This window comes from Motacilla alba, chromosome 2 (assembly GCF_015832195.1).
Source record: "Motacilla alba alba isolate MOTALB_02 chromosome 2, Motacilla_alba_V1.0_pri, whole genome shotgun sequence".
Classification (NCBI taxonomy): domain Eukaryota; kingdom Metazoa; phylum Chordata; class Aves; order Passeriformes; family Motacillidae; genus Motacilla; species Motacilla alba.
The window spans coordinates 25166805-25227752 of NC_052017.1; the positions used below are offsets into that span (position 1 = coordinate 25166805).

Sequence of the window (60948 nt, forward strand, 5' to 3'; positions counted from 1 at the left end):
CCAGGAGGGACAGTGGTCCCAGCACCACATCCACTGCCAGGATCCTGCCAATGCTGGGGCCTATGTTTCCAGCTCAGGACATGGGGCCAGACCCATGGGAGCAGGGTGTGGATGTGTGGAGTTACTTTAGGTGCCTGTGAGGACAGTTCTGAGCCTCTGAGTGTGGGCCAGAGGAATACATGATCACAGGACAGTGATTTTGCTTTACTGATATATGTTCAGAGAAGGGTGGGGTTTGTGGCCCAGTTTGGGACATGGCATTGGAAAATGGGGCCAAGATTATTAGCTCTTTAGGGCAAAGACTTTTTTCACTTGTTGGCTGTACTTTTTCTTCCAAATTCTTGAGCTTTTATTTTGCCTTTGTGCTATGTTTCAGTAAGAGTAAAGAACAGTAATACATGGTTCAGTCTAAGGATATACTTTATTCTATTTTATTTGTTTTCTCAGTTGATCATCTATTTAACCAGATGAATCATATGCAGCTTTCCATAAACAAAAGTAATTTTATCTGCTCTGGAGCAATACAATGATCCAACAGTTCCTTCTAATGTATCACAACAGGAAGCTGACTAAAATCATAGCTGACTATTAAACATAGAGGACAGACCTAAACAAATACATAAAGTTGCAAAAGAAGATAATTCACAAGATTCTGTAGATTGGGGAATTATATATTTTTTTGAAATATGGTAACTAACATTACATTCTTAATCTCTAAGAAAGGGTATATGTACCATCCCTCCACTGGAAGGGTTTTATTGTACTTGCCGACGTCATAGTTTTGGATGAGAAATCAGCACTTTGGCTGGAAATCTTGCTAAGAAACTTACCTTTTTTTGTTCTTTTTCTCAATGCACACTGTTGGCAGGCAACAGAAATTCTTAAATGTACTGGATTTCCTAAATTATTCTTTCTGGAACCACTGCATTTTTATAACCAATTATTCCTGGATTCAGCATATCTTAGCAGAGAGCATTTTTATTTAATTGAAACCAGTTTATAATCTCCAACTCTGAAAATCACCAATTCCAGCAGACGTCCTAACACGTTCATTAAAGCTGGAGATCAGCTTAGTGAACACCTTTATTGTAGCTTTCAAAACCCTTTCTGTTACCCCCCATAATCATACTTCAATGTGCATGTGAAAATTATAAACAAAGTGGTGCTGGTCTGATTGAAATGACTGCGACCAGACTTGAGGATGGAATGGGATTCAGCGGAGTGTGTCTGGCACATTCTTTGCAGTTAAATCAGTTGCCAGGCAGTGTGTGAATGACTTGCATGCTCATCAGGACACAGATTGATTAAATTTTTATTTTCAAATAAATAACTTGAAGAATTGTTGTATTCATCCTTGTGATTTTTCTTTTCCTTTTTTTTCCTTTTTTTTTTTTTTTTTGTGGACTGAGCCTGATTACAGGTGGTTCACCAAGTTCTTACTAGCAGGCTTTTTGCATAGTACTCACTGCTTAGTATTTAATGCATTTTAAGTAAAACATCTCAGCAATATATCCCAGTTGTGTGTTTTTCCTCTCCAAATGGATATCTTTTTTAGACACAAACCTAGAGTGGGACCTGGGTTTAATTATGATCCTGGAGGGCGGGGAGGTATCCATGCAAATATTTGTGAAACACCCAGGAGTTTCAACTGCTTGCATGAATATTGTACTAAGTCATTAAAGCACTCCCAAAATAAAAGAATATGTTATCAATAGCAGCTACATGACTTTATCATAAATATTCATAAAGCTATTAGTACATTATTTTTTTTACTGTTCCATTACTGCCAAATGAAACTATACCACAAACCTGCACCTTAGTAATCACACAAATATATCCTGGAGATTTTGAGAGGTATTAAGTAACTGGTAAGAGCAATGCATAAAATGCATTTCTAGGACTGAAATCACTTGGGTTCAGTCCTAAAAATACACCAAGTACACCAAAGAATTCAAACAAAAAAGTTAATGATTTTCATCATGTGTCTGAACACAAATTACTGCCTCTACTTTTAGAAGCATGAGACTGTTGGTTTGCACCAAGGATAAATCATTTATATGGGATGTCCCTGATATGCCTTATCTTATGAGATGCTATTAACACTTTGATTGACAGAGTAAGGATATTTTCCTTCAATTCCACGGAATTCAAATCTTCCTGTTCTCTCTTGGAGCTGAGCATGGTCTTGGACTTCAGTAGTACCAGTAGCTGGTGAGGAAGGGGTGTACTGTCAACACAGACATTTAAACTTAGGCTTAATTATTCAGTACTTAGCTGACCTCCTGGGAGGTTGCTCTCCACTTCTGTGTCCTGATCAGCTGTCTGCTAAAGAATGTAATGCCCCGGGAGAGTGACTGGGTGGCTGTCTGGGTGGCTGTGTGCTTCTCCACACCACCAGGTAGTGCACACTCCAGGCTACTGAAACATATTCCTCCCTGTTGACGGAATGGGAAGCAGCCCCACGCAGTGGCACAGAGTCACTTGAGATAGGCTGGGGTTTTAGTATGGAAGGAGGAGAGGGAGTTGCCCTGGGGCAATACGTTCACAGTGGTGGGCTAGGGTGTGCCCCTTGGAAACCCAAAATCTAGTATTCTCTGTGTGATGACATTTTAAGCATAATTGGAAAAAAAGGCAATAGGCATCACATGCCTACTCACAAACTGATGATATGGATAACAGATGAAAATAGAGTGCTACTTGAAAAAAAATCACAGCAAATAAATGGTGCAGACCTATGAGGACATGAATAAATTGCACCTGCTTAAAAGCCATGCTAATGAGCGTATTACTCCTTTTTTCCACATGGTTGGTTGTTCAGTGAGCATAAATATATTACATGTTTATGTATTTTTTTTATTCTAGAGGTACAAGTATATCTGCTGCACATAGCCAAGGGGACATTGGCAGAAGAGAAACTGGAAAAATTGTAAATCTACAACAAACTAGAAAATACTACTGCTACTGCTTAAATCCTACAAATTATTATTGCAGATATTGACTTATCTTACAGAAAACACTGTTAGCAGATGAGAATTAATTTTACTGTACCTGCATTGCCAAAAATTACAGAAGAGGGGGTATCTCATCCCAGGAAATAATTTTATGCAGCCAGGGATTTAAACCACATTGGCTTTATTAGCAGAGAGGAAACAAAACAAGGAGTCAAATTAATATTTTCTGGAGAAAACAAATTTCATCTTCCTGCTCCTAAGACACAGTAGTGAAGGACAGAGTTTGCAATGCAATGAACTTGCAGAAGGCAAAAAGTGCCAGATCGTAATTAAAAAGTAAATAAGGAAAATTAAGTGATGTACTGAAAATGAAGGCAAAAGTGAAGAGAGGCTTTAATTGAGGGACAAGTAGGAGAAAAGCAATTAAGACACCATTTGGAAGTAAACAGCAGAGATAGCAGAGCATAAATCATCCTCCAAGGAAATGTCTCTCTAGCTCATTAAATACTTCAAAATTATTTATTATGAGAAGTTCCCTGCTCACCTTCCCAGTACTTGGAGTGGGAGGAGCACTCCAAGGTTGGCCAAAGAGAATGGTGACAGGCTGATACCCAAATCCAGTGCTGTGCTTTTCTAGTTGAGAGTACATTCTCAGCCACTCTCATCTTCAGCCCTAAACTCACAGAGACTCTTGCTTTGCTTTCTGATAGATGGTTTGCAAAATCTTACATGCAATGCATTTAGGATGTAAGATGAAAGGCAAAACCGGGTAACTCTGCAGGAGATCCTGGCCTCCTTGGGAGGGTTGTGCTCAGGTTTCAGAGCCATTGTGCCAGTGACACACCTCTCAAACCTCTGTTCTCCTGTCACAGCCTGCCCCGAGCATGTAACTTTGCACGATGGACAGAGGAAACACAACACAAAGCTCAAGCTGAGGATCAGGGCATTCCAAAGGGGGGTTTGGAGCATGGGTCTCCCGTTCCAAGGCTCGCTCCACAGCTGCAGCACAACACCAAGGCTTTGCTCCCACTTCTTTCTCTCCACATCATGCCCAGCCTGGGCAATGCAAGAAAGAGACCACAGTGTGCACTGAGTAAAGATGTGAGAGGGGATCTAAGAACAAAAGACTGCATGGGTGTTTCTGATGCCTGTTTAACAGATGCAATTCTCTCAGCACTCGGAAGAGTTAGAGTTAAGCATTACAACCCAGACCCATCCTCTTGTTCATATCAAGCAATGTGACTCTTTTTGTGCAACTTGTTTGCTTTCACATTAGAATTATTCTTCAATAATTAATCCTGTTTGTCTCTAGTGCTGCTTGCTGCCTATGGGCAGAGCCACTTGGCAGGTGTAGCCAGAAATGTTCATTGTTCTCCACTGATTCCTCTGTACATTTCCTAATTTCATTGACAACTGTAGCTGCTGGTATTTGGCCCGGAAGAGCCTTCAGACAATCCTTTGAGGAGAAAGCTCCCTTCTCCTCACTTTTATTCCAACCTTTATAATATGGCCCACCACACTTCAAGATTCCTGCCAAGTATAAATCAAAAATGCTAAAAAATCTCAAAGGGGAGCTGGGGACAGATTCTCAGGCCAAGTAGCTCCTCAGAGAGAGATAAAAGTTGCCTCAGCAGATGGTTAGAGCTCCTTTGAATGTAAATGTTAATTTATGGAGCAAAGCCACCTAATTCTGAACATTCACTTGAGGTTTACAAGAGTAAAGTGTTTTTATATGACTGTGTATGAAAGGCACGGATAGGGATGCCCTACCCACACAGGTGGATGCTGGAGCACTCCCACAACACTGAATCATAGGTCAGACCCCACAGAGCCCTTCTAGAGAAGTGAATAGAGAGCAGCCCTGAGCTGAGAACCCCTGTTTGTTACTTATGTTTAAAGTTTTACTGTCATTTTGCTTCTCTGTCTCAGTCTGTTTCCCCAGTTAAATACTAGGCACTTGCAACAATAGCTGTCCTAGTGTAAGACTAGCTAATGCCCCAAAACTCCCTTTTTTAGAAAAGGAAATTCTCTTCTACACCCAAGAGGCAGGGTGGGTGGGGTTCTGCTGCATGCTCAGTTTGAAAGCATAAGTGTATAAAAGGACGAACACTAGTAGCTTCTGTACATTAGCTAATTTTTGCATACTAATACATCAGCACCATAAAGTGCCTGGTAGCCTAAATATCATTATGCTACTGCAGGATTTGACAAGTTATATCACATCCCACTTGGGCAGATCTTGGGAGTGGGCATGGCTCGGAGATAAGCATTGTAGCAAGTAAAAGGGACCAGCTGCACTGCAAATCTTTGTCTCCCTGCAAGGCAAGGGACATCATTGGTCCATCAGCTGCATTTTTTCCCTTAACAGCATCTCCAACCTCTGCTGAGCTGCTGCCAACAATGGAGCTTATTTTTTTTTGCTATGTTTCTTTTGTGCTCCATGGCTTGTTTTAAAGTATCTTGAGTATCATAAAGGTGTTTGAGAGTTATGTCCATGTCTTTCAAGAGGTGAAAAGGCAAGGAAGAGGAATACAATAAGTTACAGGTTTTTCAAGGTGTGAGAAATATTTTTAAATTATTTGAAATATTACTCTTCTGTATCAGAAATAGTGCGGCCAGCAAGACTAGGGAAGTGATTCTTCCCCTTCTCTTGGCACTGGCAATGCCACACCTCAGGCACTGTGTTCAGTTCTGGGCCTGTCAAATCGAGAAGGACGTGGAGGACCTCAATTCAAGGAGGACATGGAGCAAGCTCAGAGAAAGGCGATGAACCTGGTGAAGGGTCTGGAGCACAAGCCCTAGGAGGAGTGGCTGAGGAAGCTGGGGTTGTTTAGTCTGGAAAAAAAGGAGGCTCAGGGTGACCAGATCAATCTCTGCAAATGCCTGAAAGGAGGGTGCAGCTGGGTGAGGGTCGCTCTCTTCTCCCAGGCAGCCAGTGACAGGATGAGAGGACATAGCCTTCAGATGCGCAGGAGAGGTTTAGGTTGGGTTACAGGAAGAAGTGATTCACAGAAAGGGTGATTAGGTACTGGAATGGGTTGCCTGAGGAAGTGGTCACGATCCCTGGAGGTGTTTAAGGAAAGCCTGGACGTGGCACTCAGTGTCGTGGTCTGGTTGACAAGGGCATCCCCTTGTTCAGTCACAGGTTGGACTCAGTGATCTCAGAGATCTTTTCCAACCTAACACATTCTGTGATTTTGTGAAATTTTCGGAGATCATGACCTAAGCCTGCCTGCCTGCCTACAGTGTAGAGGCTGTGAATTTGAAATAGAGTTCTATTACTCACTTTATTAGTCTGAAACTATTAAAAAGACCTCTGCTTTTTGCCACATTGATCTACGTGTAAGACAATTGTGACCCACTTTTAGAAGACCAAAAATACATATATGCAAATACATAGTAGATAAGGAAACTCTGCCCTCACACGAATTATGGTTGTCCCCAAATCTGTATCCCACATCCCACAGCTTTCTCATGCAGTTGGGAAATAGACCCTTTAGCTCTTGACAAGAGAGTAAAAAAGTGTGTGGGTAGAGAGCATGAATTGTCCTCCAGAGGTGTTGGGTTATCCCCACTGAGTGCAGAGGAGTTCTGGGAGCTAGTTTAGACTAAATATCTAACTTAAATGTGTGGGATGACCTTTAGTAGGACACTAAAGTTTGCATCAAATATTAGTTATCTATACAAATCATTTGTTCCTCTATTAAACCAACACAATCTAGTCTGTAGCATCTGCTAAATATACCTGGATTCATAATGAAAATGTCAATGATTTCTGGTAAAATCTTACTGCCACAGCAGGCCACAGACATGATTTTGCTTCCGTTTTACCTTTCAAGGAGTCTTTATGCTGCACATGAAAAACCTTTATTTGATACAATATGAGTTACAAGGCTAAATAGTATGAGAATGGAAGCCATTGCAGATAGGAATATTAATTCATATCCCAGCTTTTATTTTAAGATCCTACTTAGCCTGAAAGGGCACAGAGTAAGTTAACCTTAGTATTATGATTTACCACGGTGAACTTATATAAGTTGACTACATCACCTATAGAGCTGTAAATATTAATGCAGTGTTGGGACTAGACAGCAGTTGTGAGTTGTGTTACTTGGCTTGCCTCAATGAATATTAATGAAGTCTGATGAGCAGTGGTTTTGGCTGTGAATGGTGTTATAGGTGTAAAACTGTAAATATTAATGATGTGGAAAAGACAGTCCATTTGGTTGTGACTTGTGCTCTTTCCTATACATAAATATATCTTTCACTCTTCAGTGTTTTGATGGGGTTTTAAGCAACAGCCTCAGCCTCCGCTGCAGCTACAATAAAACCATATTTTGACAAACATGTCCATCCAAAATGCAAGACGTGGTTCCATATCTGAGTTTTGAATACAGCCCTGTTTGCCAAAGGCTGTCTCAGTCCCACCATCAGGGCTGCATTTCAGGGCTTTGAGAGGAGGATGTAGCTGCTGAGCCTTTGGCAGCCCCAGACAAATATCTTGTCGTTTATGCCATAAGCAGTGCAGAAGGCAGCACTTATGTTTAACTTTTCCTGCTACTTCCCATGTAAAGCTTCAGTTTCAGTTGCTTTAACATTTCCCAGAGTTTTCTTGTGTGCCTGGCCCCAGCTCAGGTTTTTCCATTTGTCTATCAGTGCTGTAGGGAAGGGGAGAACATGGGTTGCCAAAGGGAGGGAAGCATCCTTTTCGCCCTCATTCCTCTTTGGAGCCTGGGATGTGCCCTGATGGTGCTCCAGCAGATCTGCTCTGGCACTTCTATGCAATTTCTGCTGTAAATCAGGCCAGGCTCCTACTGTGCAACTTGTGGAAGGATGAGTGCAGTGCTAGAGTGGGCACAGCCTGGAAATCCACATAACCCACCAGTATCCTCTGTGATTATGTAGTGTATGTCCACATTCATGAGATATTTAAACACTTCCCATTGCTGTGCTGTTAGACATACATGTGATGACTTCCAGAAAAAAAATCACCTGGATGAGGAAGCTGGAGATATGAAAAATACTCAAAAAAGGGCTATTATCATGAGCAGTTGACCAGGATGGAATAATACTCCAAGGCAACTTCATTTCCTTTAGCTGAGTTTCTACAGACAGGCACATGGGATTCTGGAAGAGGGCAAAAAATGCTGACTTCCATACCTGTTACATTTGTTGGCTCTGTTAAAGCAGAAAAAATAATACAAGTCCACCAGGAAAAAAAAATTGGGGAAGAGATCTGAATTAGGAGAGAAGGTATTGTAGGGCATTAAAAGGAGTACAGGAGCTGCAAATGCTCACCTTTGTCAGAAATGAGAAATCAGTTCTTTGAGATTTCATTTCCCTTTTAGGACTTCCATTTGGAGCTTAGGTAAACACAGTTATTTCCAGATGTCCAGTAATGAATATTAGATGAAACTACATTTTCTAATAATTGTCCTGGGCTTCTTGACATAGCTCATATCTTTACTTCAGTTCCAGTAAAGCCCACATTTTCTGTAACAATCACAAAACTACACTAAGCATGTCTTTTCCATGCATTTCTTTCTCTTTTTAGTTCATGGCATTTTTTTTTCGGAGTGTTTCTATTAAAAAAGAAATGGCTTTGTAAAATGAGTATAATCCAAATGGAGCTTCTAACTGTAGTCCAAATAATGTAACACTTTGACAGAAAGAATAGGAGCATGAAAAAAATGTAAAAAGCCTTTACTGAACTTTCTTCCTTCTTTCTTCCAGGGACACAAAGCACTGGAATGGTAATAGATCCAGCAGTTTTCTGGAATCTGTTAAGAAAATTAGTTGTTTTGAAGATTTGTCTTTAAAGACAAGTAGGAAATTATGAGTTTCTTGTATCAAGACTGTGGAAATCAGGCTGTAATAGTATCTTAATGTTGCTTGAGAAGTGAGAATTTAGCCAGACTAAGCTTTCTCAAAAAAAGATGTTAAATAATAGGAGGAAAGTTTCTTAGGTTGCTTGATATTGTGTTAACTGGATTTTCTAATCCAGATAAAGCCTGCTGGTTTGTAATTTAGTTTCTGTCTTAGAGTGAAGCATGGAATACATCCTGAAAAACAACCAAAGGTTCATTAGTGTTACAGATATCCCTATGCTTGCTACAGATATTACTGTCTAAAACGTAGCTTCAGCCTATAGGATATAGTTTTATCCTATAGATTAAATAGATTAAATAATATGATTGTGTTGATATGTTAAAAATATCTTTAATGCAGATGTAATTGTCTACCATGTATTAACAATTTGTATTAGTGCCTAGTAATTTGTCACGTTAATCAGAAATATTGCCATCACTCGTGAGCATGTAGGTGTGTGTTTGTATCTATTTGTACGGGAGGGAAAAACTGACAATCAAGGCATTGCTCTTTGGTATAGCCTTGTGATTAGTCTAATACCTAAAAATGATACAAGATACAGTCATCTGTCTTCACATAATGCTACTATTAAGGATCTTGTTCCTAAAACACTGTGTAATTTTCATTTGCTTTTCCATCCAGGTTCAGTTGCTATTCAACCTTTCACCTTATTATGTTTTTCCTCTCCAGATATTAGTAGTCTTGTTCATCTTGTCCCTTTGCTCATTTAGAATTATGTCCACACCAGTAAATTCATTTCCAAAGTGAGGCCTTGCAAACACATTGGCTTCCTCTATTCCCTGCTGCCCAGCAATAGCTTTCAGCAAAAAAAATTCACACAAAGCAGACTCTCCTTCTTCACATTTAGAACTACATTTCACTGGATAAAACCATGGCCAACAGGTATTAGTATTCTTTGTACAGCTTTGCTTTCAAGAGCTGAAAAAATTACTTCTACATTTTATTTAACCATTATTTTTACTGCCTAATATGATTATGAGTAACACAGCTCTACTTATTATGATCATTAATCACTATTTGCAGTAGGCTCATTTCTGTGGAGGCACAATTTTCTGTATAAGAGAAAGAGAGGACAAAAGCAGCTGTATTTTTAAATGTCTACTTGCCAAAGGAAAAGAAGATTTTTCTCTGACTAGCCCACCTAGCTAGTATGTTTAAGAGTTTCCTACTGCTTAATGTAATTAGACTAATTTATTTAGGTTTGAAACCTGACCTAAGGGATGTTCTCGCCATTTTATCTGAATAGCAGAAACTTTAGTATGGTGACTATGAATGGTAAATGACTCATATTTTCATTCCTATGGAAGTATAAGCCTTGCAGGGTTGTAAATATGCAAGTACTTACACAGATAGGCTTGCATGCATAAATGCAGTCAAATGAAAAACAATCTGCTGTTCAGTCTAGTGTTTCCAACTGCTCTCATAAGCACTCTTCAAGCAATTATAATCATTGGCACAGGCTGATTCCATAAATAAAGACTACTGTACTATTTAATCTTTTCTAGCTATCAGGACAGCTCCTATCCTTCACAGTGTGTATGCAGAGACTGCTTAAACAATCAGGTTGGATCTTTCAGATATAGCATGACATATTTTAAAAACATGAAAGAAAAGTACACAGTTTGCTTCAGATAGTTTGGTATCTTCTTGCTTCTTGAGGCATGGAAAACAGGTGCATTCACAGTCACAATTGGGCTATCACTGCTGTAGTATGTTATCAAAAAAACCCTGAAATCTGTCATAGAACCTGAAACTGTTACCCAGGTGCATCAATGGGGATGGTTCCCACAGTTACTGCTCTGTGTTCAGACCACAAAATCTGAACACAAAATCTGAAGAGAACCCACACTGGATTAGACCAAAGATGCATCATCCCAGATTCCTTTCTTCCATACTTACCCAGCAGAGAAGGAGGACAGCCTGATGAGGAAGATCATTTTCCCAGAGTGAGTGTTATCCCTTGCATACCTAGAGTGCTGATCTTTAATTTTCCCAAATACACAAAAATTTGGGTTGACTGGGCCATCTTCACTCTTGTCCTGTAAAAGAAAAAAAGGAAAGGGAAAAGAGGAGAGGAGAGGAGAGGAGAGGAGAGGAGAGGAGAGGAGAGGAGAGGAGAGGAGAGGAGAGGAGAGGAGAGGAGAGGAGAGGAGAGGAGAGGAGAGGAGAGGAGAGGAGAGGAGAGGAGAGGAGAGGAGAGGAGAGGAGAGGAGAGGAGAGGAGAGGAGAGGAGAGGAGAGGAGAGGAGAGGAGAGGAGAGGAGAGGAGAGGAGAGGAGAGGAGCCAGTACCTACCCACCAGTGGAAGTTGCTTAAACTCCGTAAGAATTCAGTATGGAACCTCAGCTCCTGGTGCATCCTCCAAGTCACACATCAGTACCCTTTCTGCATCTGAGACCAATCTGAGGAACATGGGAATCAGCAGCACATGGTGAAAACTGCACAAGTGCTCAAATTATCTGTATTTTCTGCCTCCCATCATTCTCTTGTCTCCTGGTGGCAGGTCTTACAAGAGATGCAAGGCTCCCTCAGAGGGGATTGCACCACAGGTATCCTTTACCAGAAGTGGCATAACCTGATTATCTCTCCAAAAGAGCATAGTGGACAATGTGTTACTTAGACAGACAAGAGAAGAGTTTGAGCAGTTAGAAAAAGCTGAAGGAGCAAAACTGGATGTCCCACCTCCAGCTTGTAGGAGAGTGTCTCTGGAGTGACACCCTCAGATATTTTACACAACAGCAGTTTGTCTTTGCAAAGCAGTAAAATTATCAGGAAATATATACTTCTGTAATTGATGTAGAACAGATCTAAATAACATAGATGGAAAGCATTTTGTGTACTATAAACCCCAATTCTCAAAACACAGGAGCAGATAGCGAAGACACAAAAATAGAGACAATCACTCTTCTGGACATAAGAAACTTAACTCTCAAGGACATCCTTGAGCTCTCAATACATTTTTTGATCCCTTTTGATTGTGAAGCATAGCTGGTTGTTAATAAACCTAAGAAATATTTTTACAGCATCCAGAAAGAGATGTCTGCAAGTTGCCCCTGTGATATATATCTCCTTGTGAGCCTTCCTCCTATAATACCTCCTGTTTGTTGTACTGGCAACAGTAGTACAAAACTAGTCCATATCCATCTCTCTATGGAAAACTGTCATCATCTCCCCTTTGCTTAGCTCTTACAGCCTGAAAAATTGCCATATACTCTGCCTGTCATCCACCTGGAGTATCCCAAAATGTCATCATGAACTCAATGACTTCAAACAAGATGGAAAAGACTCTTATATGTTGGTAATATTTGTATTAATAAGGATGAGTCTGATGTCTAAAGATGGAATATAGAGCTCTTCAAATGTACAAACTGTTTAGTGAGCAGGCAAATACATGCATTTGGTTTCATTAGGCTCTACCCTCTTTTAGTTTTCCACAGCCACATCCTGTGGCCTTGTCTCCAATGCAGAGCAGTAATTTCAACCATGTTGTAAAGACTGGCACTCTGTCTTCCTGAAATTTAAGGAAAATCTTTCAGGAGTCATTACTTTTACCATATTTGGCTGGCATTGTGACTATCACGGTGAGAAATGCTCATAGTGGGCTGAAGGACTGATGCAGAAACACACAGACCTCATGATGATACAAGCCTTGTTTCCTAAGAAGCTGAGCTAAAGCTTACGATGAACTAATAAATTATTACTCATTCCAAATCACATTTCTCATATGATCTATTCTTTCATGAGCAAAAAGGGATATTAGGCCAATAAATCCTTTATTCATTGACAAGATAACAGACCTGTTAACATAAAAGCTATTTTATTTTACATATGAAAAGTAAGTCTTTTAACAAGTTTAATAAGAAAGCATTTATCTTCTTTTTTCTATTGTTTTAGTGATTCAAAAGCTGAGAAATCCTGAATTAATGTGAGAATGAGATAGCTAATAAATTAGTTATCTTGCACATTATTTTACTTTGAAATATAAATGCTGGTGCAAAATTGGCAAAGAAAATTAAATTCTACAGAAAAAAATGTTAGAATGGAAGGAATAATTTAATCAAAGCAGATTGTTTGGTAGTGGTGGAGGTGGAGGAAGGGGGAGAAGAGACCTTCCACACCCCAAATTTAAATTCTCTTTAAATGAAGCTGGGTCAACCCTTGATAAAGCAATTTTATGCTATGTATGGGTGCATTTGGCACATTGTAGAATAGTCACAACAGCATAACACCACTGTCCATTCCCATTTCAATTCAAATATGATTTGGTGACATAAATCCAAAACTGTTTGCTTAATGCCTTTGTGCATCACCTTTATTATGCAGACACTCTCAACACACTTGCAATGAGTTCCCACGTCCTTCATATTTTTAAGCAGCCCCAGGTGTTTTGGACCAGTATGGAAGTTGTCCATTTTTCTTGTTGTGCTTCTTGTCTGTTTATCTTCTCATGGCATAATTTCTCCTTGAGCAACTCCTGATCTTGACTGGGGTATATGGTCTTGAAAAATTGATTTGAGAGTGGTGTTTTCCCCTCTATGCTCTAAAATGTTGAACAGCGACTGCAGTCGGTTGAGACACTTGGATGGCATTGGCAGCTTAGACACTGTGCAGGGCTCATCACTGAGAGGAAGAAACTGCAACATGTCTTAGGAAAAGCAAATGCAGCTTTGAAGATAAGAAAGTTCACTTTCTTCACCAGAACAAACTGTTTGAGTGAAAAAATCCTTGAATATATTTTGTGCTTCTATTTTATCATTTTATAATGCCCTACCACAGCACAGTAAACTGCACAGCCTACCTAACATAGCGAGCTGCTTATGATTCCATGAGTTTTCCTTATTTTCCTCCATTTTTAAGTACTCTATTAAAATAAAACCTTTCCAGTGAAAACATCTACCAGATCCTGCTTGTCTGAGCTATCAGGAAGATGATTTTGTCAGCACTTGACAGAGTGATGTATAAAACCCTCTTTAATGAGAGTGTCACAGGTAAGGTTGTTTACATGACACAGTCTTCTTGATCAAAACTGTGGTTTCTGACAGAACGATGTAATATATGAATGTACTGGAAAACACTTTTTCCTACCAAAACAAAATGGAATATCTGAAGGATACACATTTCACTACTAACAGGATCAAATCCTCACTATTCCTATTTACTCTGATTTCAATATCATTCTTGACTTGCTTCTACTTCTGGAAACCTGGAAATGTTATTGTACATCCCTAAGGGCAAATTGGCCAGGCATTGGAGCATTCAGTGAATATGGGAATTTGTAATTCTCTTATTTTGAAAATGAAAGATGTAGTCACTCTCTCTCTAGTGTTTGAATGCCAGAGGTAACATGACCTTCATTAAGATCTCTTGAGACAGGACTAAAGCTGTATAAATGTATCCATATAATGTTTAGTTATGGTAGAATACCATCACATAGGCAATGTGTATATTACTGGATTTGGGATGCAGTGTTAAGGAACATAACTTAGCCATACACCAACTCTGTCTGACAGCAAAACTTAAGTGCTCATCACCAGGATGTGGGAGAAGACTCACAGAAGATGCAAATAGGTGCCTGTTGTGGATAACTGCTAGTACATCACAGCGTGCATCACAAGGTGACTCAAGACACAAACTCAGGGCTCCTGTGGAAAGGCAGCTCATCCCTACTGTCATAGGACAAATCCCACCCTGGAGTGTTTCTTAAGCAAAAACGCTTCTAAATGCTCAGCAGCAAAATACAGCCAGTCAGAAAAGCATGAGAACAGAGCAGGAAATTTGTATCATGAATCTTGGAGAAACCAGAAAAGTACTTTTGCTCTATGCAATTATAAATATAATAGCTCCTTTTTGGAAAGGAAGGAAAAGAATCATGTATCTGTTATTTTTATATTACCCTACTGCTACATTATGTTATATTCAGACCATCTACAGCTTCAGTGGAATTACTCTATGATAGACTACGATAAATGATTCAAATAATCTGTTTTCCCCTTGTGAGTAGAAATAGTCCCCATAACCATTTCCCTCTCTTGATTGTACTAGAAGCCCCGGAAGAGCAATAGTTCCTTTCCCCGGAGTACATATACCACAGCAGCCCTGATCTCTGGTGGCACATTTTGTGGCCTAAGTCATGAACCTAAAGCGCAAAAACAGTCACTGCCCACCACCTCTCCCTTTGCTCAGGAAATACAGCGCTATCTTTCTTGAGCTCTCTTCAGGTTCACTGTTCATGCATCATCTTCCTGTTTCTCCCAAACAAAAATAGTTTAATTTAAAATGAGTTTCTTTTTTTTTTATTGTTTTTTGACTGCTTCTCTGTTGACGTACTAAAGTGTTGAGCCAAAATCAAGAAGCAGATTCTTACTACCTCAGAAACCCCAGCATCAAACAACAACAGATCCTTCTATATAGACCATTGTAAGTTGAAGCACCTCTCAAAACTTTCCCCAAGTCCAAAACTCTTCAGTCTCATGCAAGTGCTGGTCCTCAGGACTGGCCACACAACTGAAGAAGGGGTTTCATTTATAGATGATTTTTGACATTTTATAGGTGATTTTTGACATTTTGACCCCTTATCAGCATCTTCCTCTCTCAAGAAACCAACAAAACTTCTTTAAGAGCCTTCTCTCAGGACACACAAGACACTCTCTGTACACAGGGCTGCATGTGGCTGCTTCATGAAGGCCTTCACACTCTGGCTCTGTTTGCCACCTCCAGTTCCTCAGGCACAGAACTCACATTCTTTTCCATAGGTCTTGGGAGCATGTGGGAACTATGGCATTTGTGAAGACCCTTGGAGCACAAAAGACCCAGAATTGCTTGTAGTATCAGAGCCTCTGTTCAGGATGCACAGCTACAGAAAAAAAATCACAGACTCATCTCCATTGAAGAGAAGGCACCAGATAAATTTATGAATGTTTTGACATCAAAAGAGATTAAAGTGGTGTTTATGCAGGCGCTCTCCTAATCTCTGCTTTACTTCTATGGAAAGTCACACCTAAATAATGGTTAAAAATACAGTCTAAAAAGAGATAAAGTACAGTACAAAAGAGATAAAGTCCCTCTAATGTAGAAGTACTAATGATGGTAAAATTAGTCTAGCCCTCAGGAAGTATGTCCATTGATGTTTTCAAGAGAAAAGTGTTTTTGTCACCTGTTGTTTGTTTTCCACGTTGTACACTTGACCACGTGTGTTGACTTTGGCTGTATGTTAATAAAAGAATTGTAGATAATTGTAGATAAAAGAATTGTAATCAAACCAATCTGCCGGAGACAAACCTTCACTTTCAAAAGTTAATATAAAAATACAGCGTTTCATTCAAAAAGCAAATGCTGTCATCTTCCATTTTTCTTAAGGAAAATATCAAGGGATAAGTATAAAAAGTGTAGAAAACCACTAATGTTTAATGGAATACTTGAGAACATATGAAAAACAGAATACATAATTTGTCCTGAGGTAATAGACCTCAGATCTTCGAGTAATATTTTTAACTTTGATGCGTCCAAACATATTTAACATGCTTCTTGTTATTTGCTGCTCAAAGCTGGGGATAAGCTACTCAAGAAAGATGTGAACATTTGATAAGCACAAGCTATCTACATTCTAAGATGGGGAGGAAAATGTCCACCACTCCAGCTTTCACTTGGAGCATGTTTATTCAACATCCTGCCTGAGAGTAGACATCTTTATTCTGGCACAAATCTTATATCATTCTAATATTATCAGAAAAGTATTTTCCCTGCTGCAATGAAAGTACCAGTGTATCTATCAGCTCTGCTAAGCATGGTATCACCTTTCTGTCTGTTTTCACTAACCAGAGCTTTATGCAAAGGTCGATGCTGATGCCTTCATCCTTCTTTTCCAAAGCTAAGAATGAATCCCTGAGCAATATGCATTGCCTTTCATGCATTGTGCAGTGAGTGTGCACCACTTATGGTAGAGCCATATATAATCCACTTCCCAAATTAGTTAAAATGAGCAGCATCTTTCCCGTTGTTTTGAAAGACCACAAGAATTCCCTTTAGCTCTTCGGAGGAGTGGTTTAGATCTTTATTTTCAAGGAAAAAAAAACAGTTGATGAGATTATTAACTTGAAGATGGGCAGGATAGGAGTGTTCCACACTTTCTACTTACTAACCCCAGGTGGTCTGACTGTGCATTGGATGTTTGCACTCTGTCTTCAAGCATCTGCTTGTTCCTGGTGTTGGTCAGGAGAAACAGGAACCTGAATTTCATTCCTTGAAGTACTCTAGTACACAGCTAAAATTTAAACACTGTAGTTCTTATTTTTTTAGATATCTAAATACTCTTTAATAATTATAATTATTATAATTATAATCAATTGCATATGAAAGTACAGGAAGACTTCCACAATTTGGAACACATGCAAGGCATGTGATATGTTTCCTCTATTTGGACAAACACTTTGCCAACTGAAATACATTTTACTAAACAGCCATTCCTCCTTCACATTGACGGCCACAGACAGGTAGTGTTGCCTGTGCACAGCACAGCCAATGCCCCCTGCCCTGTGTGCAGCTGTGGATACAGAGAGCCAAGCGAACTTGCAAGTTGGCATGTTATGTGGGAGCCAGCACAGCTGCCAATTTGCCTGTAATTTCTGTCTGAATTCATTATTCTGGATGTCCTGGGTAAATCAGCTGTCTAGGAAACTGTTCAGGGTACACTTTTATAATCAATACAAACTACCAAAACTATCTGTGTACACACAGTACAATGCATCTGTGAGGGCAGTGGCATGGAGACAGAGCATGGGTCTTAATGGCCACTGAGAAAAGCCCTCGTGCATCTCTTGATTAATTAATATATGATAGTTTTGCCTTAAATGGAGAATGGTATGAACCTAGATGAGAACCGTCTCTTATTGCTGCAAGTGAGCAGAAAGACAAGGAACTCAGCAGAGTGCAGGAATTCAGCCCTTTTTTGAGCAGGGCTGGGTGGTATGCAGAAACAGGCTTTATATTTGGGAATGACACAGTGCGCTGCATCACTCCTTGAAGGGATGAAAGGTTTTTTTTCAAGCCAAGTAATGACCCAGTGATGTTTTCTTGTAGTAATTCCTAGAAGACTTGATTTTCTCACCTTCTTAATTTGACCACTTCTTACTTTATACCTCAAACTTACAAAGAATTAATTTCTTAAGACTGTCTGAATTGGACAGCAATTAGCAAGGCTCAGGCAGACCAGTATCTCATTTCAGATGACTACAAGCCCAGCAGAAGTGAGAACTCTCACAAAACCATGGGTGCTTCCAGGTTAGCACACCATTCACTGGTTTTCACTAACAAGAGGAAGAACCTGGGAGCAAAATCATAATGGTGGGTGAGATGTGAATGAATGAAAAGGGGGGTGAGGAAGAGGTCTCTCACAGAGCTCTGATTTTAAGGGTACCACAGGGCACATCAGGCAGTGCCCAAACACCCAATAGGGAGTCCTCTTTCCTTAGACCAACCCAAGGTTTTGTGATGCTCATGCTCTTTCCTCTACCCTTCGCAAAGAGCCCTCAAGTCCTTCATCATGCACATCAAAAGGAATACTAGAAGAAACAGATGCAAATTATCTAAGCATGAATCCCACCATATCAAGGACTTTGCATCAAGCAGTGGGGGCTGTGGGGTGAGAGAAAGCTTCTTTAATTTCCTTGGAGCATGGAGGTGGTCCCCCAAGACTTGCCGTGAGGAGCTGTCTCTTCCTCTTACCTGCCAACAGTGGTGGGGCTCAGCCCTTGTTAAAGCACTTGCGTCAGACATGACAAGGGTTTAAAATTGCTGAGAAGTCAGGGTGGGGTGAGAGTGGGAAAGGATGGCAGCAACAAGCAGGTAAAATATCCTCACATGCAATCTGATGAAAAAGTCTTGAGTTTCCATAGCATCCACCAGCAATTCTGTCACCTTCCTCCTCAGGACACACACTTGAATTCCAGTATGAATAGCCTTTCTTTGGTTAGACAGCTACTTCTGTTAAACTTCTGTGTAATAAATAATCCCTATAAGTTCATTTCACAGTTTTTGTTATCTTTCCAGCTGAAGGATTTGTCAGGAAGTAACCTACTTTACAATGAACTTGTCACAGACACGAGTTTAGAACTTGACAGTTTTTTTAAAATATGGGTATATCATAATATTCAATATTGGAAGACAAGACAGCCAGGCAATAGAAAGGTATTTCATTTCAAGTGATTATCAAAGCAACAAAATTGTCTTGCTATTTTCTCCCTTTCTCTATCTTTTTTTTCTTTTTTACTTGGGCATCTGGACTCCTTACATCTCCTACTGATTTTGTGCTCAAGCAATTTCTTTTTCTTTACTTCACTTTTGTCTCACCATACACAGTGTTACATCAATTTTGTTACACAAAATTGCTGGGTGTTTGTTCCAAAAATGCCAATGTACTTTTACAAGTAGTTGCACGGGGTTTCAAATACATATTAAGGAATTGGAATGAAGTCTCCTAAAAAATTGTGAAGTAAACACAAAGTAGAAAATTTGTAAGTGAGATTTTTGAGGACTTAAAAGACTTATGGAGATATTGTGAACTTGTGTTGAAGATATGTGAAGAAGAAGAGAGATACACAGAGATGCAACAAGTGCAAATGATGAAGATAGTGTTATGCATTTGTAAAAGTTGTCTTGCATAACTACTAAAAACCTGGTAGTTGTAGTAATATTAGAATTAATTTAAATTTTGCCAAAACTGTGCCCTTTTATTTCTGAATTCTGAATCTGTTTTCTGAATTCTGAATCTGTTTTTCAAATGTACTGAGTTACTGAGAAAACTATTAATATTCAATGAAGGTATAGTCATAAAAATTATCCAGTTTCTAAAACAGCATAGAAAAGAGGATGATTCATCAGTGTTTGATCTCAAGTTAAGAAAGTGTTTCAATTAATCAGAACTCATAGCAGCCATGAGCAGCTATTCCTTTTTTGCCATTGCAATGAGCACTGAGATGCTGTGGGGAATTGGCAGAAGGAGCCTCATCATCCCTGCAGGAGAAGGTCTGGAAGTGGGGGTGTGAGGAAGGCTACCCAGGCCTGTGCCCAGCCACCGAGGGCTGCTGTTGCACAGGGATCAAAAGAGAGCGGATGGGACAGTGGTATGTCCATGGCTTTCCCAGATAACCAAGCAGAGCTGTTGTGTGTTCCCATGGCATGAGACCAGGGCTCTTCCACTTCCTGGGCTATCACTCCAACCTGGCCATTGTCCTCCACCACTGCTGGGCACAGCAGGAGCCAGCCAGAGGTCAGTGCAATGGGGACAGGTTCTGGTCTCTCTGGTCTCTCTGGTCTCTCTGATCAGAGAGAAGATACTCAAGTGTTGAAATCAGGCCAAGGACCTGGCCTTGATGATCCATCTACAAAATTTACTAAGGCTGAAGTCAGTCTCAGAGAAAAGATTGTCCTTCCTACAGAAAAGCTTTACAGAAGGTGTGCTGAGCCCAGATTATAAGCCAGGGCTTTGCTTTCACCTGTTGATGAAGTAAGTCTAGATCCTCCCTTACCTTCACAGGTCACTGTGAGGTAGTTTACAAATCAGCTTGGACAACTGAAGCAAAAAGCCTTACACGGTGAGCTCCAGACTCAGAAGATTTTGGTTTGAAACAAATCAACCAATTTATAAACATATTTGTAAACCAGTAAGTACAAAACAAAAAACAAGGTGTCTGCATCAGAACAAAGCAATGTCATCACTTTTCTTCCAAGAGTGACAAACTTAAAACTAAAAACTCAAGCTGCTCCTTGGCTGCTCTGAGCCCTTTGCACTGAGAGGGGAGTTCAAATTGCAGATCTTCCCTGGTCAAACTCAGACCTGTGATGCTCACAGTCTGCCTCAGCTTTGGAAATATTTTGTACCGTATTTCATGGTTATCCCTGGCCATCTTGTTTTTGATGGCAAATGTGAAAATAAACCGTGGTTTTATGGTTAAAAGCAGCAGACACTGTCTCTGTGAGAGGAATACTGTCCTGTATTTGCTATTGAAATGTGCTGTTCTAATGTCGTTCCCTGATGGCTTTTTCAAACAAAATTAGTAAATATTGTATCTCCCATTTTCTTATGAAAACCATTTGGAAAGTTATGGCAAGGCATCTCCAGGTAGCAAGTCCACTTCTTCTCACAGTTGTTTTGAAATAATACACACTTAGAAATGTCTCTAGAGGCCCTTCTCCTCACCAACTCCCCCAGAGCTCCTGCAGATGTAGAGATGGCTTTTTACAGCTTTGTTTCCCGGAGATCTCCAAAGAGATGAAAGTAAGTGCTTTTTCCCCTGCAAGGACATGCTCTCTCTTGAGCCCAAGCAGCTTGACAGGACTGCAATTACTTCCCTTGCAGATGATTGACTCTAGAGATATTAGGTTGAGGGGATAACCTTCTCTGCAACACTCATGTTGTAGGTTTACATTCAGTATTTTAATACCCTGACATTTATTTCCATTTGGTCCCACATCCCAGATTCATGTCTAACTTAGTGTGGACAAAAGTGAGCCTCAGATCAGGGTGAAGGAAGCTCACTCTAGATAAGATGTGATGGTAATAGTGGATGGGTGGGATGGACAGCAGTGATGGGAGTGTAAAAGATGACAGGAACAAGAGGAATCCCATTAACTTTTCACAGCGAGAATTAAAGACCAACATTGCATTTTCAGCTCTTAGCAGATGATTCAGTAACTGTAAGATCAGCCTTGCTTCTGCCTGTGCTTGCCCAGGAAAGGGCATTCCTGTGGCATGAAAATCTCACTGCTCCCCTCCTTGCCTGCCAGTGAGCACATTATAATTGAACCTAGAATATTTTATTTTACAGACAGAAATCAATTCTTTATAGATGCAGAGGGGGAAAGAGAGAGAGAGAGAGATGCTTAATTACCACATATGCCTCATATGCATCTACTTGTATGAGCATATGCTCTGAAAATGTAAACCTTCATTAAAAGAAAAATTGAAGATGACAAATTTGTAATAGAAGATTTAAAATACAAGAAAGGTGAAAGATTAATTCAATAGTCTGTTCACACTTAATTAGAAAATCGGATGCTCTGATGAGTTCTGCTAATTTTTCCAATGCCACTTGGATTCACTGCAAATAAATAATCTTACAGTGGCAAAATAAATCACTGTGTTACAAAGAGTCCTCATCTGCAATTGAAATCATTCTATTTACCCTGGAGACACATACCTATGAAAAATTTAGGAGGTCATCAATCACGGTCTCTCTTTCCAATGTTTATAAAGTTGTATCTTTGGATAAGAACATTTCCAGTCTTGTAATGATCAAAATCAGAGCTGAGGTCTGGTACATGTACAGAGAGGATCACTGTGCTCAGGTAGACTGCATCTCATCCCTAATTTTTGAAGTAACATAAAATAACTCTTCTAGGGCTGTCTCTGTTATTTGAGTGTCTCTGGTAAAGTGATGAAAAGACATCTTAATGTACACAAGAATTAGGCTCTAGGTTTAAATATATAGTATGCAATTGCTTAGCACAAGACCACTGAAGAACAATGACAGATGCATTCACTTCATGTCAAACGCTCTAAATTGTGCACGCTCAAAAAATTCCAAATCTATATTCTGCACAAAATCTTACATGGGCATATGCAATTTGCTATTTTCCCATCCCACATTAGCTCTTTGTTAATGGTGTAAGAATCACTAGGTAACAGTATAGCAGCCAATGGAACTTATCATTTAATGATCAGACTTTTTACTGGAAACCAAAACATCATCATAAAATTCAAATAAACATTTCACAAGGATCATCACACAGGAGGTATCGCATAAAGCCTACTGAAAAACCAATTCTCTGAGGTGTGTTTCACAGGCAATTGCTTCCCAAATAGTTTTCCATTAGTGTTGAGATTCAAGCCACAACAAGTGCCTTTAGTCCAGCTCCTAATCCTTATTAAGGAAATATCTGGGTAAGGACTCTGAAGGCAGCTTTCTGTGTCACTTCCACATGAAATGCTAATCCTTATTTGGGTCATTCGGATCCAATGATTTCTTGATTCATGACCAAAAATCTTTACGCTGGTTGTTGGAAATCACATGGTCTAACTCTAACAGAGGAGTGTGGTCTGTGCCCTGAGCATGGGTAGAGAAGGAATATTCCTCAAAGACACCTTGTACCTGTCTTTGAGCTCACATGTTTATTCACAAGGTTACTCATAGATATAAAGCTGTCTCTTCCTCACACATGATATTAGCAGCTTTATATCTATAAAGGTGAAACAGGAAACAGGGTGTTTTGTTTGTGCACAAAGGGCACTTTTTACTCTAGTACATCACTGGGATAGGGACTGGGCAGCACCAAGGCAGGAGCTTCAGCTTGCTTCCTTATTTGAGCCTTCTGTGTCCTTTTCACATGGAAGAAATGAGCTCAAAATCTTCCTAGGAATCAGCTTTGCTCATTAGCCATGAAATCTGCTCACTTTCTGAAAAGTTCATAGTGCAACGTCTGGCTATTGCAGGTCAAAGAAAGATTAAACAGCCAATTTATTTTAAAATTGAGAAAGAGAAAGTGAGCCTGATCTATTAATCAGTTTTTCACTTCCACCCAAACTATTAGATAAGCCTGAGATAAAGAACTTGAATTCATTAAAGTCTGAAGACTGCAAAGGACCCCTTTTTAATTTTTCTTCTCTTGCTCTCTCAAAAAATGAAATCGCTGTAATTTCATAGGTCAAGTTATGGTTACATCCACTTTGGTAAAATGTTGAATTAGAGAATTGGAACAGATAGCACATTTCAGTTCAAATTTGTACTTTATGAGTGATAGAAATTGACTTCATAGAAAGTTGGGAGTTTTCAGGATTTCTGAGAGACATGAGCTTCAGGAACATTTGCAGGATTGGCAAGCCTGGTTTGATGTATCTGACCGGTGCTCTGTTGTCACTATACTAAACAGAAGCAAAATAATAAAACAAAAGCACAAGAAAACAATTTTTCTTCAAGAGACTTCAAAGTTCACACATCAAAGGGAATACTGCAAAGGTGCAGCGTGAAAATTGGATGGTTTGGGTTTCCAGAGCTGATAAACATTGTGGTTTCTGCCAGCTTGTTGTTAGTCAGAATGAGGAGCATTCTCACCACCCATGCTCGAGCTCTCAACAGCGGTGCCCAATGCAGGTGCTTGGGCTGCATGAAGTCCCTTCTCCAAATCACACTTTCTCAACCCCACTCCCAAGCAGCCCATGATGACGAGAGTGACCCTTAGCTCACTGGGTCACAGTCTTTCTTATCTAAGTGCAATCTTATAGACGAAGCTGTCACAGCTGCCACCGGCAGGGATGTGCTGCCACACCCAGGGACGGCTCAGTACTCTTTCCGGTACAGGCGTTCGCCTTTTCCCGCAGCCAGCCCAGCGGTGCCTGCCTGTTGCCCGGCGGCGGCAGCCCCTGAGCAGGCACACACAGCCCGGAGCTGGGGTGCCCGGCGCCCCAAGCCGGCACCCACCCTGCCAGGCCCTCCTCAGCTTCGCGCATCCCTCACTTTTAGTCCCGGCGGGCTGGGGCTACCTGAGCAGCGGCACGGGGGAGACAGACCCGGGGAAGGAAGCGGCCCGGGCACGGGAGGCTGCCCCTCTGCCTGGCCCTTCCTGCTGCCCCCCGGCCCCTGCCCGCTGCTCTCCCTCCCGGCGGTGCCGCTCGCAGCGGAGAGCAGCTCTCCGTGCCCTGGGAGAGCGGGGCGGGGTGGCAGAGGCGAAAAGCGGCGTCTGCACCCTTACATCCGCACCCGCATCCCGCGTTCCTCATCCAGATCCACACCCTCACCCCGCGTCCTCCGCCGGGACGCGCCTTGGCCGCGGACGGTGCGGGGCGGCCCCGAGGGCGCGGAGCGGGGCGGGAGGGAGCGGCGGGGGCAGCGATGGGAGCCGCCCGCGCTGCCGGCCCCGGGCAGAGCCGAGAGCCGCCGCCGGAGCGGGGGGCGGGGGCTGCTCCCGGGGCGGGGGCTGTCACGGGGCTGGGACGATAAAACCGGGGGTAATTGCATTTAGGCAAATGAGGCTGTCTCAGCCCTCCCCGTCTCCAGGCATATAAAGTGGGGAGCGCTCCCGCGGCCGGCCAATGCGCTCGGAGAGCAGCGCTCCGCTCCCCGCTGCAGACGGTGCGTGCGCTGCCGAGCCCGGCCGGCCGTGCCCGTGTGCGGGGCTCCGCTCGTCCTGTGGTTGTGGGGCGGTGTGCGTGTGTGCTTCTTTGTCCCGGTCTGTATGCGGGTGCCTCGCTGGGGGGATGCCTATTCGTGCTTGTGTGTCCGCACGTGCGCGCCTGGATGTGCCAGCATGTTTTTATGCCTGTCCTTCTGTGTCTGGGTGTGCAAAGGGATGAGCGTGCACCTCTGGACACGTGTGTCTCTGTGTTTGCGTGTGTGGACAGCTACGTACCTACGTGGGTGTGAGTATTTAAGGTGTGCAGCTCTTTGTATGAGTTCGTGAGTGGATGCATGCGTACCTGGATGCGTGTGTGAGGGGGGTGTATCTGTCTGCGGGTGTGTATTTGGGAAGGCGTGAATCCTAGATGTGCACAGACGTGTGCGGGTGCGTTTAAATCTTCCTCTGTGCGTGCGTGTGTGAAGGGGCACCGCTGGCTGAGTGAGTCTGTGTGTCTGTCCGTGTGTTGGGGAGCACACCGAGCTGTGTGCCGGGTGTGGGGTGCACGCCTCTCCGAGGGGTCTGCAGCAGTCGGGGCGGGGGTGCCGGTGTGACTGGGCGATGTGGGGCTGTACGTGCGAGGCGGTGTGTCCGCAGCTGTGCCCCGGGGCCGTGTGTCCGGGCGTGCAGGGCTCCAACCTCTGCCCCCGCAGGACGTCCAGGCGGCGATGAGGCTCCCGCTGGCTTTCGCCGTGCTCCTCCTGGCCTCCTCACAGGCGCTGGGCGAGGAGATGGGAACCACCGACGACCTCAGCTACTGGTCCGACTGGTCCGACGGTGAGCAGGCGAAGGTGAGCCCCGGCGGCCCTGCGGGCTGGGGGAGCGAAGGGCTCGGAGCCAGGGGCTCTGTGCCGGGCGCTGCCCGGCCGGGACCGAATGGGGGGTCCGCACTGAGCGCCGCCCGCTGTCGCCCCGCAGGAGGAGCTGCCGCTGCCCCTGGAGCACTTCCTGCAGAGGATGGCCCGGAGACCCCGGCCCCAGCAGTTCTTCGGCCTCATGGGCAAGCGGGATGCCGGTGAGCGGGAAGGGGGGCTGCTCACGCCTCTCCGCACGCCTCTTCTCCCAGTGCCTGCCCAAACCTTACACGGTTATCGCTCAGGATTAATATGTTACACCTGTTTCTTAGGCTGCCATGAGGGTACTGTGGGTTAAGGCTTTTTTGCTTTGTTGTTTCTTTCAAGCTTTATATGAGATGATTAACTGACTGATTGGAAAAGAGAGGGCTTTAAAGTCTTAAGTGTTACCTGTTACAACACATAAAATCTCAGTAAGGGATGGCATGATAATTCATACATGCCACTGAGTCACCAAAGTGTGGAAACTGGTTGAGTATACAATTATTGTCACATTTTCTACACGTTTACTCAACCAAGAATTGATCTAAGAAATTGGAGCTAAACGAATATAAATTGTGTAGGTTAAGCTGAAACAAGTTTTTAGTCACTTCAAAGAGAAATGCAGTCGTGAACCATCATCCGAATTTCCTTAAGTGGAATATGCGTAGGTTAATTTTTGTACCTGATTTTTGGAAGCATTGCAGTAGCATCATATGTTTATGCCATTCCCTTTTTAACAACTCTTTTTGTCTTTTTTCTCTTTCCTCTTCCAATCAGGATATGGCCAGATCTCTCACAAAAGTAAGTTTAAAAAATACAAACATTTTAAGTAATCATTAGAAGATATTCAAATAGAGAATAGTGTATTTGACAGGATTATTTAGAAGGTGACTGGTTTCAGCTAGGGACTAGCAGCACCACTGGTGGAGAAATGATCTATTAAGGAATTGAAACCTCCCCTTCAGTGCCACTGTGAGCCTGTATCTCATCTGAGCTGCTGCAAGCTTTGAGATTTCAATCCATATTAATGTGCGGATGTTGCAGCTCTCTCTTATTTCCCAAGGGGGGATTTTGTAAGCCTTTCTCATTGGCAAGGCAGGCGTACTGCCAGACTCTGAGAGGAGCAATTAAGATGGCAAAATCTGGAAAATTAGAATAATGAATTCCCAAGTCCCCAAGAATTCTTTCATGGGAGCGTCCAGTCCTCACATGCGAGATGTTGCATCTGTGCCCTTAGCATTGGCTGAGAATCAGACTCCTGCTCACAGTAGGGGCTGACTGATGATGTGCTGCCCTATGAAGAGCCATATCTTGCCCCATTAGTAAGTGTGCCTTGCTCTGCTTCTGTGTAACACCAAGCAGGAGATGCTATCAGCACTGGGGTGTTACCTTGCTCTGCACAGTGATAGGTTTATTTTCTGAAATCACCTCATGGTGTTTAAAGAGAAACTGGAAGATTTTTATTAGGTAAACATGATCTTGTATACTGTGAAACCTCCTCTGTCCACAGAGGCCAGAAACTGTCCCAGTGCTCTATTATCCACAAGATGCTTTCTCTGGGGTTCTGTATTGGAAGACCAAATAAAGAGTCTGATACAAAGCTCATGCCAAATTACCGTCTGACTAAAGTAAAAAAAAATATCGTTTTCTGAAACTGCTTCAGCTTGAATTAATACACGTGAGGTCTGAGTATCTTGCTTTGTGTATGAATTCACCAAGCAAAATTCTTTCCAAAGAGAAACTTCTACGTTTGACTCAAAAGATAGTTTAGATAAAGATCAGTTCATTTTCATTCCTTGTCTGAACCTATTGCTACTACTGTAACCCTGATGTGTACTGTAGGCCTAAACTTGGAGTAATTTATCCTCTACACTTCCAGTATCTTGAGAATTACTAAAGGGACAGGAGGGTAATACCTGAACTTATAAATATTCCAAAATTAGAGCCAGACTGTCTAGCTCAGACGTGGCCAGACGTTGAGTCCCATTGGCTTCCTCTCCAGTAAGGGCCCCACCTGACCTGTGAGGGAGGATTTTCTTCCACATTACAGAAATAAAACAATAACAGGGAGAAGAGATGCACCACACAGATGCAGGCTATACCAAGACACTGCCTTCTTGTGCATTTGCTCAGATCAGTAGGAGTTGTACCGGGAGAGAAGTAAGATTTGTACTGTTAGTGGCCATTGGTTTTCCATTATACTTAAAAAAAAAAAAACCCAAAACCAAAGGTCTATCTAACCTAATGTAAAGATGTCCACTAACTGGCCTGTGCCTTGGTCTATCCTGTTCAGTCTGATTAGTCAGACTGCTGTCCATTTTCTGTTTTCTGAGAGTGATGTGAACAACTGGTCTGTGATAGAAACAGTTTCAGACCCTGTCTTCTTTCCTTGCAAGAACCTGTTATTTTAAAAGCCTGCCTAGTTAAAATGTATTAAAACACCCCTAAATATATTTTTTCAGGGCATAAAACAGACTCCTTTGTTGGACTTATGGGCAAAAGATCTTTAAATTCTGGTATGTATTTGACTAAATCTGATACTTGGTGATACAGAGCCTCTTCATTCCGTTGCCTCTTTGTTCTCACCCAGCGGATGGAAGAAGCAGCTTTCATGTAGTTTAGATCTAGAGCTCTCTGAAAAAGAACCAGGGTTTTCTTTGTCACCCAAGATATTTCAGAGTTCACTTCAGTCCTTGAAGTGACCAGGCTGGTCTGAGCTGCAGGTAACTCAGGTAGAATTCCCCAGAGCACTTTTGTTACTGTCCTGCCCTTGCATGTTCTGCTGGTCCCCAAAGTGCCATTAAAACAAAAAACCCTGAATTTTAATGAGGTATCAAGAAAAATTTGGAGGCTGAAAATGCAAAGGTCACGTAACTTGTGGTCTAAATCCAGATCTCATCAGGTAAAAGGGTATCTTCTCTGGAGACCTTTATTCCTAGTACGTGGAGTGGAAGGTGAAAGAACAGAACTTTACCATTAACACCACCTCATTCTGCAGATCAGGCTGTTAAACATTCACAGCCTCTTTCAGCTTTTGACTTCACCTAAAGCATTTCAAATTCTGAGTGGGTACGGTGAATTTATTTTCCCACAGTGTCCATACGGGGCAGAATTCTCCTCTCCCCTCATGTGCAGAACCCCTGTAGGAAATTGGAGACTCCCCATAGCTCTACCTTCCCTCCCTGTGCTCTAGGGCTGTACTGAGGAAATCCCTCACTGCGAACCAATAAGCATCAGTCGATTCTCCAGGATAAGAATTAAAAAAAAAAAACAAAAAAAAAACCTAATATGAATTTCATGTCTCTGATATAGTTCTGACTGTTTTGTTAAATGGATGATAAAAGTTAAATTACTAGCTGACACCTTTACATTATGTGGATACATGCTGTGATCTATATTCTGCAATTATAGTTGTCAGTAACTTTTATTTTCAATTAACCCCCCTTCAAGACTAGTAATATTGCTCTCTGCATTATTTTGCAAATTGCTACGTATCATGAATAATTTTGTACAATTTTCTGCAGTGGCAATAGCTATTAAATGCATAATACCTGTAAATATATCTGCTATCACAAAAGTAAATAGCCTGTAAGAAATAAATGTGGTTTGGTTTCCACTGGGATTACATTTACATTAATATGAGAATGTAAAATACAGAAAATGTTTTAAAAAATGCAAAGATGTTATTGCCCTAATTTCAAAATTGCTGGTATAGTCAGGATACTGTTAAGTGGTATTTCTGACAAAAGGGAATAATGATGTTTTACTCTGTTGGGCTGTGTAACACCTGTCTGACAGGTAAAACTAGAATTCCCAGCTTTTCTGCCTCTGCAGGGAGGCTTGAGGGGGAAATGATGATAAGAAGTTTTCTCTGCTCCACTGGAGAAGAAGATAGGTCCTAAGGACTGTGTAACCAAAGCAAGATCAGGAATAGTGTGTATTAGGACTACCCTCCCTTTTGGAAGATATTTAACTGGGCAGGACTTTCACCCTGTGCAGTGGTTTTCTTCTGGAGAAAGCCCTGAGCTCCCTGGTAATGGGCAGGAGCTCATGCTGTCCCTCAGGATGTGAGCACATTGCTGATTTACAGCCTCAGGTGCCACAGCAGGGTCAGGGGATGCTGATGTCTCAGTCTCCAGTTTGGGGACAGCCTTGCTCAAGAAGGGCTCTCTGGATTTTACTTCCATTTTAAATGAGCAAGAAGGAGAGATCTACCACTACTAAACATAAAATATGTCACTTAAGACTATTTTAGCCTGCAGCTTGTCTGCGTGGTAGTCTGAATATGTCTGAGGAGCTTGGCTTCTGCCACGGCGTACAGTAAAATTATTCCTGTGTGCAGGGCTTGTGGACAGGGAGAGTTTCAAAGAGCTGCCAAAGAGCTGACTGCACAGGAATGAAGGTGGAGATGTCTGTGCAGAAACCCTCCACCAGAAATTGACCTGAATGCTTAGATCCCATCAGTTAGATGAATTACTGGGAGGTAAAGGGGCTCCGAGTTAATGGTGCTTCAAGCAGCTCAGCAGACGAGAGGTGGAAAACGCTGCTCAGACCTTCAGCCTTCTGGAGGACAGTGTAGTCTGAGAGGTAAAACCAAACCAAAGCAGCTCAGGGATGGGCCAGGAGCCCTGGTCCCTGCTCCAAACATGCCGCTGGTACCTGGTGGTGCCAGCTGGCTGCAGGTCTCTGACACTTCTTGTGCTTGCTGGTGTTCATCAAGGCTGTACCTCGTGCTTCAATCCGCTTCGTTTTTTGCAGGGTCCTCTGAAGGGAGCATAGCACAGAATTACGAGCGGAGGCGTAAATGAGATGTTCCCGTGCATTATTTATTAAACTTCATTTGTTCTAATGGCCAATGCAGTGTAATATAAACCAACCACTGTATGAAAATAATTATTTATTTAATAACTGAAGGGGTTTGTTTTTTTCGAGTTGTACATTCAATAAAAGTATTATTTTTTCATATTGTGGCAGTGACACACGTTGTGTAGGTGTGTTGTGGTTCTGAAAGAACCAGCAACCCTGGTGATGTCTCACAACAAAGCACATGTTTGATATGACCTGTAGAGTTATGTTTACTAAACAAGCAAGTGTTCTTTTGTTCACTGAAAGCAAGTCTATCAGCTTCACAGCTAGTGCAGAACAAAGCTGATGTTCAGTCTAGTGCCTCAATTTGTTTTCATGGTTTATTATGTACTGTAATTTCTGTATCAAAAATATATTTGTATCATTGCAGCATGTTTTATGTTCTGTGATTATGCATCAATATATTTTAAAAAGGGGAATGGGTAATGTTCTAATGGGAATCCAAGGTCTTCATTTCATAGTCTGGAATTTTATGATAGTAACATTTTAAATAAAAAATACTCTGGGGCTTTTGCAACATACTTCCTTTGGTGATAGTGATGGAGTTACTTTCCACGTTGGTCTGGAATGAGAAATAGCAACAGTAGTCCGAGACTGGAAAGAAACATCAAATTATTTTCTTTTTTGCAGGGAGGCTGTGAACCTCCACATGTGTGTTTGGTGAATGTTTGAGGGATTTGTTACTGGAGATAGGAGTTCCTGGGCTTGCTCCAGGTCACACAAGGTGCCATCCCTTTTAAACCTGATGGAAATTATGAAGCATGTTGACTGAATGGAAAGAGCATGATCTATCCCTCAGCTCCAATAATTCGGTGTGGAATTAATCCAACATTGTAGATTTATTATTTGAAAGCCAAGCTCTTAATAAGTTCTATCCCTCATATTCACAATAAAAGTACCTGTGGGTGTGAATCCATGCAATATAAAAGAAAAAAAAATGCGACTGTAATTATCTTTTTAATTAAAATATCTGATTGCTATATCCAGGAATGGGCTGAAATGCTACATCCATCTCAGCAGATGCCAAGGCATCTGGAGTTCTATCTTCTTTCCCCCTGCTATGAGCTATACTTCTCTGATGTTATGATGCAAGCTTTCATTGCAGATGAATCACCAATAAAAACAATCAGTGTATACAAACTAAATTTAAAACTAAGTAATATGAAAGGATTCACTGCTTGTTGTTTTCCATTTTGGAAATGAACTCCTACACCTCCATTTTCAAGGTTACCTGAGGCATTATCACAACTACCCCCATTAGGAGCAGGTGGGCGCTGGACCTCACTCCTTCTGGGTTAGAAGCAGCACCTAAGCCTGCCCATGCTTCAAAACAGATCCCACTTTCAGCTAGCTAGAAGCCAGATCTAGCAAGGTGGGGGGCTACATGGTGGGAAAACTGAGGTGGCTTGTGGGAGGGGCCACACTGATGTGAGACTCAGTGGTTGCACTGGCACTCTGGCAGCTCTTTGTCTTTCCAGGGCTAAGTTTCAGGCTAATAAACTTCTCTGTGAATTCTCACTGAGCTCAGTGAGGAGGAGAAGCTGACTGCTGGGCTAGCAGCACAGCGAAAAGACTGCGGAAATCATGTTGAATAATGCTTGGTGAAGGATAGAAAGAAGGAAAAACTTTAAAGTGCTGTAACCCTTGCCTGGAGGACCCCGGTGCTCACAAGAGCTCACAGTTTATCTGTGCTGAATTTTGAGACACAGAGAGGAAAGAAAAAAACCCACCATTCCCTCCCTGCAGCCTGCACATCTCAAAACCTCCCTGCAGAAGGAACCACTGCAAAGCCTGCAAATAGACATGGGCTTTAAGTGTTTGAAAGACAGCACAGGTACTAAATAACAGCATCCAGTAAACAGATAGGACTGAATTTTCTAGAAAAACATAGAATGAGTTTGGTTGGAAGGCATCTTTAGAGATCATCTAGCCCAACACCCTGCCATGGACAGGGACACTTTTCACTAGACTAGTTTGCCCAGAATTCCAACCTAATTGACACTGAACACTTCCAGGAGTAGGGTATCCACACTTTGTCTGGGCAACGTGTTGCAGAGTCTCACCACCCTCATTGTAAAGAATTCCTCCCTTAAAACCAATCTAAGACTACCCTCTTTCAATTTAAATATCTGATCATCTTCATGCCCATCCTCGGCTGTTGCTCCAACAGGTCCACATTCCTCCTGTGCTGGGGAACCCGGAGCTGGATGCAGCACTCCAGGTGGGATCTCATCAGAGCAGAGTAGGACAGGATCACCTCCCTCTCCCTGCAGCCTGCTCTGCTTTTGGTGCAGCCCAGGATGTGGGTGTCTCTCTGGGCTGCAAGCTGGGTCATGTTGAGTTGTTCATCTACAAAGAGCCCCGAATTCTTTTCCTTAGGGATGCTCTCAGCCCATTCCCTGCCCAGCTTGTATTTGTTCTTGGGATTGCCCTGACCCAGGTGTGGAACCTTACATTTGGCCCTGCTGAACCTCATGAAATTCACACAGGTTCGCTCCTTGCACGTGTCAAAGTCCTTCTGGGTGGCATCCTTTCCCTCAGGCATGTCAGTGGCATTACCACAATTTACTCTAGAAGGAAAGGCTGAGCCTCTGTCACCAAGATTAGTCTTCTTTTACATGTCAGTCTGTTGAGTGGCTTCAATCTAGCATTTTAAACAACTCTTTTTAATTTCTGATGGGAAAATAATGTCAGATTTGTGCTAATCTGGGTTTTGGACAAGTTTCAATTTAGCAGTGATTTATATATTTGTATAGACATATATTCCAAGCTAGAAATAAAGCAAACACCAAATGGCATAGCCTGAAATGTTTCAACTGACTCTACCAACAATGCATTAAAAACCCCTCCTCACATTTCAGTGCCGGCAGGGATGGCTCAGCCAGGCTGTGCCACATCAGGGCTGTGGGGCTGTGCCTGCACAGCAGTCCCTGGGCAGAGGTGGAGGGGCATGAATTGCACACATTGCAGGCATCCAGTCTAGCTGTCTGTTCCAGCCACAGACTCACTCCCAACATCTCCCCACAACAGTATTTGCCCTCACAGGCATCCTGGGATCCTGGAGGCACAAAGAGGCATTCTGTTTTTACCTGCCTTTAGTCTTAAGCAATATAGTCTATAGACTATTGAGTACTTCAAAGGGAGTTTTAAATCATTTCTGCAGTCTTTAATCTTCCTTTTAGGGCTCCACCAGCTTTTAAACACTTTTATGTGTGGGACAGCATTGCCTGCAGCCCCAGCCATTCCTGCCTTGGACCGCTGGGCAGTGCCCACTCTCCAGCTCCACTGCAGGCTTTGGAGAGGCTTTCACCAAATCCCTCACTGTCTCCCCAACAGCCAGCCACAACTGGGACACTGACTGAGCTCTTTTTGACTCTGACATCCATCATGTTGCATAAGCTAATCAATAACACTGCAGCAAGGGCATCTGACAGCAAAATGCAAGCAAGCTTTAAATAAAGCAAAAGTCTTTCTAGGAAATCAGCACAGAGGGTAAACCCAATGCTGATAATTGTCCCCACTGGGAATGCTACAGGCAGTTTGACCTCACAGCCCACCTCCAACATGCTTGGCACCTTTTTTGCTTATTTTTTCCCCCAGAAATAAATACATCAATCATCTGCATTGTGACATGTGGCTTCTCTTCTTGTAGGCACTGTCTCCCCTACACACAGGTACTCCCCTTCGCCCAGACAGTGATGTTGAAGACAGGTTCTCAGAAACCTACCTTGCCCAAGAGTGACACAGAGGGCCAGCAGCTCTATCCATCATCTCCATCTCTGTGCTGTTGCATGGAGACTGGTTGTCCATGGTGGAGACGCAGCCAAATTTAACCTGACAAGCCAAATCCAGAGCCATTGCTCACAAACCCTGTCCATGAAATGGGGAGCTGCGAGGAGGGTCTGGCCCCCCATACCTCATTTCACCTGGGGAGCTCAGGGTCTGCAGCTCTGGCCTAATTCTGACGCCACAAGCAAATCCGTGCTCTGTTCATACCAGGAGATTGATATTTTTCTAACCAAAAGAAAAGGAAGGATCTGGAAATGTCTGGTCATGGGGATCTTGCAGGAACTCAACCCCTAGCCATCATGAGCTAGAGCAGAAAAGCATCAAGGGTTTTTTTGAAAATTATTAAAGTGAGTCTTTAAAATGCTGTTTGTTCAGAGTACGTCAATAACAGATCCTTCAGAGCTACCAACAACCATTATTTCAATGCAAACTTTGCTCCTTTAACTATGTCTCCTAAATGATGGCTGACTGCTTTACCATAAGAGATACTGAGCAAGTCCCAGTGCAAACTTTGGTAACGAGGGCTCCTTCCCTGGAGCTGTGCTGTGCCAGTACACAGCCACCTGCAGTGCCAGATACAGCCTCATATCCTTGTGTTATCTGCAAAAGAGCTCACCTCCCTTTACAGAAGATAATTGTTACTTAAAGAGCAGCAATTTTTTAATTTTTGGTTTTGGTGTTAGCAAGTGAACAAATATCCTTGAACATACATCTTTCATGGAAGAAAAAAAGACATTATTCTTTTAATACTTTTGATAGAGACTGAAAAAATTGTCAGCTGGAGAGGCTGTGTGAAAATTGTTATGGTATTTTTTTTAAGTTATCACTGTTCCACTCCTGATACATATCTGATTTCTGTCGGAATAAACCATCTCAGAAACTCCTTTTTAAAGAGAGGTATACAGAGCACGTGCAAAAAAATATCACCTCTTGTTTTCTTCATCCATCTCCAAATTAAACAATGTTCCCACTTAGTGCATATGGAAGAAATGAAATGTGAACAGACTGTTGGACAACAAAACACTTTATCTCTCATGGTGCTTCATGCCCTCCCAGAAGCCTGGAGGGAGGAAGCCCAGCAAGGTGAGATGGCTCGGCCAGAAGTAACGACAGTGGCTGAGCTAGAAATGCAACGCAGACCATGTACCTAACCAGCCACTTCAGTGCAAAGAAACTTCACAAATGATAAAGAATAATGTTAAATGCTAAGAAAATATTTGTAGGGGGGAAAAGGTACATTTTCTGTTTTTTTTCCTAACTAAACCATTTCCTATGTTTCTATTTCAGCAGCATAGCTGTAAAAGAGTTAAAGGATACACTTGCACCAACATATCACAGAAGAATTTAGATTGAAAAAGACCCTTAAGATCATTGAGTCAAACAAATGTAGCAATGGAAACACTATCCGAAGGCAAGAGAGAGTGGAACTGTGTGAAGCAGGTAAAGAGCTGCATAAATTCGTGCCTTATATTCTCAGTCAGAGCTGGAGCACCTCAGTGCCAATACATGTTAATACACCTTCAACATTTTATTTTCATGACCTAGGTAGCATTAAAAGCATCCAGCTGAGTAACAGAACATCTTTAATCACAGATATTCAATTTTGGCACATAGAAATGCTTTAATTTTCACTGTTATAACACTCAGACAAAAGTAGCCACATTGTGTTTGTGTCTACCAACATGCTCTGGAAGCAAACCTTGCCCGGAGAAGATCCACAGGAATTACTGAAGGAATATATACATATGGTGCAGTTGTTCTAAGACTGCATTTAAAAAACTTATAATTCAGTGAATTTTGAAACAGTGAATTTTCACAACACCCAGAAGACATCACAGCTGTTTTGTAAGACTTGAGCATTTACAGCTTGGATTCCCACAGTGTTTACTCAGCCCAGCCTGCACTATGTGGGCATGAGCAAGACCCACCCAGTGCACCACAAACCTCACCAAAACTGTACATACAGCACTTCAGAGCAGTTTCTTAAAATACAGCATAATGAATTCTGATGTCTGTAGATGGAAACCTGTTTATCCACAGCACATCTTCCCCACACTTCCTTACCAGCCCAATTCCAGCTTGAGGAAACAATCAAACCTTCCTGTCCTGCCCTCCCAGGCTGCCAAAGGAGTTCCAATTAGTGTCAATTGGGATAAGAGCTCTATTTGCATTTTGAAGCTATTATTAGCAAGTTGTCAGTCAGCCAGTAATTTGTATCACTTTGGTATAATGAGTATTTAAATATTTAAAAGGAGAATGTTCCTTTCTACCACCCCCTTCCTTTTTGTGCTAAAATAATAATGGTTTTAATCAAAAGTAATTTGTATTAATATACATTTTGCCCCAGGTGTTAAAGGCAGTCTTCAAGAGCAGCATTGAGAGATGTTAAGTAATGCAGTTTATTAATATAGACAATTACTTCTATCCTTGATAGCAGCAAAAATGGAGGCAGCTTTGCAACCAGAACAACCTGATCCTCCTCTTGGCCTCTGCAAGACGATTATGATTTAGGAATTGAGGTCAGTTCAATTAATTTTAAGTACCCAGTGTAATAATTTTCTAAAGGACTATTTTGGACTCAATTACTCTATCTTCTCCTTGGTGAAAACCCAGCAATTAAGCACCCTGTACCACACACACACATGCAGGGGGAAAAAAAAAAAAGCAAACCTCTCTCAGAACATGTCTGGAGCAGGCAAAAGGCTAAAGGGCTGTGTGTGTTTCCATGTTTCCATTACACCACCTGTGATCACTGGGGGATGTTTTTCCTGACAGGGCTTGAGTCTAAATGCTCAGGTGAACACAATTCATCATCACAAGAGTTCACAAAACAACTGGATTGACCATTTACATAAACAGGAAATCTTTCCAAATTTATATGATGTACTTCATTTGAATTTTTAAAATAATGCTTTTGAGAAAAAAGTACCTAGGCCCTTCTGATGTGCACCTGTAAAACTTCCTAGTAGCCTTGAGAGGTGGGTTCATGGAGTCCAGCCATGCCAAGGGCAGGGCCTCACACCTGGGTCAGAGCAATCCCAGGCATAAATACAGGCTGGGAGGAGGATGGATTGAGAGCAGCCCTGAGGGGAAGGACTTGGGGTGCTGGTGGACAAGCATGAGCCAGCAGTGTGTGCTCAGAGCCCAGAAAGTTGATGGTTTCCTGGGCTGCACCAAAAGAGGTGTGGCTAGCAGATCAATGGAGGGGATTCTGCCCCTCTGCTCCCCTCTGGTGAAACCCCACTGGACTGCTGCACCCAGCATGGGAAGGACATGGAGTAGTTAGAGCATGTCTGGAGGATGCCATGAAGATGATCAGAGGGCAGGAGTACCTCTCCATGAAGACAGAGAGTGTTGGGGCTGTTCAGCCTGGAAAAAAGAGCTTACAGCACCTTCTAGTAACCCAAGGGATCCTACAAGAGAGAGATGTTTTGCAAGGATATTTAGTGATAGAACAAAGGGAATGGCTTTAAACTGAAAGACAGTAGATTTAGATTAATATAAGGAAGAAATTCTTTACTGTGAGGATGGTGAGACACTGGAACAGGTTGTTCAGAGAAGTTGTGATGTCCCATCTCTGGAAGTGTTCGAGGCCAGGTTGGATGGGACTTTGAGCAATCTGATCTACTGAAAGTCTATCCCTGACAATGGCAGGGAGGTTGGAATTAGATGATGTCTAAGGTTCCTTCAAACCCAATTTTTTCTATGATTCTTTCTTGATGTTCTCTTTGCATGACTATCTGAAATCCTGTGATCCTTATATTAACCATGAAGGAAAAGAGAAAAACAAAAATTCCTAACAACTTCAGAGGTAAAATTAACATTACTTATTCCCTAGTCTGGTATTGTATTCCATCTTCCCTAGAACTGACATTTTATACCTATTCCAACTCACATTACTGATTTTTAATATACCTAGTTTTCAATTACCTCTAAATGGAATATCGAATGCCTTCAATACTAATACAATTCAGCTCCTAGCTGCCACCTTACCTGCAGCACCAGCATGAGAAGCTCTGCACAACATCTTTTGAGCAAGATCAATTTGAAAGCATTTTATTTTATGCGTGGCTTTATCCTTGTCCTAATCAAGTACTTATTAAATTCCACGAGGCTCACGCACAAATCCCAGTGACAATCGCTCGTAGGGAAGATATTAAAAGCAGAGAGAGAGCAGGAAGGAGCGCATCTTCCCCAGGGATAGGAGCTCCTTTGCACGGGCGGCTAACCAGCGGCCGCCATCTGCCGGCTAGAAAAAGAAAATTTTGTAAAAAATTAGAAAATCGTCCCGGAAGCAACTTCCCGATCCGAATTCAAGTCTTGACGGACTCTTTGTGTCATGCTGGGGGAAACGTGGCTGCCTGTTGCCTTCCCGGGACACAGACAAGGGGCGCAGTCAGCTCCGACTCGCTGGCATGGGAGAAGCACAAAGTCGGGCGGGCTCCAGGGTGGTCAGCATCTTTTGTTATTGCTCTTAGGGTGATTGAAAGATCCAAACCTGAGCACAGAGCTGGAAAAAACTGGTTGGCCATCTAGTTTTTTCCTGTTGAAAGAGTTTCCAGGCAACAAAAAGATGGGAAGTGGCACTGCAGAAAGGGGTGGGTGAAATACCACAAACAGGTCTTAGGGGAGCAGCTGTTAATGTACCACCTCCCCCAGCTACTACCCCTACCAACTTGCAGAGAAGCAAAGACCACCTCTCTGCCTCATTCTTCTTTGTTCCTTTGCTAGGAACAAGATTTTTAAATTAAAAAATTAAATTACTCCTTTAAATGAAAATAAATTGAAATTATTCAACTAAAATTAAAAAAAAAAACCAAACAATTACAATTCTGTGCATTACCTGCATCCAGAGACAGGCTTACACAAAACTAAGACTTTCCTAACTGCAGCCTGTCAACCACAATATCTATATAAATACATAAATGAAAAGCAATATGGCCCTAAGTTCCAGAATGAGGAACCGTGACAGGCATGGTGCAGGTGATGCATGTGCTTTGGCTGTTCCATGGAAAGGCACTGAGGAACACACAGTGTAATTGTTACAGAAATAAGCAGCCTGTCCCACAATTCAGCTTCTCTCTCCTTTGGAGACACTGTTCAATAGCCAGCTCAAACACACCTTGTATCAAATCCTCCCTCCACAACTTCTGTTAATGGGAACCAAAAATTAGGTCTCTAACACAAAAAAGAAACCAACAAGTTCACCCCCCCGAAGACTCTAAAATGGGCTGCTTTTACACTTTACTGTGGTTTTAAACAGAGTTTCAAAAATTTTACATAATTTCAAACCATCCCCATCAAAAAACCCTGACCAATGGACTCAGGGTTCCTAAAGTCCTGCCAAGTGCTCTCTGGATCTTACATGCTGGTTTGTACCGGGAACCTTCTCTAGAGAGCCACTGTCAGGAACACTGGGATGCGGCACAGCCAGGGAGGCTCCACACAAGCAACCAAGAGGAGGCTAAAACAGCACACAGGCTTTATTAAAGAGGTGAAGGGTTTGGGGAGCACTGGGCAACCTTAAGCACCTGACAGGTCTCTGACCCTGCAGCGCTCTCTTCAGAACTGTTAACTTCTCATTCCTCAAAAGGAGGAAAGATTGCTGTGAGAACAAAATTGAGTAACTGAATTGATTCAAAATAAAACAAAACTGAACAAATCCACCCCAAATCAACAAACAAAAACCCCACGTTTTTTAGCCACTTTGCAAAAACCCCATAGGTTCTCCCTCAGCCCTCATCAGTCCTGCAAGCCAAGCAAATACTCATCTCTGCTTTCCCTATGTGGACTACCAACTTCAATTCCTCATCCCCACCTGACACAATACTCAAAGCAATACACTCAAGCTGTCAGAACCGTACAGATTAATTTTATCCGAAAGAAACAGAGTGAGAAAAAGAGGCCACCACGGCAGGAAGAAAGCTAGAGTAAAACTAGGCAAGACAGCACTGCACCCTGGTTCTGCATCCTGTTCCCTCCTGTGACAAACTACAAACATGGCTGCAGCTAGCTAATGATCCTGAATAGCTGGATGTTTTTGTCTTAAATTTTCTTTTTTGTTTTGTCTTTTTTTACACAATTTTTATTTTAAAGGGAAAAAAGAGAAAATATAGTATCACAGAAACCAAAATGGCTGTAAAACTCCATAATAGAGAAGGAACGAACAGGTTTTATACTCACAAGACCTTTGACAAGGGAGCAAGCACAGTACTTTTGCTGTGCACATTAGTAAAAAGCTAAAATAACTAAATCAGTCTAGGATATTGCCCTGGTATATAAATCTCCAATGTACTAGGAATTTTTTTTAAAATAGCTGAATTTCCTTGAATGCTGCGATGTTGCAGCAGAAAGTGCATTTGAGCAGTGATCCCAAAATATGTTGAGCCTGTTTTCACTTCAGGCAAATACTGTTTTCTTATGACAGACTGGGAAGTTTACAGTGAGTAGTAAATCTTACCTGTACACATCAGTACCTAACCATGTACTCTACACTCCTCTCTCAACTCAAAATAGTCTTAACTGTTTCAAAGAAATCCAAAAAGACAAGCACGTGGCCCTGAAGTAAAGAAGGCTGCAGGAACATATTACAGAGAGCTCTCAAGGGCTGTGGTGCCACCGAAGGGTTTCAGTAAAGTTTCTGGGATAGAGACTCAAATGCAGGATTACAGTGGAGCAACAAACAGACAACCAGTCATTTTGTGAAGGTTTTAAATCAGAACAGCTTATATTTTATCTTTTAAATAAAAAATGGCTTTGGTTTCCTAGTCAAGAGGGACAATAAAGAAGACTTGTTTTCATAAAGAGCATGATGCTAATCAATTCAATCTGTAGCACACATATGTATTTCTTGACCATCCTTATACTTAAGTTACCTTCACAAAAGTAACCCACATGGATAAGTAGTTATCTTGGGTAAAAAATCAGGTGTTTTTTTCAGTAGAGTATCAGAAGTTCTTGTGATTTCTGAAGCAGTTTTTTCCCCCCACTTTTCCAAGCAAGGCATCTGATCCCATTGTTGTCAGTGATGCTTTGTCCAGCTACAACCTATAGTAAACAGGTTTGGTTCACCCACACAGTTGGCCATTTGTGGTTCAGCAGCAACACAGTTGACCTTTCTTCATCATACAGATGGGAAAACTCTCACAATAAATGAAAAATTTCTTAAAATACTTACTCATGCAATTTCCATCAGGCTGATACACATCACCCAATTCACACTCAAATTTTTCAAGAATAATAAATACATTTATAAAAACTGAAGTCCTTGAGTTAGAAACAAAGACATTAGTTGGCTTCCCTTATCCATTCTGCTCTTTGATAACAGTCACAATATCTTTCAGCTGATGGTATATTTACAGAACAGCCAACTGGCAGCTTCACAGTAACAAATAAGATTGCCATTCATTTAAGTAACACCCAGCACCATCTCGATAAACTCTAGAAAGCATCTCTGCATAGCTATGAATATCTAAATACTTTTTGAAAACTAGACCAAGGTTTTCAGGAGTGTGTAGAAGGACATTCAGAATAGAATAACTTAGATACTATCCAAGTCCCTCAGCCAGGAACACAAATCAACAGATAGCTAGAGTCCAACTCCCCTTTGCTCAGAGCGTCAGCAGCAGCTTGCATCCCTCAGCCTGATTCAAGTCCTCAAAACAGAGCTCACATTAAAATACATAAAATGATTTCAAGGAAAATTAATACAATCAAGGTTACATAAAGAACAGAGCTGTCAATTAAAGTAGTCCCTTGTCCAGAAAGTATTTTCCCATGAATTACAAAATTTTGGTACAGCAGCATAAGTTTTCAATAGTACACTAACAACAGAAAGCTTTCATTTCCAATAGCATTGTCAAAGTACATCTTAAAGACAATTTAAGCTTTAGGTTTGCATAATTTGTTTGGTTTTCTTAAAGCAGAGTGCACACAAACGCTTGCAGCACTTTTATTTGGGGATTATCTGAACAGTCTATTCTTGGGTAGCTGACTTGTAATGTTTCAATGTGCGTGCAGAAGGATCAGTAGCTTTAACCCATCTTGGCATCCAGTAGTGGGGCAGCCAGCTGCTCCGCCCTGAGTAGTGCTTTTCAAAGATCTGGCGGTAGTAATAACTTTCTTTTGTTTTAGGAGGATTGAAAGGATATTTCTCCGCTGCCTTCTCCAGTAAAAGGTCATCAACCTACAGACATAAGCAAAATTCAAGTTAAGCTGCAAATATCTTCAACTTTTTAAGATACACAAGGATTCACCAACCACTAAACATCCACAGTTTTGGAAAAAAAGAAGTCTATTCTAGAGGCACAGGTTTGACAGGTCAAACAAACCTGTGTCACCAGCTCACTTGATCTTTATGAATATGTAAAGGTATTTCCAGTGCTGTTGGTATTTCTCTACATGACATATGAAGCCCATTTCTCTGGGACACAACCACCTTTGTTAGTAAGGTCACAGACACTTCTCTCCACAGCTTCCTTTGCTGTGAAACAAGTGCAAAAACTTAAAGCAGTCATTTTGCCACGTAAGTGGCTTCCTAGGTTGTTTTTGTAGCTTGGGGAAGAGTTGGCTGTTATAATCAACAATAACCATGCTCTTAGCAACAGAAGACCTGGGATGCAGAGGCAAAGACACCTGCAGTTGCTAAGTTGGCTGGGAAAGGAAGGATAAATAGTTGTACCAGTTGAGGCAATTTCAATAAGCAGTTTTGGCTGCCATCATGCTGTTTAATTTTTCATGTCTGTGAAACAGATTTGCTGCTCCTACAGCAATACAGGCTCAGAACAGGCAGCAGAACACTGTTGCCTGACCCAACTGCTTTCTTGCCTGAGGAAACAGAGAAAGAAAATGGGGCAGAAAGAGCTGGTGGTAGGACAGACAAGCTCCCATCCACAGGCTTGACTACATGTATTTCCATGTAATAGAGCTCTGGTGTAAAGAGGGTCTTATTCCTTCCTCTCCATGATTAAACTACCTCTGCACTTCAGAGAGGATTATCCTTTGTACAGAGTCAAAATGCTCTAAGTCTTCCCTGGTTAACAATGCAAGCAGTCTTCAAAAAGCAAAAAGGCTTAGCTAGGGATGGCTTTGAAAAATGAATGACGCAAACAAGAAAGTACATTATAAGGTCGGTATGTTGTTACTCAGCTGCAGAGAAAGTTCATGCAAGTGCCTTCAGCTGAAGCAGCTGCTTTGCCTGTAACCCAGAAACTGTGTTTGTTGATACACAATCTAATTTGCAATCCAGACACTTAAATGATGTTCATTTCCTTATACAGTCCTTTCTGGCAGGGTCTAGCATTTCTAACTAGGATCACAAATTTCTTTAATCAACTCAGACATCTAGAAGAACGTTGATTAAGGTTTATCTTACTCCTGCACAAGTTAACTGCTATATCCACATTTATTCTCTCAACTAAGCATGTGAGCTGCCTCCCACTGGCAACCATATCTAATATACCCAAGTGAGAAAGGAAAAAGTGGTATTCTACCTGTTGATCAATATAGTCCTGAAGAATGGAAAACCAGGATTTCTTTACTGATGCTATACCGTCACTGAAAGCTTCTTTGGGTCTCCAGAGAATCTCTTTGGGAAGTAAATTGGAATCCTCAAAGGCCAATCTTAAAAGGTATTTTTCAATTCCATTCTGTTTGCAGAACAAAAAACAATGTCATGAGTCTTGGGAACTGCGGTGCAAAGATCTGCATTTAAACACTTATGAAACGGCTTCTTTCCAAAAGTTTTGGTCAGAAAAGAGCTCCCAACTATTCAATAAAATATTTAAGAGCATGCTTGACTTTGTGTAGAGGACTTAACCAATGAACTCAGCAATCTGGTCATGCTTAGAACATGTATCAGTGAATTTGTAAACTTACATTTGGATCCAACCCTAGTTTTATGTACCTTTGGGATTCGCAGTTCTGCTGGCAGAGATAAATAGTAAGAAGTAAACCGATGATCCAAAAATGGGACTCTCAGTTCAAGGCTAAGCAGGGGGAATAAATAGAAAATATACTGAATTAATCCAACAAGTCATCTACTTACAAATTCCACAGCAGCTAAGCTTTCCCCGTCTTTCACATAAACACCAGGTTTTCTGCTTTTACTTGGAAGAAATTTCACTTGCGTATTTACAACTACACAAGTTGGTGGTATTTACACTGCACAAGTTGGTGAATTAAATTCACCAGCTTGTGCAGTGAGGTGTATGGTCTACACAGATTAAAGACTATGAAGTTTTATAATGCCATATGCCCTGAATTTACAGACTACAGTCCTATAGAATCTGCAACAACCATTGCAACATGTATGCAAAAGCACATTTTTAAAAACCCTCTTCCTCTCAGAGAGCTACCAAGTTGCTCACTAGGATTTCCATCAGCATTTGTAAACATACCATAGAACCAAGCAAGGACTTCTGCTGTCATTTCTGAAATCCACATTTGTTTGTGTTGTCAAGAAACAACAAAAAGGAGCCCTACAGCATTCACACAAGTTCTTTCCTATACCAGTGGTAGATATGCACATACAAAGCCTTCCTGCTTTTGTATACCACAGCTTCTAAGGACACAGAAGGCAACAAATAAAATGACAGCAACTGCATCTTCAGCAGAAAGAATCCCTCTCGGTGTGTCTGCTCAGGAGATATTATGCTGTCCAGCTTCACAAGTGAAAGGAGAAGTTATACTGCATCCTAGTAATTTCATTGTCTCTTTAGTTTCTACTGTGATAAAAAGCTTCAGCTACTTCAGGTAATACCGACCTTAAAAAAAAAAAAACAAACCAAAAAACAAATTTACCCAATACTGAGTTTTCAGTAATCAAAGACTGAGGGCTCAGTTTCTCCATATACTAACAAGATTTGCACTGCAAGTCTTTCCTTATAGTTATTCTTGTTCCTAACTGATAACGGTAGTTTCATCCTTTCCTCTGCTCTTAGTTCTTCTCCCTTTTCTCCATAAATCTGAACTCCTTAAACTCTGTTCTAATTTGTTAGTACGAGGATTCTCTCTTCCTAACAGCACTGTGCAGCACGTCCAACAAAAAGCAAAAGTAGCCAGTATATGATATTAAACACAGCCTTCCAAGCGTGGTGAAAATTTTCAGCACAAAACAAATTATAAGGCAAATGCACTAGTAAAGAGAAACATAAGAAAACTGTAAAAAGCTGGGCAAGTAATTTTGTGGCAGGATCAATATACAACCAAAGCTTCCCAACAAATTAGTTGTTTGCTTTGCCAAAGATACCATTTTTTCTTACCTACAGACAGCTTTCCAACATTGTTCTCGGTTTAGTTAATGTATTTCTTTTAGTAAAATGCTTCTGTTTAGTATATATATATTTCTACAGCACTCGATTTGGAGATTCTTCAAGGTATCAGTTACATAGACTGTATCCTAATAGCTCTATTACAGACAGTTACCTAATGCACATACATTTTAAGGTATGTTTTAGTTCTGACGATCATCAGATTCAAGATTTCTTTGTCTAAACCTCCAAAGACCCCAAAATCAAATCCAAGTTTGCCTTCCCTCCTTAACTCTGAATATTTGTATTTCTAATTCACTGTTTCTGTAAAGACCAGTACACTCCTAGACAAAAAATATTTCGGTTGGTAACTCAGTGAGCCCTATAGTCACAGATCAGATTAAATTTGGCAGTGTGCTTTACTGTTGCTCAAATTCCTTAAGCCTACAACTTCATGTTGGCATACAAATCCTCAGCAGTCTTTTCCTGCCTAATCTTCTTTTGCTTTTAAATTATGAGTGCTCAACATCCAAGGGAATACATTTTACCCATGTGCTGCAGTAGTTCTGTCTGCACGAAGTACATCAAACAGGTAGAGCTCCTTCAGAAGCCTCTCACTCTCTTCTGCAGCTTCCTCGGGAGATGGTGCCTGAAAACAAACATAGCATGGAGCACACAGGTGGCACACAGCTGCACTGAGGGAACCATTGCTGGCTGTCCTGCATTTAAATTGCAGTGATCACCAAGTCATCTCAAAACCAGCAAAAACTACACACAAGAAATAACAGTCCCAGGAACTGCTGAAGATTAAGAAAGCTATTTTTAGGTGATTAAATCCCTTGGACTCTATGCCACCCCAGAAGAAAAACTCAACAAATATACAGTTATGACAACTCTCAAATATCACACCTTGAGGTACCACAGATGTTCTGTTGAAAGGCAGAAGAAGTAGCTAACTGAAGGGCATTCTGTATAGTGAATATATTTACCTTGTGGAAATATATATATCCTTGTGTCAGCTCATCTGATCCTTCTCCTGAAAAAATGACCACACTGTCTGTTTTCTTCCGAATATACTTGGAGACAAGATACATACCTTAAAAAAAAAGTATAAAGTGATTAAAGTACATCCACATACATGATGCTACATGTAGCTAGTAGTTTAAAATTAACATTTTAGAAACTTGTCTCCTACACTAATTCCTTCTGTAGCAAAAAAATATGTAAAGTAGCATCTCATTGTTACTCAAAGCCACCAACAGCCACACTAAGTTGGTGCTGCAAATACATCTAAACAGTGTATTTACACTTGGCCCTCAAAATATCAAAGATGTGTCTACTTGTGACCCTGGGAACACTGGAGGATTCCCATGGGAATATAGAGAGTTGTTCTAGCTCAATTTGAAATAAAGTGTGTGATTAATTCCAGCACAGTGCTGAAGAAACCTTCTGGCCTTGGGGAAAAGCAAAAGTTGCTGTTTAACTCTCTACCCCTCTGAGCTGAACTGGATGAAGCCCTTTATTCAATTTCTTTTGTAAAGAGTGTTTTATAAAACAGAATTATGCCTTCCACTCAATGCATCTTTCTGAATGGGATGCTTTTACAACAAAAGTATTACAAATCTAAAGAAAATTATCTAATTCATTATTATATTAAGCATCAAATCTCAAAGAAAAAATGACAGAAAAAAGTTTTAGTAAAATGCTTTAATTTTTAAAGAAATGCATTCATTATTTCACATTGCTAAATCCCATCTTCATGGAGGAAATTCCACCCAGAGAGTTCAGTTTCAAAAACTGTGTTGCCTATTTGGCTTCATAACTCTTTTATGATGACACAAGATTAACTGGGTAAAATGCTGTAGCTTGCATTACACAAAAGGTCCCATTGGATTAGGGGTTTTCTCCTCTTATCAGGTTGGGACTGCTTTGTTAGAAGCTGCTGCTGACTCCCTTCATTTCTCAGAATCAAGTGTACATTATAAGAACCTGTGTTACTAAATCTGTGCTACCAAAGGGCGATAATAAATACTTCACATTAGTACCAAAATTATGCAAGGAAAGGGTAACTGTGGTTTGCTGTCATAATATTCAGTACCTCAGAAAACCTGTGAATTTCCCCCTTCCTCCAAGGTACACACTGACTAGAGCAGAAAACTTAGACCTGCAGATCTAACAAACATTTGTTCTTCATGCAACTATTGCTTTTCATCTCAAAGCTTCAAGAACAGTTCTTGACAGTTGCTTTGTGCAATCAGGGACTTGTAAATAACTGCTTTTGCCTCAGTGTGGTATCCCAGATAAGTCTGGGTACCAGAACTTTGGAGTCCCAGTCCTCAGATTCTGTGCCAGCTGGGAGATCTACTAGACAAACATGTAAGTTTGCATAAAATTTTATTTGGGTGATATAAACCAAAGATTGTCATTAAAAATATCTTACCAATAGAAGCTCTTATTGTTGTTATATCGTAGGTTTCCAATGAGAAGATAACCTCCTCTATTGCCTGAATCCCCTCTTCAGTATTAAGTATTACTTCATGATGTTCACTGCCTATATGTGCTGCCACCTGTTTGCAAAAGGTCAAAATAATGCATCACTTTTCAACTAAAACATTTTATAAACCTACATTGTGTTTAAAGCAAACACATTCAGTGAAAGCACCAGCTCTCTTCTGCTACAATGAAAATTATGACATTAGGCCAAGAAAAGACATTACTTAGCAGACCTCTGACTTGCAGTGGTATGTTCACCAGAGAGAACACAGTCTTCTTAATTACAGTGTTCAATCATGCTTGCAACAGACCATCCAGCTGCTTGCCTAAAACGTTAACAGAATCTGTAGAGGCTCTAAATATTCCAGATATCTGCTCTGAGGAGAAAAAGCAGCATCACAAAAGTGATGAAAGCCTGCATAGTACCCCAGATGCCAAGTGGTTTGTACAAAACTGTAATAATTAACTTACAATACTTAACATATGTACAAATGCCTTACTATGGGAACCATAACAGGGAGACCCACCCTAAAACCCAGAGGCAGAACTGAGACAAGTCCAAAGTACTATCCTTTTGACAACAATGCAAGGCGACTCTGTCGTGAAAGTTTTCCAAATGCAAGAGAAAAGCAGCAAGCATTGTACTAAATGATTTACTGCAAACTGATTTACATCATAGCAATAAATGAATTTTCAGTGTTATTATTAATGCCATACCACGAAGTTAGCACATTAATATACAATGTTTAGCATTCAGTAGCTCAGAACAAACTGAAAGCAATGCTAAAGATACCTTTCTGGCCGCAAGTAAGTCAGGACTGTTTTCCATTCCAATTGCAAAGGTTTGTAATGGATAATTGATGTTGATTTCTTTCATCAGTTTCAGAAGAACAGCTGCAACCAAGCTGGAATCTAAGCCCCCTACCAACAAAAAAAATCATCTGATTAGGTGTTTGAATGATGCTTTCCGTCCCCCCTTAAGGAATCTAGATAGTGGAATCCTATGAGTGGCCTTCATTTTTAAGCTGTGTGAATACAAGGTACTTCTTGTACAAGTGCACATTTACCTCTATTAATAAAAGAATCAGGCAACTTTAGTGGAACATCATCAGTAACAGTTATCAGTACTTTCGGTGTCAGAAGCATCAGTAGAACTCCTTATTTAAGATAAACAGAAAGTATACTGAAAACATTATACTACTAGAGAATATGTCCCTCCTCAGCTCTACTAAAATGGGATTTATCGTCTCCACCTCAAAACCACTCCCTATCTTCCTTTTACCTACACATTTGACAGTCAACCTATAGGACTATCGATTTTTTTTGTTTGCTGTAAGTAAAATAACAGAATGCTTAATGTAAGGGTTCCACTCTTCTTCATTCTTTTTTTTTCTCATCTTCTTTCCAGAGGGGAGTGAAAGGATTTTAACAGTTTGGATAACAAGCAGAAAATAAAACCAAGAGATGCACAAGCTGCCTAAATGTACTCTAAGGATCCACCTTCTAATTATCATGAACTATTTCTGCTAATCCTTGTCTAGTTTTACTTGCTGCTCTCTACAGAGTACTGAGCAAAACACAGTACCTGTTTGCCCACATCTGCCTGCAGTTCTGACAAGCATGAGGCAAAGCCCTCTTCTCTTTGTTTCCTATAGTCTGCATTTGTTTTTTCAGCTGAGTGCATTAGCATCAATTCCCACCCTGATCCCCTCTGTGGACATGCTATCTAAAAAAAAAAATTTCCTGTCGAAAATACATACAAATTCTGAGAAAAGGAGAGCACAGGAAACAAAGTGCTCAGGATGCGGAAATCAGGAAAACAAACCCCAGGTTTCCACTGTGACATTGAAGAATTCCCTCTGTGATTAGAAACAAAAGCAATCCTCTGTGATGTTCCAAGCATACACAAAACTGTGAAGCACTGAGATACTCTGGTATTATTTATACCAGCACAGGCATGTAGTTTTGCTTCCTGCATGTGCATCTGAGGAGCTGCTGACTGCCTTCTAATTTTATATTTGAAATTTGGGGTTTAAACAAGCTTTTTTTACTGAAAGTGAGATCTTTCAACTCTATATATCCCCCTATTTCATTTACCTTCTTCCTACTTTTTATGATTGCATAGTAAAGAAATAGTCCAGCAGTATCTCGTTCTCAATTCTCTCTCATTCAGACGCACATTTAATAGGATTCATGACAAATGAGTGTAATTACTGTGGTAATTAAAGTGAAAGCATGAAAAGCATTCCAGAACACTAACCACAAGTACCAAGTGCCATACAAACACAGGAAATAAGGTGTCAGACCCATGGTCACAGAGCCTTACCTCTGCAAAGTACCTCTGTAACACTGAACTATCAAATCACAAAAGTGATTAGCTAAGTGAGTGAACAACTTCCTCTACCACAAGCTATTACCTTATCAGCAAAAGAGTGTAGCAAATAATTTTGGTCCAGATGGTCTCCTGTAATATGGTAAATTAAGGAAGTTTAGGATAGAGACTAAAGCAAAGTTGGCAAGTAAGAATTCTCCTGCTTCTGAAACATGCCAAGGCTTTCTTCTAGGTTTAATCTGTGCAAAGTGAATATAATAATTAAATTTTCTTTTTAGACCAACCTAAGCATAAATCTCATGTATTTAAGAATATTGAGTGATTTTCAACAGGAATACTATATTTATTCATCTTATTTAAAAATGTTAAGTGTCTTAATAAGCCAAGGTCCCAGCCCAGAGTAAACTTTAAAAACATAAGACTTTCAAGACACTTGTAAAGTGGAAAACTTTGTTCCAAACTAATGAGTTCTCTGTTGCCTGTTCTAAAAAGCAAATGAAGATTCAGATCACTCCAGGTACATTGCAGCAGAACAGCCAATATACTTTCCTTTAACTACTAGATGATGGGCAAAAGAGAGAAAATGTACAGAATCACTGTGGTTCTTGCTCCTTACCTGACAGAAGACAACCAATCCTTCTGTGAGCCATCAAACGTTTTCTAACAGCATTTTCAAAGAGAATACGGATGTTGCTTTTCACTGTTTCAAGGTCAAAACCTGCTCAGAAAAAAGAAAATAGAAGGGTAAAAATGTCCAAAAAGTGATACTTAGACTTTGCTGGATGATGCTAATTAGGAAGCAAAGATATTTGTCTGAATCTCTTTTGATAACAAGGACATTCAAGTTCATCTTTGTACAGGACTGCCTACAAAAACAATTCTAATGTCCCTACATTTTAAAGGTTCTTACGGGTTGCTTTTTCTTCTTAAATGGTACTTTTTTAAACCAATCAATGAAAATTTTACATTCAAAGATTATGATTTTTTCCCTTTTAAATCAGAGTAAGTAGCAAAATCTTTGCTGAACTACCTGAAGGCAGAGCTTCCACTGTATCACATACAACATGGAGTGGTTCATCTTTACAGCTATGAAATTTTACTAATTCCACTGATGCAACCTTGCCAGAGGGCTTTAAGTCCAACACTTCATAATGGCCCGGAAGAAACGGCTCCACTTTAGAACATAAGGATGTTGAATGCTTTAAGTTGATAAGTCCTACACATAAAATGGGAAAAAAGAAAAATGTCAGAGATCTTGACTTTAAATGGTTAAGCCATACCTCACTTAACAGCCTCACTACTAGAATTATATACAAATATTTTCACTGGATCCTAAATCTGGTATTAAAAAAAATCCTTCTGAGTCACCATCAGTCCTGGCCAGAGCATGATTCTGCTTCTGGCAGGATGTACACATAGATCTGAGCCATCTCAAGCTGAGGCAGAGAGCAGAGAAAGCAAACCAGCAAGTTTTACTAATTGGCAAGTAGCAATTTATCCCTATGAGCACTAGGAAAAGCACTTTTCTAACTGACTACATTATGGCCAGGTCAAAGTATAATATGTTTAGGAGAATTTGAATGACAATTACTAACTTATTTTGTGTTTAAAATTAAGTATAATCAAGCTAACAAGGGGTTTCCAATAAAACAACATCACTGTAGTGATTGCTTAATTGACATATATTTAGTGATTTCAAAACTCATTGGTTCTAGATGGATCTACTCCACTGCCAAGGTAGAACACTTGTAGCCAAACCTCAATTCCATTCCCCCTGTGAAAGAGGATGCTTTGTACCTACTGGTCACCTGGACACCCCTTGAGGACATCCTCAAAAGGGACACTGAGTTGCTGTTAGATAGAGGCTGGTAACTCACTGTGATTGTTACAGGACACAGTCTCCAAAACATAAACTTCCCTTCTCTCTTCACAAGCAACAGAAATGGTGCAGCCCTTAGTATTACTACACAGTACTACTAGAAGAGACAACCTACATTGGAGTCTGATAATAAAATAGATATACAATATATGGGACAGAAATAATCATGAAAGTCAATTTTAGCCAAAGTGCATTTCAGGCAATACACTCCCTTTTGACATTGTTTGGATTTGTTTATGATGGCGCCAAGACTAGAGACAATTACTTTAAAAGAGAGACCAGTGATGTGCCATCTCAAAGAAAAAAAAAGCATCCTCAAATAAAGTATGTGATTCTGGGAAATTACCCAATCCTGCAGTAAATTTCAGTAGGGTTTCAAAATTGCTGGCTTTTACAGATTAGCAGTTCTTGTGGTATAATTACCTAGTTCACTACGTAACACCAAGACCAAAGTCTAATATAATTTATTGTAGCATAAGTCTAGTCTAAGTCAATAGACTATATTTAACTGTGGCCTAACATAAAACATCTTGAGTTCAATACTGCTACGACTCCAGAACTCAAAAAATTATAGTTAAATAAGCAAGTTATTTTAGAGATATTAAGGACAATTAAACATCTTGGATGTTTTTATTTTAAGGATGTGAAGGTCTTACATTACTAAATATAGCTGATATATCACTGAACTTATTGTTCATTTTCTCTTCACACTAAGAAGAAAAGCCCAACAATGAAGTTTGTCTCCAACAGAAATATTTAAGATTTAGGCACTAAACACAAATGGCTTTACCTTTTGCCTCGGAACAGACACCTAAAAATCCATCATCAGTCAGCACCTTAAACAGTGGTCTGACTCCATAGGTATCTCTTGCTAGAAACACTTTTCTGTTTGCAGTGTCCAGAAGGATGAAAGCAAATACACCATCTAGCATGGATGCTGTTTGTTCTATTCCTCCTCTGTTGTATAGATGAAGGATAACCTCACCATCCACTAACGTTTGATAGTCAAATCCAAACTGCTTCTGCAGCTAAAAAAAAAAATTAAGAAAAACATAAATAAGCATTTGCAAACATTGTTGTTATGAAACAATTACGAAGCAGCCAATCTTCCAAGTAAAATCACAATTTTAAAGTTATATAAATATTTCTGCCAAAGAAGGAAATTATACTTTTGTGTTCAAAGTTGTACTGGGTTTGCATGGCCTGGCTTTGATAGTGGAGGGACAAGGGTGGCTTCTGTGGGATGCTGCCAGAAGATTTCCCCACATCTGGCAGAGCCAAAGTCAGGTGGCTCCAGGACGGACTCGTCGTTGGCCAAAGACGACTCAAATGGGAATGACTCTGTGGTAATGCCTCTGTGGTAACATATTCAAGAATCAAGAAAAGTTATTGTGCAGATGTCATTGCGGCCAGAAAAGAGGGGGATGAGACTATGAGGAGAGGAACAGCCCTGCAGACACCAAGGTCTGCGGAGAAGGAGGAGCAGGAGGTGCCTCAGGTGCCAGAGCTGGATTCCCCTGCAGTCCATGGTGAAGCAGCTGTGTCTCACAGCCCACAGAGGGTCATGGGGACGCAGAAATCCACCCACAACCCAAGGAGGAGCCCCACGCTGGAGCAGGTAGATGCCTGAGAGGAGGCTGTAAACCCTGGGAGACCCAGGATGGAGCAGGCTCCAGGCAGGGATCTGCAGACCTGTGCAGAGAGGAGCCCATGCTTGAGTAGGCCTCCTGGGAGGACTTGTGACCCTGTGAGGGAATTATCCTGGAGTAGACTGTGCCTGAAGGAAAGCACCCTGTGGCAGAGGGACCCACACTGGAGCAGTCTGGTGAGAACTATTCCTGTGGGACAGACTCATGCTGCAGAAGTTTGTGGAGGACTGTCTTCCGTGGGAGGGACCCCACACTGGAGCAGAGGAAGAAATCTCCTTCAGCAGTGACAGGAACATCATGTGATAAACATAACCCCCATTTCCTCTTTCCCTGCTGGGGAGGAGATGATAGAGCTCAGGAAGGAGGAAGGGGTAGAGGGAAGGTTTCTTTTTTTAAGGCTTATTTTACTTCTCATTACCCTGCTCTGATTTTGTTGGTAATAAATTTAGTTTAATCTAATTTCCCTAAGTTCAATCTATTTTACCCATGACCATGTTTGGTGAGTGATCCCCCCAGTCCTTAGCTCATGAAACTTTAGTTGTATTTTCTCTCCCCAGTCCACTTTTTGGAGGGAAGCTTTGGTGCATGCCTGGCATCCAGCCAGGGGCAACCCACAACAGAAATTTTACCCAGGATCATCTCTTAGGCAATGAGACTGACAATGCAGTCTTAAGCAATTCGTGTAAAGGCAAGTTTTCAGGGATACATTTCTGAGGATGTCAAACTGCAAACCCATGACCCTGGTCTTCAGAAGCACTAGCCAGCCACTGTGAAAAACACTGAACTACTCAAAACACACAGACATGTGCAAGATCTCTGCAGAATAAAGTACTTTGGAAATAATCTTTGGTTTACTTATGCAGTCACTGCAATTCTTCAGCTTTTTTTATGCAGAGATTTTCCTTCTGCCTAATCTTCCTCCATTCCTCAAACTATTCCTTTCACTCTGCCTGTGCATATAAAATGGGAGAGGAAGAAATTAGCTGTCAGACTTAAGTCAGATCAAATATTCTTCTCGTTCTTGTGGAGCTACTCTTAATAGTCCTTTCAATACACAGAAAACAGAGGGAAAGAAAGTGCTTCACTAAAACTCTAACAAGCCAAAAAAACTCAAAAAACCAATGCTTTAACATTTTAAGTTCCTTGGTTTTAATTGTTACTTATGGGTAACAATTGGCAGTCTTAGATCAAACTGAGTCAATGTTAAAATAAGTAAGTCATTGCCCTGAAGAAGGCACCAGTTTCACCACTGATCCTTTCTTAGGTAGGTTTCAGCCACATGCTTGAAAGAAAAATCTCCTTATAAAGAAAGAGGGAACATAATGTAACAAACAAATTCCTGTAGATGGCAATGCAAGTGTTGCACAATTAAGGTCCCCTCAGGACTTTGTGTAGCGTGATTGAGAGTAATTCTTACTGTTTTCAACAGCAGAAAAACCACAGTGCAAAACACTGCAAGTAATACAGACTTTTGGTACAGTAGATCTCACATGTACTGCAGGACAAAGTCTCACCCTTCAAACAGCCAGATACTTGAAGACTGGGGAAAAAAAAAGAAATCTCAAATTCCCAATGACATTACTGATGTCACTGTTGCGACTGACAGCAGCCTGACCTGACTTAAAAAATGTGACATTAGAAATGCTACAAAATTAGCATTAGAAGTACTAGAATATCTCAGATTATTCAAACGTTTCTGATGCTACCACACTCAGTATGGGACACATTTTACACATTGATTCAGCATGATTCAAAATCAGACACAGTTTTAAGCTGCTTTTTACATCAAATTCGGATGATCTGAATCATCTTGCCAATAACAGGCAGCATGGACATCTCAGCACAGGAACTGAGGAACAGTGACAATGTTCAGCAGCAGCATCACATCCATCCATCCAGATTTAGCACCTTTAGGAACCATGTAAGAGTTGCTACTTGTTTTGTGCCTAAGAGACTTAGGTGGCTCTCAAAAACCCTACAAAAAAACTGACTTCTGCTGCAGACACCTAAGGACTTCCATGGCATACTGGAAACATCTCCCCAAGGCTTACTGCTTTTTTTTTAAATATGTAAACATGCATACTATGCATCACTATTTCTTAAGTGACATATCCCATCTAGATTGAGAGGCAATAATAAAAATGCAATACCCAACAACTTGGGAGAATGACGACCCAAAACAATTGAAGAGCAAAACAGACTAAAAGCATTTGTATTATGAAGAGGGAGGAAGGGAAGAAAGAGGCTTGAAATTCTTCTCCCCAAGAGATAATGAAGAACGTGTCTTAACTTTCAACTGAACAAACCTGAAGATCTAAGTATTTATGGCCCTTCTTGTTAATTAAAAAGTGATTTTTCACTATTAAAGATTAAATATGTTGCTAAACAAGCTACCAGATTCAGAGCTCATTCAGAGCTCAGAGATAAATTATTTCCTTTTAAATACTAGTTCTTTGCTAACTTTCCCATTTCTTTTCTGATATTCTAGTCAAACACATTTTAAAGATGTTCTGAATATCCACTAGTCTTGAAAAAAATTTTTTTTTTTTTTAATTGCCTTACCCATGTATACAACACTCACCTGTTTGAAATTGTAGATTTCTCCATTGTAACACAGCCACAGGTATGGGAATTTCTTCACCCGGATAGGCTGCATCCCATATAACTGATCAACAACTGCCAGCCGGTGGAAACCAAAACAACAGTTGGTGAAACCATTGACGTTCTCAAAACGAAATGCATCAGGACCTCTGTGTGCTATCTTCATGGCGCTTAGACACTGCACAGAGAGGCATTCATCGCTGCCAAACAGGGCCCAGATACCACACATTGTGAGGCTCTTGTTCTACCTGCACGTGGAGAACCTGTTCAACAGAGACATGAACTGTAAGCAAGAGCTGACACTTTGTCCTGGCTCTGGCTGAGTGGAAGCTCATTCTCCCCTCAGCAGCCCTCAGAGTGATGTGTTTTGTCTTGGCATCACAGCAGTGTTTTGGCTATTGCTGACCAGGGCTCACAGCACCAACGCAAGGCAACATCTCCCCCTCACCAGAAGGCTGGGAACAAGCAAGATCAAGGAAGGCAACGTAGCCAGGACAGCTGACCTAAACCATCCAAAGGGATATTCCATATCTGATGTCCGCCCAGATAAAAGATTTAAGGGAAAGGAGCATAAAGGCAGAGCAACTACCGCGTGCGCTGAAGCCCTGCTTCCCAGGAAGTGGCTGAACATTGCTTGCTGATGGGAATGAGAGAGTAAAATCTTTGGTTTTTTTTCTTTTGCTTGTACATGATCTTCACTTTTCCTTAAAAGTAAACTGCCTTTATCTCAACCCATAAGGTTTTTTATTTCTCATCATATTTTCTTGCTGCTCACTCCATCCTGCTGAAGAGGGGAGTGATAGAGTGCCTTGGTGAGCACCTGACACCCAGCCAAGGTCAACCCACCACACACCTAAAACCCACAGATAACAGACATAGGCTATAAATTACTTAACCATCAAGAGGCCTGATAAAAAGAATAGCAGACTTTACCAACATGAAGTAAAACCTGGCTTGCTCAAAGTACGATAAGCAAATGTTAGCCAGCAAGAAATTAGGTTTAAATTTTACCTCTAGATACAGCAAGACTGTCTATGATTTTTCTTTATAGAACACAAATAGAACAAATCATTACTGGTCATAGAGTATTGAAATGTTGAAGTAACATAACCTGAACAGAAACATCAAACATCCTTTCAGTTTGTCGCCTTTACATTCAAAGGGGGTTTGTAACAAAGAGAGAGGCAAGACCTGTAGTGACAGGACAAGGGGGAACTGTTCCGAACCCAAGGAGCGCAGGTCTAGACTGGAGTTCCCCATGGGCAGCGTGGCAGGCCCAGACAGCAAAGGAGCAGTGCCGTGCTCCCCGGCACGCCGCAGCCCCGGTGTCTCCGCAGACACACACACACACACACAGGCCCTGCAGCTCCCGGAGCTCCGGGGACACCGGGCATGCAAGAGCGTGCCAAGGGGAGCACGGCACCACAACAACACTGCTCCCCCTCCCACATCTGTCCCATCTGGACATGCGATGGCGCTGCGGACCTCAGCCTTAGCACATGGAGCTGGGCTTTACCACCATCTACCACCATCTGCAGCGGCCTCCCGGTAACCGGCGGTCCGACCGCGGGCACCCGGGGCGCGTTCCCTCCGCACGCACACGCTCCCCTCAGGCCCTTCCCCACGGCCGGCCCTTCCTCCGGCGGCTGCCGCGCATCCCCCCGGGCCCGCCGCTCCCTCGCCAGCCGGCGGCAGGAGGCCGAGTACCGCGGCAGCTCCCCCCGTTGGCAGCCCCTCCGGCCGGCGCTGCCCGCCGCAGCCCCGGGCCGCTCCCGCCCCGCTGCCTTACCCGGTGCTGGCCGCCGGCGCACGGAGAGCCGCCGGCCGCGCCGCGCCGGGAGACGGAGGAGGCGGCCCCGGCCGGCCGCGGCCCCGCCCCGCCGGCAGCTGCTGTTGAAACACGCCGCGAAGTTTCATCATGCGCCTCCCCGTCCTGCCCTGCCCTGCCGGGGGAAGGCACAGGCTGGGCCCACAGCCGTGCCCTATCTCCGGCTGCAGCCGGCCCGGGTGCCCCGCGGCGGGCAGGAGCTCGCTGGCCGAGCTGGAGCCGGCTCCGGCAGCTGCCCCGGGCCGCTGTGAGGAAAGCGAGCACCGGCAGGCACCGCTGGGCGCTCTGGGTATCGTGAGCTCAGGCGGGCTCTTTGTAGCTCTCAGAAATCCTGTCCCTGCAGGTGTGCTCCGAGCACAGTGGAGGTGTGGGAATAGGCAATTCCAGGTTTCCAGATGTCCAGGGAAAAGAGCTAAGGCATCGCCCTAAAGCTGCTTTATTTGGTTTGGGAGAAGTCAGTCCATGCGAAACTCACACCTTTGGAAGCATTTGCCGAGGATGTACGATTTTTCTGTGCAGAACTAAGTTCTGAATCATAGACACGACGAGTAAAACAGGATTTTGGTGCTTACTTGAACTTCGTTATTGCCTGTTTTGCCTGTTTGTCTTTGAGAGTGCTAAAGTTAATGAAATTCCACTCTGAATATTCGGATGTGAAGTGTTAAATATAAACCCTAATTCTCCACCAATACTTAAAGAGAGCAATTAGTAATTTGCGTCAGTGTGATTTCATAGCCAGCTTTAGTGGAGTTACTGTAAAACTGCAGTACTGTGCATAAAGTTCTTCAGGTCATGCAGTTTGTCAGCAGTAAGTCTGGTCTGTGTGTAGAATTTTAAAAGGACCTTTAAGAAGCCATAAAAGTTGTATTTTTAGGCTTCAGAAAGCAAATTGTGTTGAAGCATCCTGTGCATGACAAAAAGACTCCAGTGGTGATTAGGAATAGATGTGGGATGTTTCTACTAGTAGCACTTTGGAAAGCTACAAGAAATAGTAGACAAACATTGTACTAGCTTAGGTTGTTTTGGTGGGTTGTTTGTTTGTCAGAAGCTTTTGTAAGCAGCCTTTCTTTACATCTTTACTTCTTTTCTCCATGCAGAAGAGACTGTTTTGATGGGTCTGCTTGGGCTCAAATTTTTGTCTGGGTACTTTCATCCATGGTTCCTAACTAATGAATTCCTGGTTCATAGCTAGATCTCATAAAGTGCTTTATGATAGTCACAAACCATTTGGTACAATAAAAATCTTTTAATGGAGAAAGTGAAGCAGGGAGACTGAGAAGTGACTTGCAGAAAGTGGCTTGGTAAGGCTGGATAGGTACAGCCAGGGTAGGGCAAAAACTCACAAGACCTCATTGCATCCTTACGTTACACTGGGTAATTTATCCTACCCTTTACTATCACTTCTAAAAACCAGAGATAACTGCTGCATTTAGCTGTGTCTTGCATGTTTAATGCCCAATTGTAATGTTTTCCCTACTATTGTCAAGTAGCCATTATAATCTGTCTATATTAAGTCTCATTCTTCAATATCCAGTTTTTTCTTTCTTTCATATCTGCCAACAGCATTAGATGTAATTATACCTCAGTCTCTCACTTGTGTTCTTCTCAAGGTACATCTTCCCTCTCAGTTTTCTCATTCCTGCAGACATCATGTGTAATACTTTCTCCAAAGCATTGTCATCTCCACTCTACTCCTTTAAAGTTGATTTTTCTGTACATTTTTATTGAAAGAAATTTACTTTGCATCTATCTGGGTTGAGAGAACAGGTGTGTATGTAAATATTGGGTGCCATTAGTAGCTAGGAGACTTTCTGCTTTGTGATATGTAGCTGAGAATTACCGCTTGGCCACAGAATAAAGCCATTTAATAATGCTGAAAAACCTTGTAAGAAAGGTCCTGATTAATGAATTAGGAAGTGCTTGTCTTAGTTTTGTTTCTAATCAGCTGAGATGAAAGGCAGAGAGGTTTCTCTGAAGGCAAGAGGTAAATGAGTAAAGAAAAGGTCAAAGTTAACAGTTAACCCAAAGCTAACAGGTAAGTGAATACAATGTAGAACAAAGTGGTGCAGCTTCGTGTCTCACACTGAACTGGTCACTATCAGCTCAGCTCCCAGCTGAGCATTGCTTATAAATGAAGTCTGTGTTCCTTATTTTGTCCCATTAAAGATGAGTAGCTTTGGTGTATCTGTTGAATGTGGTGCCACCAGCATGCTTGGAAGACCGGAAATATCTTAAGTTCTGTGAGATTGATGAAAGTGTTTGGACAGGAGAGAGCACTGAGGGGAAGGGGAGAACTGGAGGCTGTGATTAACAAAGGCAAACGGTGAAGGTCTTTTTGCTTTCACAGCAATGACTAACAAATTAACAACTTGTGTCACAGGGGTTTTTACAGGGCATAGTCCCCTGAAGATAGCCCTTGTGAG

At 41.6% G+C, this 60948-nt stretch overlaps 2 protein-coding genes across 6 annotated transcripts; one reads left to right on the forward strand and one right to left on the reverse strand.

The window, feature by feature from the left end:
• The first annotated feature begins 24805 nt into the window (after positions 1-24805).
• On the forward strand, positions 24806-31654 carry TAC1 (tachykinin precursor 1). 5 transcript variants are annotated; one of them, XM_038129873.1, is made up of 6 exons: positions 24806-24960; positions 25657-25794; positions 25922-26018; positions 26617-26640; positions 28302-28355; positions 30598-31654. In XM_038129873.1, the coding sequence occupies exons 2-6, from the start codon at positions 25672-25674 to the stop codon at positions 30645-30647; spliced, it is 348 nt and encodes a 115-aa protein (XP_037985801.1). In that variant the 5' UTR covers positions 24806-24960; positions 25657-25671; the 3' UTR covers positions 30648-31654. The 5 variants fall into 5 exon arrangements, with proteins under 5 accessions (XP_037985801.1, XP_037985805.1, XP_037985804.1 ...); XM_038129876.1 differs by having other exon boundaries at positions 24875-24960; positions 25666-25794; XM_038129874.1 differs by lacking the exon at positions 24806-24960 and adding an exon at positions 25158-25390.
• Positions 31655-41196: 9542 nt separating this feature from the next.
• ASNS (asparagine synthetase (glutamine-hydrolyzing)) lies at positions 41197-58633 on the reverse strand. The gene is made up of 12 exons (XM_038129251.1): positions 58487-58633; positions 56678-56960; positions 53238-53475; positions 51599-51784; positions 51185-51286; positions 49030-49157; positions 48184-48310; positions 46733-46839; positions 46292-46392; positions 44399-44480; positions 43986-44141; positions 41197-42679 (listed from the first exon to the last, which is right to left on the reverse strand). The coding sequence occupies exons 2-12, from the start codon at positions 56924-56926 to the stop codon at positions 42470-42472; spliced, it is 1686 nt and encodes a 561-aa protein (XP_037985179.1). The 5' UTR covers positions 56927-56960; positions 58487-58633; the 3' UTR covers positions 41197-42469.
• Positions 58634-60948: the final 2315 nt, after the last annotated feature.

Excerpts from the sequence above, each read along its gene's own strand:
- TAC1 (XM_038129873.1), top strand. The coding sequence starts at position 25,672 with ATGAGGCTCCCGCTGGCTTTCGCCGTGCTCCTCCTGGCCTCCTCACAG. Across the intron at positions 26,019-26,616 it reads CATGGGCAAGCGGGATGCCG|GATATGGCCAGATCTCTCAC; the intron begins GTGAGCGGGAAG and ends TCTTCCAATCAG. Across the intron at positions 28,356-30,597 it reads CAAAAGATCTTTAAATTCTG|GGTCCTCTGAAGGGAGCATA; the intron begins GTATGTATTTGA and ends CGTTTTTTGCAG.
- ASNS (XM_038129251.1), bottom strand. The coding sequence starts at position 56,926 with ATGTGTGGTATCTGGGCCCTGTTTGGCAGCGATGAATGCCTCTCTGTG. Across the intron at positions 51,287-51,598 it reads AGTGGAAGCTCTGCCTTCAG|GTTTTGACCTTGAAACAGTG; the intron begins GTAGTTCAGCAA and ends TTTTCTGAGCAG. Across the intron at positions 49,158-51,184 it reads GATTGGTTGTCTTCTGTCAG|GGGGCTTAGATTCCAGCTTG; the intron begins GTAAGGAGCAAG and ends TTTTGTTGGTAG.